Raw genomic sequence first — 72,089 nt, forward strand, 5'->3', positions numbered from 1 at the left:
TACATTCTGTGCTTCAATTCATTAAAAAAATATCCCCCATATTTCCCAAGCTCCAAGTTATATGTCGCTGAGATGTTGGGCTCTGCTGTTCAAGTCACTCAGCCAGCCATCAGCTTTGGTTTGTGGATGAATTCCCACACTAGGCAGTCGTTACCAGCTCAGAGTGCTCGGAGCTCTCAGAAACATGAAGCTCTTCAACGTAGCTGCTCCCATTATTAAAATTCTCCCCAAGGAAATAAGAGACCGAACAAAAGACTTAGTTGAAGATGCTTAAAAGTTCATGCATATGCTGTTGGAGCTATCAAAAGGTGCATTAAACAACGTTCAACAGGAACGCACCCATCTGTTCTGTGCTGTCTTGCAGACAGTTAGCCTAATTAAGCCTCCTAGGTCCCCCACAGGTCCCCAGTGGGGTCTGAACTCTATTTAAATTTAGAATAATCTCAAAATCTTTGAGCCTTTGATTGATATCCCAGTAACTTTGTGACCATTCAAGGCATTCCTCTGCTTGTCTTTATTTTAGTTAGATGACTAATTACTACATACTCGGTACCAATCAACATTGATATTAGCAGTTAAGACCGTTCGCGCTAACTCTTCCTCAGATGCCAACAGCATTTCAGGCTTGATCACCAAGGGCGGGGGGCAAGAGTGGTGCTGCCTATTCCTCAAGAGAATACAATTCTGAACTTCTGCACACAAATCCAGAAAAAACCCACTTGATCGTGTGCAGATCTCATTGGTTATAAACCCATGTAAAAAGACGTGTTACTGGGGGATGTCAGTCTGGACTACTGGACAACCACGGCAGTCAGGCACACCATAGGGAACACTGTGGCATTAGTAAGTAAAGTTCAACAACAGCTTTTTCCAAGGATTAACTGCTTAGAAAGGGAAAAGTGTTGCATTTACAAAGCTCCTGGTCTTTGTTTAAAGATTTCTGATCCAAACGTCCCGAACGGACATAAAAATATATCCAATTCTCCTAAAGATACCCTCCAAAATTTGATATGAAGTCTTTAATATGCTCAGTTAAATTAGTATCTGCCCTATATATATATATATCTATCTCCTCCACAATTTAATTCCAGAAAAGTAAACACTTCTTTGACTAGGTCCAGAATTACCTCTGAGGTACAAACATCATCGTGTTCAACATCCCAGAAGCCAACCCACAGCTGGTGTGAATCTTTGAAGTCTGTGAAGCCATGTGCAATTAAGCCAAATGTTGAATTTGTCTCAATATCCACACATAGTTCAGAAGTTCAACAAGGTCCACACTACACTGACTTTTTTCATGGCATTAAGCTCTATTTCATGTGTTTCAGTTAAATCTGCATTATTTATTTAAGCAAACCCACATGAAGAACACTAATCTCAAAAATCAACAGGAGCACAAAGGTGTTTTTCTTCCTGGCTCAGTGTTAAAACAGACAGTTGGTGAACTAATTCAGAGGAAGCAGGAAAAAGAAGTGATAAAAGAGCAAATATATTTTTAATTCTTTAGGGAAGAATCTGCAAAGGCTTCCAGCACTGCCCTTGTCCTTCCCATCAAAGGTTTCTGGTAGCCTTATACCAGCTTAGCAGGCTCAGAGCTGCAATTCCCTAGGGGCAGGCACCAGGGTAAGCATTGCACTGAGGTGTAAAGATCCCTCACGAGTGTAACCTTGGCAATTTATCCGAGGTGTTTATTAGGACTGCAGGTATCATAGTCAGGTGTTCTGGTTTTAATTAAACCAATTTGCAATAAAAATTCATGGGTTTATTTACAACCCTTCCACATCAGACAAGTTCTGCAGTAGGATCCACTGAGAAATCATGGTTGAGAGGCAAAAGGAAGTTTATGTAAGTGCCATTTTTTTTTTTTATACCCAAAGTAACATGAACAAATCCTAACTTCAGAGCTAGTATTTTCAGTACCAACATTAAAAAAAAGATAAAGCCAATACTTTCCCCATGAAGATTTTGAAACGGCTGTGTTTAAATGTCAAACAGCACAACAGTATTTTCATGGAGTAGATGTTACTAAATATCAGCTTATCCTCAATAAAATGTGCACTTCCCACAGCTGCATAAATATTCCCAACGGAGCCAGGAACGTTTTCTGCTGATCAGAATGTATTTTCTTTCTGCTCTGCCCATCAAAATAAAAGGTTTTAAAGGAAATACTCTTTTTCCTTAACCCGCTAGGGACTAGACAGCAACAACTGGGACCAGGACCAGGCTCTCCAGCTCGAGCTGTTTACTCCCCGCTACCAGACAACCCCCCAACACCCAAGAAGAACATGTTTTAAAAGCCATCTTTATTGTACATTTTTAGTAATTATTCTTATAAATGAGCCATTATCTGTCAAACAACATCTTTCTGTTTCACATGCAAAAAAGAACACTAGGAAATTTGGCTAAAATTAAAGGCACGTCACTTAACTCAGATGGTTAGTAAAGCAATGGACCTCCAGAAGAAAAATCTCTCATTAACAAACTCCCATCTCAGAAGAGAGCAGCAGCTGAAACTACACTCCATAGAAAAATGAAGAAAATCACTGCTTCATGAGAGTAAATCATGTTACCAGAGAAAAAAATATTTTCCATTATTAGTTGCCATATAAATAAGGAATGTACAAGTATTTCTCACAGCTCTCTGCATGTTCTGAAATATTATTTTTGTCAGAAGTATAATTGAAATGACTCTCCCTGACACTTGGGCTTCATTAAATATGAATTCATAGCTTTTACTAAAGGATATCTAAAAATATTAGACACTTTGCATGCTATCATTAAGCATCCGGGAACATGTTGCTATTACAGACAAGGATGGCGGTGAGCTACAGAGACATGAACAATGAAGGAATATGTCATCCTACCCGGCCAGGTAGTTATGAATAATAAGATTACTTCACATTAGTTCACCTAAATTAAAGATAAAGGATTAAAAAGCCATCACTCTGGATATTGGTATCCTCTAACTTTCCTCCCTTGAAACTGTTCTGAAATATTGACTTTGTAAGGACAACATCATTACTTTTTCAAACTACATTGATTGGATTTGAGCCCACATAAATAAAACAGAGAATAGAGTCACCGACATCCCCAAGCAAATATCAATTATTTCTTTGAAAGGCAAAGCAGGACTGAGGTTATTATACCTATTCAGATACAGCCACCTGAGCCACAACATTTCACACATTATAAAAAAAAAAATAAATAGAAGATTAATCTGCACTGCTGCCAAATTTTATGACGTTTTTCTGAGACTCTCAATGTAAATTGCCGAGCTAGGTTATATACCGTGAGGCACGAGCAGAGCCGGGGGCTGCACCAGGGAGCCCACAGGTGCCTGTGGTGGGGCTGAGCTTGTGAAGAGGGAGCTGAAGGAAGCGGTGGTTTGGGTTGGCCTACCTGGTGCTTGTGGGAGACCAGAGGGGCAAGGACATGGTGCAGACAACAGAAGCAAAGGGATCAGCCCCACCACGTCCGTGCTGGAGGCGAGCCACTGGTTGCCGCAACCCAATTAAAATAAAGCGTTCAGAAAGTCACATTGAAAGCTGAGGTCTTAGGCCAAAGGGGGTGGGTCTCAGGGCTCCTGGAGACCTTCCATTCTCATCAGGTTTCTTGGCTCCTCTTTTGCAAGGGAAGACTCAACAGAAAATGGAGTCCACAACCTGTCCTGGCTGCAGGGTTTCACTGCTTTTTCCTCTATTTTTTTAGCTCCTACTTATGAAGGGACCAGTAGAAATTCATGGGCAGAAAGCTGAGAAAGGTCATGAGGGGAACACCAAGCTCTCCTGTTTCTGGACAGAGCGTTGTTTGACAAAGAGACGTGAAGTCCTACAGCAAAGCAGCTCCTTGACCCTGCCTTCCATACCAGGAGGGAGATGGAGGAACACAGCAGGAGGTGAGGCAGCCAGAGACCCCAAGTCCAACGGGGTGTCTGCATCCAGGACAGCACATGGATCGAAGACAAAAGGGTCATCGACAGCAGATGTCAAGCTCTGTGCAGCCTGGTGGGCTCTGATCAGCCATAAGCCAGAGCCTCCATACAGCAGGAGCCACTAGATATCTAGCAAGGAGGAACTTCAGAACAGCGATAAACTATAGGTAGCCAAAAACTGATGGTTTTGGTTTAGACTTCTAATGGAGAAACTAAAGAAATAAGTAATCAAAAGCCAACTTGCTGCTATATTATCCACTTGTGTGTGGAAGCAAGTCTGCAATACGAATCCCAGACCCCAAAACCCAGGTGACTCTGGACATCTGACCGAGCTGCAGGTTTGATTGCGCATCGTGGACCTGGTCCTTTGCCAGGCTCTGCAGCCACCAGCACATACCCATCACCTCCAGGTGGGAGGAAGAGACCAGAAACACAGCAGTTTGCATTATTCCCTGGTTCATTGTGGGCCAGTTCAGCAGAAGAAACTCTGTTCCCTCACCTGCTAGTTAGCTGAGGGATCAAAGGGGCCATCAAGCACCTTCTTCATTGCAGCAGAGGAATTTTTTTGAAACAAAGTGGATCTAACTTCAGCGAGAGCATTTCATAATACTGAGTCAAGGAAAATCAGCAGCTCCCCCACAACTAGGCTTTGATCAGGCAAGCGGCCAAGGAGGAGGAAACAACGGCAGCAGAGCTCAGATAAATTCCTCTTTGAAGAGGAGGTAACAGTGGTGTTTTGCTATCAAATGTCAAGGTGAAGGTACAGTCATGGCAAAAGACCACCGAAACACTTACTGAGTTAACGGTTTCTTTAACATTTCCATGAGAAATATTTACCCTTTTGTGACAGCAAAAGGCAGAGATCGGTTTGTGTTACAAAAATTGCACTCTGAATTGCATTAGGGATTTTAAATACCTTATGTTTATGAGCATTTGATTCATTTGGTGCAACATGCGTTCACGGGGCCTGTTATACACTTTAGACGCAGCGTGAATTTTGAATGTCCTCACAAGTTTCATGATACAGGCTCAAGCCTCCTCTCAGGGTCACAATTTAATTGTATGAAACTGTACTGGAAACCTACATAAGGATACCTAAAGCAATCTAGGAATATTCCACCTCTGTCCCAAAGATGAATTTATTAATTTAGGTTACAAAAAACCCAAAAAGAATAGAAAGTGATAACCATAAGATCATACAGATGCGAGGTTTTAATTATGTTTAAATAAATTGTACTGGCAGAACTTTTCAAGGAAGTTTAAAGGAAACCGGCTTCAAAGTTGCTTTAAAATTCAGGAACTCTTGAAAGTCTACCCATCATTAATATCAGTAGCTCCTGCTGGCCAGCAACAGCCAGGAAACAAATATGCAGTGCGTCAAGAAGAACCAAAGAGAAGTACGTACGTGCCTCCCACACTATGCTTCTAGCCTCCTACTCAAGAAGGAGCCCAACGTCAGGGCTAATTACTACCCAGAAGATAAGAGCATTTTGAGTCTTCTACTCTCCCAGCATACGAGAGTGTACTTTGGTGAATGCTCAGGGGGGAGGGGAAAAAAAAAAAAAACACAAGAAAAAGCCTCACTTTTAAGTAGTTTCTGTCTGATGCACAACAGCCACCCCAAGAACAGCGATCCCTAATGGTCAGCTAAAGAGGGAACAGAAGGTCCCCGGTCAAGAGTTTGCTGCGTTTACCAGATTTCAATGTTTGTTGTTGTTTTATCTTTCACTATGAACTGTTGACTCATCTTATTTTTAGACTGTAAAAGGAGGGATATTCTGTAAGGGCGTTGCATGGGCTGTGCCATCAAAGGTGAAAAAAAAAAAATCAGTACCCTCATGAGCTTGGAGATCACCCGCCATGGGACCTGCTAGCCATAATGCACTAGGTACAGCTGCATAGCCAAGACCTTTCTAAATCTGCATGCCATAAAAATACATCATGAAAATGCAACGTTTTGCCTCTTGTTTGTAAGTACAGTTTCTTCCAAAATTATAGAGACTTTAACAGGAAGAGATATTAATATGAAAAAAGGCAACCTGCCCTGGTTTTAAGGTCAGGATCAAAGCAGTCACATCATTCCAGTTACCACCTGACTTCCACTCTCAGCTCCTTCTCAGGGAACAACAAAAGACAAGTTACCACCAGAAAACAGACCAAATAAGAGTATTAATAATCCAACCATGTCTTCTTGGCCATGGATAAATTACACCATAAACATAAATTAAAACATACAGTAACTGTTGAAAACAAGAGGTCTGCAAACTATTAGTCCGCTGTAAAATAGGACACAGTATTGCACAACAGAAGGGCATCTTAAATTCCTTGGCAATGCTTCCTGACCCTGTCCTTGAACTAAATAAGCACCCTAGATAGTTGTGCAACATTATGCATGTGTCCTTATAAACACATATTCTTCACCAAAAGTGGACCTCTACAAAAAGCAAACAGATTATTTCTGTTGCAGGAAAAAAGTTCAGGGTCAAGAGACCTCCACTCCCACGCAGGCAGCGACCTGGCAGTCCAAAGGCTGATACGTGCTCTCCTTCAGGGAAGGGTTCCGTTACTCATTTCCCCATGAACCAAACAGCCCCGGGGTGAAACAGCACCAGATACGCACAATGATTTGGTTCTGGGGTTCGTACCAGCAAACTCCATCGTGCCCGTCTTGGGGGAAAGAAAAAAAAAAAACCACCACGAAAAAACCCCACACAACTGTTTTGGCAAAAAGTAACACGCACACACCCCTTAATTGAGGGGGAAAGCTACTTTCAAAGCAAAAATATAAGTGATGCTTATTTTAAGATGCTGCCGTTTGCAGCAAGCTACAAGGCCCCAATACCCACTTGCGTGGCTAAGCGTGCACCCACGCCCCGTCACGCTGGGCAGGGGAAGCTCAGACACCCCACGCACAGGGCAGGGCTTCACCCTGCTGGCACGACACCAGCTCGCTGCAGGCGGTGGGAGGGTACACAGCTCCAGCACAGCACCAGTCCCACCCAGCCAAGACCTCAAGCTGCCCAGTGCTGCCGGCTGGAAACGCTGCAGCCAGCATGGGGGAGCTGCCACGGCAAGGCTGGGTCTGGCTAGGATGGGTTGTTGTCCTAAGCCATATAAAAGCAGATAGCTTGCTTCTACTCCAAGGCAGCTTTCTCACTTGCCCTTTTGTCTATAGTGAATTTAAAAAAAAATTTTTAAATGATTCAGATGAGGTTGGCCATAAACACCTTTATGCATGACATCAAAAAAACATCCCTCCATAAAGTACTATGTATACACGTCTCGTTTTAAGAATACTCTACACTGAAAGACAGTTTAAAAAAAAAAGCGTTTAGCAATCTGGTATTCAGAGCCAGTCCTAGGAGCAGCTCCAACCTAATTGGCATGTGGCAGCAGAAGATGGAGAGTCAGCAAGCAGCCGTGAAGGCTGAAGAGCAGGACAGACTTCAGATGGAGGTTACCAAAAAAACATGTTCCCAGTTACCCAGCAGGGAAAGACATTTTTTATCTCCTGTTACAAGCACAAGAGCAACGTGGACCACAGAAGAAAATCCTCCCAAAAAGGGAAATATAAAAGGAAGAAGCCTAAGCGAGAAAGAGCATGTCCTAAAGAGCACCAAGAAAGCGCTGTGAAATGTCTGCCCACTTAAAGCGTTGCCACAGGGGAGGTCTGGGAGAAGTTCTCTGCATCCAGAAAGGTCAACATGCTCTGCTAGGCACCTCCAGCACAGAAATCATCTTCACTAAGTGGCAGCAACTTTTTTTTTTTGCCGTTTTATCCCGATCTGATCCTTACTAGCGGTGCCTGAAGGGGGATAAAACTTTATCTAAGTAGATATATCTCATCCTTCAGGCTCAGAGTGAGCCTGTAGCACGGGGAACAGTCTCGGAGGCAGGTCACGCGTAGACCTGCTACGTGCAGCTGATCAGCCTTCTCTGACATTTAGACCCCTGCCCCTGGTGTTAGGGAGTAGGTTAAATTTACTGCATGTGTAAGGGAGTTGCTGCGAGTTTAATTCCTGAGCCCTCAGATTCTGCCTGTCCCAAGTACTGCTTTGAAGGGATTGCAAATTTCAAGCCCAAACCCAACCCAATATTCGGTAAGAAACCCAAGAGGAGCAACAGATGAAACGGCACACCTCAGATTAAATTAGGTATTGCAGATTAAATTACACACTGCAGTCATTTGTATAAAATGGTTTTAAATACTTCTTTTTCACAGAGAAAACACCGACGTAGACTTCATTAGTTTGAGAAAAATTTAGCATGTAAAGCAAAATTTATTAACAAACTCAGCTGCCTTGAGTCTCACTTTTAAAAAAATTGATCTAGAAGGCGCTTTGCTCAAAAAGTTGATGTCCTCAAGTCTGAACTCACTTGGATTGAGACCCAGCACAGCTGGAAAGGAGAGATATCACCCTGCTCCCTCCTTGCACCACACCAACCTCCTACCCGTGACCCTTCTCCAAGGTCCACCGAATGAAATCAGGGACACCCCCACCACTACTGAAGACTGGTGTAAACAACTAATCCAAACGTCAGACATCTCCACTGCCAACGGATGAGGCTCTCTTGCTGAAATAACTCCTGCGTCCCTGGCACCTTCCACAGGACGGAGCACAACACATCAGTTTTGGCATGGAGGGAAGCTGGTTCCACTGGCGCTGCCTCTGGAGCAGCACCGATCCACTGCAAAGTCTTGGGCAGGAGCTGAATTTCATTTTTGCAAGGAACTGCTAGAAACGTCCAAGGCCCTGCAGTCTAGCTACGGTACTTCAGATACAGCATTCACTATCGCACCCTGCGTTCCAGGTTTAGAACCGTTTTTCAGTACCAGTAACGGGGTGGGAGGGGAACGCGCTACTGTTGTGTTCAGAGCAGGCACGGGTAAAACGGCACCGCATTCCCGTTTCCCAGGGTTTGCTTCTGGGAGTCTGCAAAGGGCTCTGGAATTCTCTAGATATCTTCCGTGTTGCTGCAGAGCAAACAATTAAAAGTGAAGTAATGCCCACTTCTTTTAGTGCATTCTAAGGATGGAATCCGAGAGGGAGCACCCAAAGCCCGCCCGTGGTATTTGCAGCTGGAAGGCACCACAGCCAGTGTTATTTGTTTTAATGACAGAGCAGGTACAGACAAGAAAAGTGATGTGTTACAGGCACGAAGAATTAAGAGTTAGCACTCCAGTCTTTTGGAGTATTTTTAATATCCCTCAGAACTTCATTTTAGTGATTCATCAGTATCCATGCCTCGTGCCTGCGTGCATAGAGTGTGTTTATGAGAATGAGATGAGTTTCCATCTGGGATGTCTATCTTGACTTGATTTAGGAGAGCAGATTTAGTAAGTGCTTATCAAACACTTTTTTGATTCTGTTTTTAATGTAGCATGGACAGAGATTTAAGTGTGCTGTTGATAAACTAGATGTGAGACACAGAATGGGGTTTCTTTTTCAAACTGCTTTTCAAATATCTTGTAAATATTGATAGAAAAAATAAGGAAAATTTATGAAAACATAAAATAAATCCACCCTTCCCATAAAACTTGATTAGATGTACTGATTATATAATAAAGGCCTACAGTTTGGTTTTAACAAGCTACAAACGACATGTCCAAAATGAGGAGCATTTCTTTAAAACTGCTGGAGAATGTGCAACATCCTTCCTTTCTGAAGACTTTGCAACCTCATTCAAGCCAACGGGATTGATAAGTAATATCCAAGCCAGACTTTAAACATACTTTGTTTTTCCAGTGATTAATGGTATTGGGAGAACTCTCACCAGTTACAGCTGGCTTTGGGTCATGCCCCAAGAAGAGCTCAAGGATAAATCCATACCTGTGATTAAAGGAAGAGGTATTACCTGGATTTCAAATATTTGCAACGAGTTGTCCACAAGAAATCCGTGAGCTAGGATGTATTTGCAGAATGTATTAAAAGCTAACACTGACTTTCAAATGAGCTCAAGAAAAATCTTACTGCATTCTCAGATAATTTGAAGAGTGAAAAAGTTGTATTTCCTGGACAATTTCTTCACAGTGATTATTCATTCATCTCAAGTGGCATTTAGATACAGATACACTTAGGCTATAAGATAAAGACGACATGTGCTTATACTGTGAGTACATCTGCAGCATCTCAGGAAAAAATTCCACCTTGGATCAGCCTGGGGTCCACTGAGACTGAATATCCAGCACATAATTTTTCATGGACAGTGCAAGATACCAAAAAAAAAAAAAGAAAGTAGGTGTAGAGACTGTGATAAGACCAGAACTGCAGGGAAGTCACCGGCAAGTGACAAGTTGTTTATAGCCCTGCAACCTTGTCTGCTCAGTGTTCTTTGGTTAGCGTGCAGTTATAACGCCAGACACGCTTAAGGAAAACACGAAAAAGAAAATTCACATCAGCAACACCACCATACAGCAATTGCTGGTGGGTACGTTTCCCCAAAGAAGCAGTTCCGAGTCACAGGCACTAATTAACATTCTAGCAAGAACAAAACCAGGAAACGATAAGCGATACTTGGGAATATCGTAAGGAGACCGAGTATCTGGTAGAAGTCTCTACAGTTGTTCTGCTAACATTTCCAAAATGGGAGATCTTAAAGAAGGTGGAATTTTGGCCAAGATGAAACAGCATGTTGGGAGAAGAGCTAGCAACAGAGAAGCAAGGAAATGGGAATTCCAGAAAGAATAAGGAAAAAAGAAAAAAGACAACATTTGAATAGTGAAGTCTAAAGTATTTATACCACTTAATGAATCAAACTGGAACAGTAGAAGCCATCTGGCTTTAGGCTGAGTTTACAAACAACTGAATTCACCTTGAACTAATCAAGATGGTCTGATCAATTAGTTTGTCTAATGGTGAAGCCCTTAGGGAGACTCTCCCACTCCCATTTGATTGCTGGTACATTATCTGGTTAAACTGACTTTCTGTTCTTTCTTGTTTTGCCGTGCGTTGCACGATTTGGGGATTGTACGATCCTTGTATATAAAATATTTAAGATATGCAAGATTTAAGCATCACTAAGTGCTTGGCGATACTGATATCAATCATGTTAGATGCTAGAATATTCTGTCACCGCGGGGGGAGGAGAGCTCACTATTAGAGCATGGGTACAATTTAATAGAGCTCACTGAAAGCTGAGCCACAGCCTGAAGGGACAGAGGAACATGATACACAGGGAGAGCTGGTACTTAACTCCTTTAATCACTTTTTGAATGGGATAAGTAATCAAAAAAAATTATTTGCAGATGGCTCTAGCTGGACTTTTGGTAGTCCTACTCAGCGGTGTAAGGAGGACTTTAATGGCAGAGAGAATCAATCATTGCCGCACCCCAACGCTGACATTACACTGAATGGAATAACTGACAAAATGTAAATCATCTCCTCTTCAAAAACGTCATTCTTTGCATTTTGTTTCGCCTCGGATTTTGCTGGTATTAAAAGTTGACTCTGCTTGAGAGGAAGCAAACGGCACGAAGACACCTCCATTCACGGGAGCTTGAAGGGCTGTCAGTGGTGGGAAGCGAAATAATCGGGAAGAGCAGAAAAACCACCATGTGGCAAGTTCCTGCTGCAAAGCAATAAAGAGCCCCTGTAACAGAAGACTGGAACTTCAGAAAGAAAAGTGTCAGGTTGAGAAACGCTTTGACAAGGATAATGCACAAATAAAAGGTAAAATGTTTGGAGAGAAGCAGCAGTGGAAAGGAAAGATAAAAACAATTTCTACATAGCTGAGGCTTCAGTAAGTAGTCAAAGTATGAAGCAGACTAGAAAAAGTTTCTAAACAGCTGCTGGAATGATAATACGCTACCTAGCAAAATTGGGCTGAAGTTAAGCTACTACAAATACCAGATCTGAATCCTCTTTACCTCTTTCCAACCTCCATTTCATGTCTGTAAGCTGCCTCTTCCAACAAAACAAAACAAGCCCACCACACAACACCCTGCACTTCAAAAAAGAGGAATTAGACTGCTCAGTTTTGTAATATTTCCCCCAAGAGCAAGAAATAAATTTGTTTACAACTTTAAACTTGGTTGCAATGTTTATGTCACAGAGCAGATACCACAGGCCTGAAAGCAGCTCTGAAAAAGTAAGTTCAGGCTTGATCCTCGACCCTGCTTGGGTCCAGGAAGAGATACCCAGGAACAGCATTTATCACTTCGCATCCCTTCCTGGGATCACCAGTGTTGGTCAGCATCAGCCAAGTCCATCAGAAGGAGCAACGAACTGCCTTGCACCAAACTGTTCAAGGTTTGTACGAAGCTTCAGCTCGGGGTGGCCTAACACAAACGCCAGCTATGAGCTTGCTTGTCTGCCTGCTCGTGTAAACGTACCCATGGAGCTTGGAATAGACTGGAATTACAGATACTACTAAGCCCACGTGTACATCGCAGTTCGCAGCCTACTCCCAGCCCAATGCAGAGAGCCGGCGTGTCAAAACATGACATCTTTGCGCAGCGAACCTTTCGCAACGCTCCCTGCGGACAAGCCGACGCTCCTCGGCTCTTCAACCAGAGCTGCACGTAATCGGCAGCTCCTCCGACGGCCCAGCGGCGACCGCCGGAGAAATCACCGGCTCGAGACCTGAAGGGGCTACTTCGGGCTCCCAGTCGGTTCACGTCCCACGTCTCCAAAACCCCCACCCAGCAGCAACCTGGAGCCACTCACAGTAAATCAGGACTTGCCTCCCTGCTTCGTGAAGCCAACCTGCGCCAAGATCCCCTGGAAAAGTTCCCCTCACAGGGCAGGTTTGCCATCCAAAGAAAAATCTTTTCCTTTTGCATCCCAAGTTCATTCACATCAATAGTAAAAACGCCCACAGGCTTTGGAGACCTCTTATGACATGACACATGTGGCGAGGCTCTGAAGAGCCATTTGAGCTACACCCAAATGAGACAGCTCAATTTGGCTCTAAATAGCTCCTCATTACCCAAGGCGCGGAACTGCAGAGTTCCACTCAATGGCATGTTTTACCACACGCTCCCCAGAAGTTAGGGAGTTGCTCTACAGCTTTCTGCTGGAGAGAAAAAGAGTTTTATTTATTTTGATTAATAACAACGTGCTCAGATAATGGCATTTCTAGCATTTGCAAATTTGAAAACACTGTAAACCCCCAAAGCTTCCCTGCTGTAAGTCTTTTAAATCTCAGGCAGATTTGAAGTCACTTTAAATCTCACAGAAAGCGATTCACTGCAAATCCCAGCGCAGCCAGGGTGCAGCGAACACGTTTTGGCTGATAAGAATACCGTGTGAACGCGCAGCCATCGCAACGGGTCCAGCACACCCGTTCTGCTCACATCTGCCGTGGACTTCATAGGAGGGGCTGGCTCCAGCAAAACGGTGAAGTGCTTTGAAAGCATTATAGAAGTAAAACCCATCATTTTCTGAAAGTATAATTTTTTTTCTGCCCCACTAAACTTTTTAATGTTTTCAGCGGTGCTGATTTATTAGGATTGCTTTGGGAGACAGCACTTAACAGCCTCTTTTGCTGTAAAAATCCCAACAATGGAGAATAACTTCTCCATCTTTCAAACTGTCCACTGTGAAAGATTTTTTTAATTAGGATGGTGTTTAGGGATTTTCTGTGTAATATGGAGCGATAACCACTCCAAGAGCATGCCTGGGCTTGGGTAAGAGCCCACGAATGATGAGCTACTCCTGGGTGGACCCATTTCAATAGCAGATATTTCTCTATTTGAATTAAGGAAGCACTGATGAAGAAATCCTGTCACCAGCAACTCACTGCATAAAGCTCAGCAGGACTTTTTTTTTTTTTGCTTGAACTAGGATGTGTGAGAGCCAGCAATGAAGCAATAAAGGGACAGAAAACCAATGAGCAGATCTCACACGCAACCAGCGTGTGCCATATCACACCTTGGACATGCAAGGCAGACGTGCTAACAGGTAGCAGCAACAACTTCCACCCGAGCACGGAAATACAGCACAGGGAGCGCACGGCAATCCCCCACCCCGTGCCCCGGCACCTGCTGGTGATTGTACAACCGCTTCCTTGGAAAACACGTGCGCGCCGGGAAAGCCCAACTGGAGAGAACATCGCCCTCCCCAGCCCACCCAACAGCCCCCTGCCCCAGCACACACCAGGCTCCAACAGCAGATTATTCTGTATGTGCAATGATGACAGAATCTCTCTGCCTTTTACACCGACTTGAAAAATTTTGCCTCGTGCATATTTGGTTTTTCTACAAAAAGCAGCCAAAACCCACTATTTTTCCATTAAAACTATGCACAGGAAGTTTTCTTTTCCAACATTGCTAAAACGTTGGAAAATTAAATAATGTATTTAATAATAAGCGACACAACAGAAAAATATTTTCTCTCTTCACCAAAGCCCTTCCAGGGGTATTTCAGCAACTCCTTTGACAAACAGGAGCCCGCCCGTGGGGGAGCGCACATCTGGAGCGCCACAGCTGGCCCGTAGCTGGCCCATAGCCCGCAGAGCCCGTCTGCCTGTGGGTTCACTTTAGGTATTGGAGCAGAGGCTCCTGTAATTCCAATAACTTGTCTACCCTGAATAAAACAAAGATGTGGATACAACTAACTAGATAACCTGCTTTGCCCAAGCTGACAGTTTGTTACTGAAAACTGGGTTTTGTTGCAAGTTATTTTTGCTCAAGCACTTTTACTTTTGAAATAACTTCCCAGTGCCCAAGATCTTTTTAGTTTTACTTCTTGATTACTCTTCCTGGCTGCCAAGAGATGGTATAACTCTAATCATGCTGCAGATTAATTTAGTCTCTGTTGGGAACAGTAGCTCGTGTATGGGATTTATTTTTTTGTTTTGTTTTAGGGAAGGTTTTATGAACCTCTGAAAGAATATATTTAGATGCATTTTTTAAGTTATTTTCCTTAAAGAGACTGAGTCAATTACAGCCAATTGAGTGGAAACATTTATATTAGAGTTAAACACGGATAACAACAGTGAGTAAGAAATGGGAACATTTACTTGGAAATAGCCGGAGAGACTGTGACACGGCTGTTTATAACTGTGATTACTGCTTTAATAGCTTGGGGTTCTTTTCCATTATTGTTATTCAGCTGAAAGTTAAGTTGTGCTCAGTTTCAACCAATAAACTCTAATTTAGGAATAAGAGTCACGATTCGTCCCAGCTGAGCCCCAGCCTCGGTGCATGGTGGCCATGTCCTCCGGCCCACGGCCATCGGGCTGCAGGCAAGACCTTGCAGGGCTGGATCGAGTGCAAAATCTCCACGTCTTTTAAACGGCGTTGGAGCGAACCTCAAGGGAGAGGTCTGAAAGTCAATAGCGCTCGGCAGCCCTGTCTGCGTGGAGTTAAGAGAGGAGATAAGGCAGAGTACAAAAGCTTCGGCTCAAAAGCCACATGCAGAAGCTAATGGCATCAAGAGCCGAGCACCTGCTAGCTGGGAGTCTCCTTTTTGTGTGAAGGCTGAACAAAATCAATCCATTGCAATTATTCTTCACGTTGTCTCGAGTGCAGAAGGTAGGTTAAACTTTTCATGGTGGCGCTGGGGTCACACGTTCAATAGGACCACAAAGCACTGCCACACGGGAAGTTATTGGTCCAACTTGTCTTTGATATTCCAGATAAACAGAGAAAACATGAGCTAGGATGTGCCTGCTGAGAGGTGAAAACAGAAAAGTTGGGCTGATCCCCCACCAGGCATCAACGCAGCCATGCCTCTTCCAGCGTCCTGCTCGGTGGCAGCCAGCACTGATGTCCCCAGGTTGTGTTTCACACAATATCTCTATGGGTGTGTCTTGAGCCTGCAAAAAGTAATCGTCCAAGCCAGGGAAGGACACTCTGGAGTCAGTGAGATAAAGCCCAGACGTAACAGAGCAGAAACAAACACAGGTTCTGTATCTAATGTCAATACCACCATCGTCTTTAGTCAAACCCACAAATCAAACAGCCAGCTCCCTTCCAAAAAGCTGTTTAGTCAAGGGGCAGTTACCCTTAATCTCAACACCAAAAATCACACCAAGATGACCTGGGGAGAAGAGCCGCACCCAAACACAAATATCAGTCTGCTGTATTATCAAGATGCATAGAAGATTCTCCCAATGAGAAGTAGGTCACACCCCACCATTCATTGCAAGCCTGTTCACCCTGTTTCCTACAACTTTATCAATGCTTTTTGGAAGCATAAATTCCAAGTCTGATATTTATCACTGGCTTCAGAGACAAGTTCAGGGGCAGGATTCCTGGTTAATACACTCCTCAGTGGCCTCCCCTACCAATGCACAAGAATATTTTTTTTTTTTTTAAGATACCATAGAACATGCACCATTCTCATGGGCCACAGTTGTATCTGAAATGTCCAACTCATTCATAAATACCATAGCTACAACTTTAGGCCCAGATGTCTACTGCAATGGCTGTAGACAGAAATGTGATCCCACAAATATATTAATTTCAATTCACCTCGCACAGTTAAATAGTATTGCCAAACTATAACCACTGGAGGAGTATTTTAACTTAAGTTTAAAAAAAAAAAAGAGTTGCAAGTCTACCAAGCAAGTCTCACTATACTCTGTACTTTCACCCAGATTCCTCTCATGTGTAGTCACCGGTAGGTAAACCTTACGGAAAATCCTTCAGTGCCGAATATGCAATGCACTAAAGATGGCAAATACCATTTTGTCTTCATGAAACTCTGGTATTCCAGAGCTTTGAGCTTTCAAACACCATTTGTTGCACCTTGGTGTCTTTACACAGCAGCAGTGCAAGTAAAGCTACAGCCCGTATAGCCTGTGACTATTTCTCGCATGCTAAATCCACATGAATAAATCTTATTAAGCTTTAAAGCAAGCTGTTACTGCAGCTGTTTGATAGATTTATTATCCCCAAAACCTAGTGCACTGATGTGAAATGCAGGTATGAATTGAATAGTTACACTGTACAAACAGCCAGCTATTAGTTATATTACGGAAACAAGAAGAACATTGATAAGGTGCTCCACTGGGATATTTAACAAGTGTCAAAGCCTGGATTGAAAGAGACATTTGTCTCCGAGAGTCAATGAAGATATATGTTCTCATACCACAGCTAAGTTTCACTCGTATAGCGTAAAGGAGAGCAAAGGAGGAAAACCAAGCATTTCCATCCCTGCCGTTCCGTTACGTTGATCAACTTGCTGTAGGTGGCACTACAGGACCCTGATGAAGCTACTATGGCTTTGAGGTTGACCCTGTCTTGGTTGGGTGGTGGACCAAAGACCTCCAGGGGTGTCCGCCAACCTAAATTGTTCAACAGTTGTGCTTCCAGCTGAGCCATGCATCAGCCCCACCGGCCTGCTGTGAACTGCCATTAGCCACAAGTCCTTGTCAAAGCATCTGAGAAACTGGGGGTGGAGGTTTGGGGGGACATGCCAAGCACCTCTCACCTGTACAGAAAGTCCTCACTTAAAAGCACAGATGGAATTTTCCAGGAATACTAGAGACCAGAGTTACAGTTCATCATAAAGTTTTGGTTTTCAAGAATTTAACTGACATAGACATACACTACCTCTCCCCCCTAAAGTTATCTGACATTTGAGAGCCAGTGATTAAATACTGTAAAATCACCACCGCAGGGATGAAGAAAACTCAGCTACCTTGTCGAGGTGGTCTTTCGCTAAAGGTCACACTGTGTTATGCTACACATACTTTATAAAGCCTTGCTCAGTGTAAGCGATCCTTGCATCTGGCTTCAGTCTATTCTACACAATTTCTTTCCTCAGTGATGTTACATTTTTGTCTTCTCTTATGTGCCCACACTATTTACGTTCTGCCTCGTAACGAGAGATTTCGCTGGCGTTACTCATTTGGGTGTCCTGACAAGACAGGATTTGTTCTTTCATACATACAAACTGTGTGAAAGTCAGCTTTAAACCATTTGACTTTAAAGGCTACTTCCATTAAGCTATGCTGAATCAAAACCAAGATGTTCATCTCCTCTTACTCCCACCTGCCTCAGTACATTTCAGAGAACATTACCGAATTAGAGAATTCTAGTGAAAAAAATAATTATTGCTATTCTAAAATAGCTTAGGCTGGTGTGAGCGTTACTGACTGTTTAAGAAACCGTTGCACTGCAGCCTAATGAGAAAAGCAGCCTGTGGTGCAAGAGGTACTTTAGAAAGAAACATCATTTTATGCTTGTGCAAAGATTGGCAGCGCAGGTAGGAATTAAAGCCCCAGCACAGAGCTCTTCAGGGGCCACAGTCCAGCCCAGATTAGGCGTTTCTACAGCGTCCTGCGGTCAGCGCGCGCTTGCCAGTGGTGAAACTGTATGAGATATGGAAAGAATAGATTTAGGAAGCGTGATGAATTTGTATATTAATAATCGCTTTGTCCAAGAGAATTTCCAAAGTTCAGCTTACAGCTGAAAAAAGAAAAACAACGTGGATACCTAATTTCGATCCTCTTTCACTGTGACTTTTTTTTTTTAAACAAGGGTGCACGATTATTGAAGCGGACAGACAAGTGGTGCCTGTGGCGTAGCAGCAGGGGCGCAGGAGGGGACACAGGCAGGGCACTGGGCAGCTGCTACTCTCCCCTGCCCCAGAGTCCCACAACATAAAAACAGCTTATCGATTGACCTCACACCATCCGAAACCAGCCCGCCTCTGCCCAGCTACGCCAGGGCAAATACCTTGTGAAAATGAGATTATTCTTTTTTTTTTTAGTAAATGGGAAAGCTCCAAGGCAGAGCTCCTAAGGAGGCTTAGGTCACCCTTCAGAGCGGAGGCAGTAGTTAAGGACACGAGACTGCAGCAGATTCAAACCCTGGCTCATTCAAAAATTAAAACAGATCTTCCAAAAATAAGGTAAGAGCATGAAATTCAAGAGAGCCAATATATCCATCAGGTTAACCACTTATAGTGCTGCAAGCTCCTCCTGGAGAACGGAGAGCGCGATTATTTCGGTGCACCTTCCCGAAAAGCCTTCGCACTGTGTCGCAAACAAGACCTTTACCTGTTCGCCCGTATTTTCTCAGCCATCCGGCACCGGATTGGTCACGACTCCCGTTCAGTTATTGGTTTCCGTTCTTCATTCAATACCTTCTGCTAATGTCCCTGGGCCCAGAGAGGACCCGCTTCCAGCCCAAGCACTTGGCCGCTGTATTCACGTGCCCTCGCTACCAACGGCATCTATTTCTTCAGCTGGGCGAGCGAGAGCTTCTTGCACCAACGCCAGGAAACGCTGGTGGGTCCTCCAGTCCACAAAGCACAGAGAAGTCAAATTCTGATATCCCCTTGGTTCATTAGTTGGACCAAGAATTAATCAAAGGGAAAATATGCCTTTTTTTTTTAATATATAACTTTCCATAATCTCCAGTGCCTTGAGCATGCATTAGTTGCTAAATAGAAGACACCCAGTAACAGCTCCTCAGTGTCACACAAGGGGATCTGAGGGCGTGCAGAACATGGGCCCCAACATGGCTCCATTTGCTGGGTAACCACAACCCTGTTCTCCAAAATAACTCCCACCTTGCCCCCCTTCTCCCTGCTTTTCCATCCAAAACGAGCTCCAGTGCAAATGAGGCGCCTGGGAAGTGTCAGTGCCTGCAAAGAAACCGAGAACATCTTTTCCTCCAGGAAAGAAATCCATCCTTTCTCCAGGCAGTAAAAGGGAAAGCAGAAACACCTCTCGCGTTGAAAACCTACTGGATTTATTTATGCTTTGGGCTCCAGAAAGGCTAATGAACTTTTTTTTTTTAAAGACCGCCTCTAATTATGTACCAGTAAATTGCCATTCAAAAAATCAATTGCAGGTGCAGATAACAGCATTTGGACGTCTAACTAATTGATAAGTCTCACAAATCAAATAGATGTCTAAGTGATGTATGTTGCATTCACAGCTTTTCTGCCTAATTTTGTGCACGTGGAGACACCAAAAATGTGGAGTTTTAGGTTTTGTTTCATTTTATCACAGGCCTCACATGCAAAAAAGGCAAAAAAGCCACAGGGATCCCCCATGGGGTCCCACACTTCTTAAAACTCTGGTTTGGGAGTCGGTTGGGGAATAACTGGCAATGGTTGGGGAATAACGTGCGTGTTACGTGCCGAGGTTTGCACTCCAACTCTCTGCATCCAAAGCCTTCACCACAGACACATACCCACTGTGACAAAGCCACGTTTAATTGGGAACAGAGCAAAGTTCAGGGATTGGAAGCAACGTTGTGAGTTCTCGGCACAAGCCCTCCTGGAGATGCCTGCACGCCTTCGCAGGCCGTGTACGGGTCCTCAGCGTGACATGCCGTGATGACCTGTGTCACACGGTGCATTACATGGCTCCCAAACAGCAAGGCCGAGAGTGAGGAAGAGGCTGGGAGGAAGAAACAGGCAGGCACAGAGGTCGGTAGCAGCAAAGGTACCAGGAAACCCCATTCTTCATGTCCGTAACAGCCCTAAAATCTACGCGGGGAGGCACTGGTAAGCATGAACCACCCTACTCACGGACGCAAGCTCGGCCTTCCATGCGGCTTCTAGGGCACAAAGCCAAAAATGGCCCTGCCATAAGCGGAAGGGACGCCCCGGTAAGGCCCTGCGCGCTCCGGCCTAGTCGAAACACCAGCGAGCGGCCAGGAGGGCGCAGCGAGGCCGAGACGGTGGACAAGCTCCACGCCGAGCCTTGCTGCTACAGGAAGCCCGTAGCCACGGCCATGATCGGAGCCGTCTACACGCCACGTCCAATTACATCGGAGACCAGCAGCGACCGCGCAGCCCCACCGCCAGCGTAAAGCCCCTCTCCGCACCCACCCCACCGAGCTCAGAAGCAGAGGTAGGTCCTGCGCAGTAGCCGTTGTCTCGATTTTCCGGGGGACTTCGTAGGCCAGTCTAGAGCTCCCTCGCTTTTTGGTGGTCCGTTGGTAGCACCACATTGCCATCTGCTGTCCCTCGCCTTCCCTGGCAGCCGCACCAATAACCGGGCAAAATGCAGCAGCGCAGTCTAAACAAAGCTGTTCAAAATGCAAATAGGCCCACGATCCATCACTTATTCAAATGCATTTTAACATTTTAATTAACGATTTAAGAAATACAAGACACAAGCTTGCAAGGATGCGGTCAGATGAAGCGCCGCAGACAAAACGCGGCGTGCAATAGCAACGCAAGTACTAAAGCTTTGCGCATTAGGATGATCGCATGCATGGGTGTATCACGGAAAACAGCTCTTTATACTCCAGCAATTCAGGCGTTCAAGAATAAATTACGCCTTTTCAGTCAATAATGCCTTGGGTCTTACCATCCAAACATACAATAGCATTTAACCGGTTCCTGAAATGATACACCAGGCTGTCTGCAGCAGATTTAACCTTCTGCTTAAACCTTGCATGCAGGCAGGCAAGCACACCTCAGCTGCCTCCTTCTGCTAACAACCTTCACAGCTTGCCCATGGTCCTGCCCATTTTTATCTTTTTTTTTTCCCCTAAAGAACTTGCAGAAAGGGCTCTGTTAAGTACAGGTTCAAGCAGTGGCTTTGGGACAAAGCTAACCAGACTCCGGGGATGGAACCTGCGTCTTAACTATGGTGGGAAATTGGAAGAATATTCTTTCTCAGAAAGTTACCTCGGCATGAAAAGTGAGAAAATAAATCTAGCAAAGGGGACTCCTCCTTCAGCAGCCAGGAACGCCAACAGGAACACAGAAAGAACAAGGCATGAGGCTGTTCCTTACTAATTCTGACTAGCCTAACTTGCACGCCTGCTATATACACACATTAATCCTTTTTGCAGCTTGCAGTGCAAGCTCAGGAGGAAGCAAACAGATGGACAATGACTTATCATTGGAGAGACTTGGATCAGCAACTTAGAAACTCAGACTTACACAGGAAAAGCAAGTTAGTCATCCAAACAAATAGATGTGCCCTGGGGAGAAGAAAAATCTGAGTAGCAATAGAACTAAAATAAAACCTTAAGAAAAACAAAGACTATGAGTATGCAGAACGCAAACAGATATAAAGTGAATATAAAGAGGAAACAGCCAAGGCAACACAAAGCAGGCATGTAGAACCTGCTGCTAAATGCTCATTTCTTGTGTGACTGCATTTATGAAATACAATGGAAGAAAGACTCAGATCTCAAGAGCGCTGAACACACTCTCCTCTGTAACACCACAGTCCATATATTTGTGTTTTCTCGAACACTTTAATATTTCCTGGCCCCAGGTTTGGCGGAGGGAGACGGAGGCTGTCGCGTTGCCAGCTGTGCCCAGCTGTGTGCACGAATCCCGGCCAGCACAGTGAGCCACGAGCAGCTGGCAGAGCCGCGCCACGCCACGCGACACCGGCCCGCCGCGCCTGGCCGGCGCCACGCGGTCCGACATCGCAGAGGGATTTTGGCACATCGTACAAGTTCGGGATTGCCCGGGCACGGGGTCACCCAGGAGCGCACACGTGATGCGTTTGCCAGCGGCGCTGGACTCCCCGCACGGGTGCGGCGCGGTACATAGGCACCTTCTGTGCCCCAGCAGCGAGACGGGGCGGGATATTCAGGATACGTTGGGGCTCTAGATTTAAGATGAAAATTATTAGTTGGGGGAAGGTCACAGAGCAGGATCTCTGAGGCCATAAATAGCTTTTCCGGAGTCATCCCTCTTCAAAATATTCTAAGAGAAAGCAGCCTTGCCAAAGCAGAAGATGGTCCGGGTGATCTAATCATCTCTCATGTCAGGGCTGCGTCGTTGCCTTCGGTTTGCATTACAGGTTATGTGTAACGCACGGCGTCTGGAAATAGCATATGCACAGCAGGTTATTCTCCTGGACCCTGTTGCTTTGCACCTGTCTGGAAATTGTTTGCCAGATCCGCAGATGCAAATTCCGGTAAGTCAGAGGCTATCATCTTGTTCATCAAGAGGACACAGGGATAAAGAGCTGAGGCATTGTTGGTATTTACCCTTCTCAGAAAGCAGGAGGAAAAAATAAAAAAAATAAACAAACAGAGCCACAAGAGTAGTAGGTATTCTCTCCAGGAGCACATCAGACACCTGGATTACACTTGGCAGGGAAAGGCAGTTACACTAGTCCCTGCCCTGTTTCCATCTCCTTGGTAAATTAACAAGGATGAGCTGCTCATTACTCTGGCTGCCGTTTCCCACTTCCCCATACAGCAATGGCAGCAGCACAGCAAGCAGCCTTTGCTCGGGAAACAAACCCGAGGAGCAGCCCAAACCAAAATCCACATTAGCATCATCAGATGAGAGCAGGAGAGGTCTAAAGGCTTTATCTTCAGATACTTCTAGATGGAAGTTGTGGTTATTATTAAAGAAAATTTATTGCTTTGCTAAACATGTCGTTGATATTCAGTGCCTTAAAGAAAATATTAGTCAAAACACACACTTTTTTAAAAATACAGCCCTCAGCCTGTTTTGACCAATCTTTCCAAAGTCCAAACTTTCTCCATCAATACGAATTCTTGCATTTTGCTCTTAAATCCGACAAGGGTTGGCTGAGGATTTTCGACCCTTGAACAACAGAAGCCAAGAGAGGCAGGTTGCCCGGGTAAGGGAACCCCACGCTCCTGGCCTGAACACAGGCAGAAAGATCCTGACGTTTCAGCCTGTCCCCGCCAGTACTTCATTTCCCCCGATGCCATGGAGCTGAGCCGGGCTGGGCACTGCCGGCGCAGAGATACCACCAAGCAGCTAATGAATAAGAGCTCAAGAATTTCAGTTCTGAAATTCCTGCCAGCCCAAGCGTCATGGCTCAATACCAAATGGTTTTGGGTTCAAGAACATGTATCATTACAGTTATTTCAACTTAACTCAATTTTTTTTTTTTGTAAAAACCCCAGATTTTAAATATGGGAATAGTTTGAGCAGAAACATTCGAAATCTCATCACCAAGAGGCTACAAAAAACACATTTCATGTACTTCATGAGAGGCTCTAGCACTCAGTGACATCCCTTAGCTCCCCAAAAGCGGGCAGTTAAAGAACAGAGCGGTCTAAAGCTACAGTTCGCTTATCATTGGTGTGAGACATGCCTGTCCACCTTCCAGTTATATTTAGCACCACAGAGAGAGGGGAAATTCCAGTTACAGCTGTGTCAGCCATGGTATAACTGTTGGGGAATTAATAGTTGCTCCCTCTTTCCCTCTAGTCATCATTACAGGCAGAAGTTAAGTAACATATACATCAACTCGCTTCTCCCCATTTATTATCCAGGGGAAGCAGAACTAATTAAATATCAGCCTTGAAACAGCCAATTCTTTCAGCACGAGGAAGATAGTAGGAAAAAAAAAAAATCACATTCTCCCATTAACTTCCCATGCAGTACCAAGAAGAGCCAAGTTAGAAACCCACCAGCCTGAAGACATTTTCTCCTCCAATTTACATTTTAATGGGAGAGCAGAGGACTTATTGCTAAGTGCGGGGAGCTGATAGAGCTGTGCACATTTGAGTGTCTAATAAATGCACTGACCCATATTTTTCACATTTTATGGGACAGTGGGGAAAACTGCTGAAAGAGCTCGTTTGCAGCTATGTTAATTACACTTCCTATGGGAAAGCGGAGGAACACGCCACGGAACGACTCGCAGCTGCATTCGCGGGACAGTTTAAGCTACTGCTCAGAGCAGGGAATCGCATGCTGGAAGGATCCGAGGTTCTTGTGACAGCTGGACCGCTGGGCTCGGTGGTGGTTGTGGTCAGACCTTGACCTTTCTGGGCTATTCAAACCACTTAAAAAAAAAAGCTATAAAGGCAGTAGAGCTTTACTAGGCAAAAAAAAAAAAGGCATTTGAATTGAGCTTTCTCGTGTAATTACGTCCTCCCAAGTCACTGTAACAAACCACAGAGGAGCTCATAAAGAGTTCTCATCGGTGGCATTTGCTCTCTGCGACGCTGGCCCGTTGGGTTGGTGTTTCTCCTCCTCTTACCACAGCGGGGAACAGGCAGAGCCAAGGGGAGCCCCGTGCTGCCGTCGGCTCTTCGGCGTTCAAAAGCAGAGCAGCTTTTGAGAAACAGCAGCTTCCATCACGTACATCAGAGCCCTCCAGCCCACCCCTCGTGGCAGAGGAGAGAGGCTGAAGATGACAGCGGTACCTGTGAAACAGGTAGGAAAACGAGCTACGGAACAGATGACAGACCTGCTTAATTTAAAGATAATGAGTCAGCAGAGGGGAAAAGCATCAGTCGAAGGAGAGTCGGGTCCGTCCTCTCTTCCATGCGGCGCGTGCGGCTCTGCCACAGCGCTCTCCAGCTAACCTGGCCCCGCGGAGACCTGCCAAAGCTCGAGCAGCAAAGCCCCAGGAGATGCTCTGTGCAGCCCCTCACGTCTGTGGCGATTAATCAAGGCTCCTCCTGAGAAAGGCGGAAACTGGGGCACGCGGTTTCCTCACACCACGCAGCTGCAGCCCGGGTCCCTGCCCAAGCAGGCAGTCACCCTGGACCTCTGCGTACCCCAAACACTGCACCCTGTTGCACTGGAAGCAGACGAACCCCTGGTTATTTTATTATTTCATTTCAGGGGATCTTGAGATGGGAAGACCACCCTCACCTTGGCTGTTGGAACTGATCCCAACAGAAATACTTGGGGCAGTCGCCGATAGCCAAGTTTCACTAATGTTTATTTTCAAGAGCTGTGATTTACATGCCATGGAGATACTGAAAGCTTTAATGACTCATCAGATTTAACAAGAATTTTTATTTGGTTTTGATACCAAAAGGCTTTCTCAGGACTTGGAAACTTGTAAAATTTTCTTGTTTCTTCCCACTCTCAAGATGTGCTGTTTCAGCCATACCTTCCATGGCTCCGAGCTGCTTCCCTTGCTAAAGAGAAAATATTCTGAACAGGCTGATAACATTTTTATCCAGTAACAGATGTTCTCTAGGGTCATAACTGCTTTGAATCTAAATTATTAGAGTTTGCGTTTACAAAGCAATCCTCCATAACCCCAATCTTACACCCTTAAAGCCAATTTACTGGCCTGTGTTATGCAGCTGAATACCAAAAGAAAAAGGGCAAGAGGCAAAGGGAAAAAGTAACAATTTTGCTCAACAAAGTGATTGTATTATCCTGACATTTTATCAACTCTTTAAAATGAAAGAGACACCAAAACAGATATCTTTACTGACAGGGTTGGTGCCCTTTCAATATCAAACTGATGAACAACTGTATTAAGATAGCCATATATTTATGAATACCCTATAGCTTAATAAACTGTTATGGAGCAATGAAAGTTTACGTAGATAACTGGAAGAAGCGTCAGAATAATATTACACAGGAGCCATAAAAGAGAGTATTACTCATTCAGATCACAATCCAACTGAAATAAAAGCCAGTGCTTGTTTTATGACTTTCTCCTCATGGCAAACTTCAGTTTTCCAGCCCTTTCTCACTACTTGGTGACTCAGCACAGCACGATACTCCACAGCTGTAATTTTTACTTACCGATAATTGATTTTTCATTACAGAGCAATAGGCTCAAGTTTAAGGTATAGAAAGAAAAAGCGCAGATGAAGGTGGGCAAGAAGCAGCTATAGAGACAGTTTAGCCATGAAGTGAGAATAGATGTTGCCTCTGCCCGGGAGGAGAGGTGCACCAGCAGCTTCCCCGCTGCCTCGTGGCTCCAAGAGAGGAGCAGCTAAGTGTTATGCTGTCTAGGAGAGACACGTTTACATTGATCTCTTACCAGAAGAGCTTAAGAGAAAGAAAAAGCCCTTCTGTCTGGTTATCTCCTCTCCCAGAGATCTACCTGGCTTCCTAAGAGAGGCAGAGCTGGGCTAAAACAGACCAGACACACCAGCCCCTTTGCAAAAAATAATAAAATACAGAAAATCTCATTGCAGATGATTCATCTCCCATCAAACACTTAAACCGAAAGCTCCTTGGAGCAGGAATGGCAGTCTTAAAAACATTACCTTGGAGGGGCTGCCGAAAAAACTAATCATCCGTTTCACACAGCATCCACTAGAAACACAGAAAGAGAAAACTGAAAAAAAAAGTTTTCCAGCTACACCTTGCCCCTTCTGTGCCCAGCTGCTCTACCGCAATCTTGAGTAAGGAGCACTGATCTTTTGGGGAAAAAACCTCAGATTTTCACGCAGTTGAACCCAGGCTTTTCAGCAGCACTAGTGGGAGAAGAAAGAGTTGGTTCCCCCCAGAAGAGGCAGCAGCCGAGGGCTTGCTGGGCTGCCCTCATACACAGCACATGAGGAAACAAGCCCAAAATCCCGTGCTAAATAGTGCAGAGCAAGAATTAGAGCATAGGAAATGGCCAAGGACCAGCAAGGAGCCAAGGCCAAATACACTTTGTAGTCCCTGCTATAGACAGACATGTGTACACCACAGTTACCCAAAACCTCATCTGTAATCTCTTCAGATGATGCTACACTCTTCCCCGTAAATACTCCGAAACTAACTTTGTTCCTATAGAATATTTCTAGCAACACCAAGGACGTTGAAACAACTAAGTCAGCCCTTGCCACAATTGCCCTGGAGGTGCAACAGGGACTTGCTGCTCAGCTGGCAACTTCCATTTGCTGAGCAGAGCTCACCAGAGCGCTCCTTAATGCTCTTCATCCCTCCAACTTTCTTTTCCCAAACTTCCCCACATTGCTTTACTAGGACACAACTGCAATCTAAAGGTGTTTAGAAGAAAAAAAAACAAAAAACCACACCAACTCAGTTAGCCGTGCTCCCTCAAACGCAACACGCTGTGGCTCGTAACCGAACTCATTAGCATCGGCCCATTGACTTCAAGCACAACTGAACCGTTGGCTCCCCAAAAGCTCACTGCTCCTGCAAGCTGCTCCTTCCAAAACATGCAGGTCAAGACTCCACAGGATATAAATCTCCATACCTCGTTGAATCCAATCAAACACATCAGGGGGGAACGCAGACCACTACCTTGTTTACATCCAGAAAATACAAAGCAATTAGGACAGAGCTGGCATATTTTAAAAATTACTACATATGTTTTTAAAGAAAGACATTCCAACCTCTTTTCCTGTTCCCTTCCTCTCCCACTACCTCATTAGATCAGGCTTGCCTTTTGTTTTTTTAACCTGTTTACATGAGAATTATATTTAATATTACTAACTGCATTGGTCACAAGGAGGAACTGAATAAGCGATGCCCATAGCCAGTATGGGCAACCCAGTACCTAGAACAGCCCCAGCACTCAGAGACACCCGCCAGCACACAGCACAAATTCGGGTGCTGGTATCCACAGCATCATGGACACGCAGGGAGGTGGAGAGGAGGAATAGGGACACAACAACATATGACGACAACACTCCCAAAGCAGGGTTTGCAGTGACCAACGCTCACGGCGACACAGCCTTGGGGTTTGCAGAGGTTGGGTATGTCTACAGGAGTTTCAGTCACCATTTAGATTCCCCAAAAATAAGTCATAAAAGCAACGCCTTCCTCCCATGCATCATCCCATAGTGAACACACAGACGCATCGAAACATCCAGCCGCATCGGCACGTGCGAGCATAAAGGCGCACTCCCACATGCAAGCACTTAAGGTTTAATTTTAAGGAAAAAAGAAAGTAGTCCTAGACATAATTAATTTCAAATCCCATTGACCATAAAAAGGATTGAAAGCAAAACAAGACTTAAGTGCTACAGACCCAGCTGCACGGAGATTTTTGACCAAATACCAGAAAACTTTTCAATTTATTAGTTTAATCTCTCAAACAGTATGTTGAGTTTTTTGATTGATGTGATGGCCCTGAGATCACATTCTGATACCAGACCTTTAGCATGGTACCTCGCTCACTCCCCCCAGCCAGTGTCTCAAGTGCAAATACCTGTTTTGTGGGGATCAGATCTCAGTTCTAAGGGTTTTTTGTTTTGTTTTTTTAATTCAAGTCCAAGTCTGGAGAGCCTCAAACTTATAACAGATTGGTTTGGGGGTTGCAAAACAAAGCTTAAACTGAAAAAGTTTAACTGAAAGAGAGACAGTTCATTTTCTGTCCACCCGCAATTTTATCTTATGGAAATATGAGATTTAGGGTTTTACTGCAAACACAGTGACCTAGAAAAGGAACAAAGTATGAAAGTTCTGGCTACAGCAAGTGGAACTTCACCCAGAAAGCTTTTTCATCAAGACAGAAAATCTCTGCTTGAAAAAGGATCCCTTTACAAAAAAGAAAAGCACAATCCAGAGTCATTAAAATGCACAAAATTATTCAAGTGTCCCCCAAAACTGACTTTGCAACATTTAATGGATGCGTCTAAGTTCAGGCACCTCTAGAGGAGACCATACCTGTCGCTAAATCAGACCTGGTAACGCCGTGCAAGAGTAAACCCTTTTCATTTCAAGATTAAATCATTGCATGGTGCAGCACTCTGCCATTCCCAAACAATTTCAAGTAATATTTCTGAAACTCCAGCCTCAGAGGTACAGCTTTGCAGACAGGACACATAAAACTGTGACAGAGCTCTTACTGTGAATAAATAATGGTGGCTATATCTAGAAAACAATACCAGCCTACACACTGCTTGATAAATATCCCCTATTAAGAGGCTCCAGCATTTTACAAGCCTACCGGATAACTGGCAGTGATCACCCTGTAATCCATTTTAACTCACATTGAAAACTGGGTTTTCTCCTTTCAAGGGAGAAAGTCTTTCCGCAGCCAAGTAGTTGTAAGCAGTTACAGCTCTCTGAAAAAAACCACAAGACCTATTTCATCTGAAATACCTGAACTAGGATTATTATATTGTGTTTTCACAGCCATTACAAATTCCTCTGTTGAAGTCAGCATGCCTTCACTGAAACACATCCATGCCCACCCAGAGCAGTCTGGAACAGCAGGCGCTTAGCTTACCTGGCTGGGACACCGCACATTGATCCAGGAGAGGAGACAGAAGGATGGATCCCCAGCTGAGACCACCAAGGCATGATCTCTGCTCCCAAAGAGCCCTTTAATACCCAGCGCAGCAGCCCCAGGCTTGGCAGGTGACCTTCGTTCCGGGGCAGACCCAGCTCAGCTGCCGAGCAAGACGAAGCACCTGGAGGCAAGCGGTGGCTCCCAGGAGCACGGGGAGACCCGAGGGACTCAGCCTAGGACAGTGACGTTCCTCTGGGCAAAAACCACAGCCCTGCCAACAGAATGATGAAAAGAACTGCTGATATTATGGTATCTGTATAACACTTGAGACAGGGACGAAAAAGCATGAAAACTACCAGAAAAGAGGTGTTTTTCCTCTGGAAATCAGAACAGCTTTGTAATCTCGTTAGAGCTGATTGAGGCATGATTTGTGCCAGGCAAGAGTGAGTTCAGCTCTGCCCTGACACCACTCCAGGTATTTTATTTACTTTGAGACGAAAGCCATGGCATAAAGCAAAGCTGTATCAGATAGAGGCTTTATCAAAGTATCGAGAATGATTCTCCTTCCCGCCAGCATACTCTGGTTTTTGAGGTTAGGAAGAGTGCTTGCAGCAAGGAGTCACAGCTGCTCAGGATCCATCCGATATCCCTCGCTCTCCCCTGGTTTTATAGGGAGGTCTCAGTTGCCTAACTCAGGGCTCCAGTACGTTTTTGCTAGCAAGGCACCCAAATCCTTCTGTAGATTTAGCCCTCAACATTCTAATTAAAGAAGCAGATGCTTTTTATGGCCTTATGTCAGCTTGGAATAATTTTTTTTTAGTTATTGAAAACAGCTGCTCTTCTGATTAGTACACTGAGCATTTATTTTTCTCTTATACCGGTGTCAAACCGCTTCACTGCAATGCAGACAGGAGATGCTTAGTTTTACAAAATAAATCTGTGCTAAGGAGAAGAGAAACGGAACAAATATTTTGGCATTTTTTAGCAGTGGTACACAATGAGACAAAGTACATCCTCAATCAATTGATTCTCTGTTGTCCTGACACGGCATGAAAAACGAGGAAAGCCGTAGAAAAATGAGGGCTTCTTCTAGTGCTTCAAAACTTCCCACAGAACAGTTTGCTTCAGTTAAAAGTTGTGGCAGCAGAACGCTTCACCACAGAACCTCCACAGCAGTGCGACTGCAAATGTTATTGAAAAAAAAAAAAAAAAAAAAAAAAAAAGACAAACCTTTTACAATGGAAAATGGCTCAGATTAAAGTTTTTCAGCCCAAAAGGTCTCGGGGAGGCTACCTGGGAGCAGGCAGGACGGGGCAGAGCTGGCAAGACCTGCCACCAGCAGCATGGCCCAGCCAGGCAGCGGCTCTGCCGTCTCCCTCATTCCAGCCCTCCCACCCATCCGCTGCCTTTAAAGCTCTGAAACCCCACGTAGGTTTTACAGCCTTTAAAAGACAGAAAACCCTACTGAGGCATCAGCCCCCTCAGCCTCTGCTTGTAAAAGGAAGGGAGGGTGTATGTTTGTTTGTGTTGAAAATGTCAACTAATTTGGGGCAATTTTTGAGCCCAGCTGTGGACTGATCTGATTAAAGGTGCTTGGTTAACAAACAACACATTCTTTGGCCAAGATACCGAAGTAGAAAAAAATAATCATGCAGAGAGACAGTATTTTCCAGGCATTATTGTTAATTGAATTTGACATTAGATAAAGATAACTCCCTCTCTGCAAAGATGCATATTTATCCAAAGCACTCCTCACTGTGCTTAACACAATTGACTTTGCAAGATAATTTTTAATGTATTTTAATTAAATTAAAAAAAAAAAAAGCTTTCAAAATAAATGTCAACACTTCAAATGAAACTAAAAGTACCGCTGGCACAGCTATAGACCCTAAGAAATTTAGGAATATGAGGGAGCTGTCATTTCAGTAAAATGTATGCATGCTTCTTGCCTTCCCAGTCAGGGTTTCAGGCAGAAATCCCTTCCACTGGTATTTGGTTAATGATGAAATATGTCCTCAGCAGAGGAGCCAGCACAAAGCACCATCGCGGCCCTCAGCCATCATGGGGGTTTAGAATCAGCGGGGTTGTGCCACGTGCATCCCGCGTCCTTCCCCGGGACCTCCAAGCCCGGACCTTTGCACAGCCCCAGCTGCCGGCCGCCGCTCACGCTGACCCGCTCTCTGAGCACTCTGCAGGCTTTCAGCAGCTCAAAGTCTCCTAACCTGGCCACCCCCTCGGTGGGTACGCTTTACGCAGAGGGTTTTGGAAGGAAGCGGGTGCTCCTCTGGTTCGTACAGTGTTGCCAGCTCCTCTATTCCCCAGAGGACCAGGCAATTAATTTATGGAGAGGATTAGATCCGAGCAGATTCTTGAGAGACCCTGAATTTTTGCATTGCTTTCTCAAGAACATTTGTAGAGTTATTTATACAAAAAGTGTAAGAAACTTCAGCAGGAGCAGAGAAAATTGCTAGTCAGGTGTGGGTATATCACCATCTGCTACAGGGGCCGTATGGGAAGCAGCATGAAGGCACAACAAAAGAATTGAGGGTGTTGTGACAGCAGGAATCCAAAATTATTATTATAACTTCTTGGTTTTTCTCAATATTTAACAGCTTCCAGAGAATTCATAAACTGAAATCTGCATCTTTTATATACTTAGTACTCTGGATTTCAACTACATGGGAACCAACTCAGATTAAGCATCAAATTAAGTACCAAGTTTTTGACAAAGCCTGTGCATCTCACATTTGAATTGCTGATTTTGAAAGAGGGCTGCAAAGCTGATGAGTTGAAGGACTCTACATTTACCGGGTAGATAGGATCAGCCTTTTAAAATTGCCTTGTTTTTATCTTAAAATTTAATAGCGGTTCTCTGGTGTTAATTTCTCACTATATAAAAAAAGTCTCAGGAACTCTTCATCCTGGTGCCATGTAAAAAGAAGACATTAGGGACAGGGACATGATTTATGATGGTATTTCAATATGGTATGGAAAGCATAACAGCAATTTAAGCAAGGAAACCGAGAGCAATGGGAATAATAGCCTAATTCGCTCTGTCCGCATTGGGGTCAGACCCAGCATTCATCAAATCACTGGGACGATGTCCCAGGCTTGTGGCTCCCTCAGAAGACAAGTAAATCCCAGCACCACTGAAGACTATTTATGAGACTTGAGTTTTATTAAAAAAAAAAAAAAAAGTGATTGGAACAATTTTGTGTGCCATAGTTAATATGACAAAGGTGGCATAAAGTTACTATGATGAGAGAAGTTGCATTAATAAGGAAATATAGCCAATCTGACATCCAGGGATTACTTAATGTCATACTTTTATTTCAGAAGATTCAGTTCCATTTTGGCAAACCAGCTTTTTAAAAACATGCCTACACATCCACTGGGCCGTCACAACGCCTTAGGGCTCATGTGAGTGCCACAGCCTGCTCCTGGCTCCCTCGTTCTCGTTCTCCTTCTCCTTCTCCTCCTCCTCCTCCCCGCAGCCGAGGGCTGACCCCGCAGCATCAGCTGAATCATCAACAGCTCAGAAACGGGTGGGTCCAAGTACCCTAATGAGGTGGATTATGCATCTCCCAGTCACTGTTCAAGGTTTCAGGGTTCTTTTTTTGCCCAAGGACAATAGTTAGGGTTTTTTTACACTGATCAAATAGCTCTAATATTCTTTTAGATAAACGTTTATATAATTCATGAGCAAGTCTAAAGTATTAGATCATTCTGATTTGATGATAAAATAACATTAAATCTTTTCATTTCAAGAAACCTACTGCTCAGGTTCACGTCTGATTAAGCTCTATAAATCAAACTCTGCAAACTTTAGCGAAACCAATGTTTATCAGTACTGATTTCCAGAGGAGTTTTGACCATGCAGGAGCTGGCCTGATTAAAATAGCAGTTGGACAATGAGTTTCACTACATAATTTGAATAGGCTAATCACAAACCTGAAGTCTGTGATGTGAAACCCCCTCTCCATGCCAGTCCTGCTGGCGTTTGGACAATGGTTTCTTTTAGCCATCACCCACCTGCACAAAGGACATGCAGCTGCTTGGGGCTGCTAGTTAAAACTAATCCATATACTGCAAATATAAATATGTTTGTTAAAAGATCATGAAACCTAGCAACTAAACCTATATGCTAAACTGATGCTCATTTCTTCTCTCACAGGCAGAGGGAAACGCATGTTTCTCAGTAACATCTTTGCTCTTTAAATCTATAGCAGGACCTCAAAAACATCTGGATACAGAAGAAACCCTGTAAAGACACTGTCATCCTCAGCGCTGACGTAGACCCCGTTCCAGTCCCGTGCAACCTCCAGCCACACCTGGTCGCCCACGCTCAGCTTCAGGATGGTCAGGAAGGATGCCTGGTCAATCTCCTGGCCGTAGAGTGTCTCACGGGCTTTGGCCACCTTCCTGCTGCGGGCAACGAGGCTGACGCGGGCCGGACGCCCTCTCACCGTCAGGTGGTAGGCGAAGACGTATGCCCCGGGCACGCTGCAGTTGAATTTCCCGGTGGAAGGGTTGTAATCTTCTTGGTCGTTGTACAAGATCTTGTCAAATCTAATGGGGACGTTGGGCGGAGGGAAGGGCTTGGACAAGCCAGCGCTGAACGCTGATCGCAGGACCTTTGCAGTATCCCCTCGGGCACCCTTTGCCCCACGGGAGCCTTTCTTTCCCGGGGTCCCTCGGCCTCCCTTGCTGCCGGCAACCCCCTTGGGCCCAGAAGGTCCCGTCATGCCGGTGGGTCCCAGGTCCCCTTTTTCACCCTTACTTCCTTGCTCACCCTTTTCTCCCTGTTTTCCATCCACCCCCTGAATGCCCTCAACCCCCATCTCCCCTTTGCTCCCTTTTTCTCCCTTTGTCCCCCCTTCCCCTCTTTCTCCCTTCGCCCCTCTCCCCCCTGGCTCCCCACAGTACCCCTTTGACCCTGTGTCTCCCTTTTCCCCTTTGTCACCCTGTTCTCCGTCCACTCCCGGGTCTCCAGCATCCCCCCTATCTCCCTTGTCTCCTTTGGTCCCGTTCTCACAAGTGTCCCCTTTGGACCCCTTTTGTCCCTTCAGTCCAGGGAAGCCATAGTTGCCCTTATTGCCTTTTACTCCAGCTTCACCTAGGAAAAGAGCAAAGTGGGGGGGAAAAAAAAGATTAAAAACATTAGTATTGGATTGCTTCGGAGGTGGAGGGGCATCACCAACATCAAAGGGAAAGGTCAGCGCAATATTCCTGCGCTTCCCAGCCCGTCTTACATACCTTGCAGCCCAGGTTTGCCTGGATAACCGGGGTTGCCACTTACTCCTCGCTCGCCTTGCTCCCCTTTGCCTCCTAGGACATTTCACCATTAATATACTGTTGGTGGTGGTGTCTGCAGCACAGCAATCATTACACAGAAGATGACTGATACCATTTTGCATGTGTCCCTCACTTCATTAATAAAACAGACATGAGCAACACGTGTTTTCAAGAAATCAGAAACCTCGATTGACTCCTACAGCACCGAGCACCATCACGCAGACAACTGCATCTCAGGCAAATGTTGGATTTCTGACTCTAATCAGTGCCTCATTGGGAAGCAGTTGCTGCTGTTTCATGGCAAGATGGAGGAGATGACAGCTCTGTGTTTCTCACTCCAGGATTGCCAGAAATCTTGTTTAAGAAGTGAATCAAAGCCTAAGAGACTGCACTGATGGAACTGCGCAGCATGCTGCTGCCGGTACCCCCCTTATCAGCTCTGCTGTGTGTTTCTCTGTGACCTAAGGCAGACACAGGATCCTACAAGCGGTATGTGGCAGCAGGACAGAGCTGCTCCGAGCTTGAAATGAAGGGCAGTTTCCTTTTGGTTACTACTGATGAATAATAATTGCTCTCCATCTTAGCTGAAATAGTTTTGCCTGAGGTATTTAAATTGAAATGCAGCTTCTACACCTGCATGTAGCTTCCCTAGTGGTTTTTTCCTACTTACGTCCCTAATCCAAAGCAAATTGAACTCAGGTTTTAAACTCCCATTCAGAACAAGGAGTTTTGAGTGAGATCTTTATGAGCAGCTGTTCCTGTACCACCTGCGCCTATGCTACGACCATCTGAGTTATTTTCCCCTCACTAATGCAAGTGAAATCTCTCAAGGTGGCAATCCAGATCAGCAGACTCAGTTTCCTTCAAAAAATATGTTTTCCTACAATTTTGTGGTATTCAATGAGGACAACAGCATCTGTGTTGGAAATGGGCAGTTAGTCTGCTTTACCTCTTTCTCCTTTAGAACCTTTTGGACCTTGAAGACCTGGGGTTCCTGGCAGACCTTGCAGACCAGCATCTCCCTTCTCCCCCTTGGGACCTGTAACATAATCACGTCAACAAAATTATCTTAGTTTAACTTTACAAAGAAAAATTGCAATAATAGCTAAGCAACATGGCATTGAGGAACACATGTAAGGCAAATTCTGTTTCCATCACCCTGGGAAGAGCTGGTTATTTTATTTGACAGGATACAACCAGTGCAAAGAAAAAGTGAGACAGACGGGTTTGGCCTGAGCCCTGCTCCCCTACACCTTGCAGACACTGCAGCTGAAGCCCTGCAGCGGGGCGAAAGGCGAGGTGTGGTAGGGGCAACACTGCACTGCTTGTGCTGAGATCAGTGGGGTGCGTGCTCGCAGGTCCTCTGGTCAGGAACGCAGGTCCCCAACTTTGCCTTTCAGCTACTGCAATCCCCAAACTTTACAGCTTTGCATTTCACTCTTGGCTGTAGTGAAAGACTTTTTAAAACCAACTTTCAGCTGCCTCAGAGCCACAGGAGCTCAGACATTCATAAAACATCAGAAGTAATCTGTCTTTAATATGTGAGCTCATGTAAGGAGCTCCCATAGCTTCTTAATTGCCACTCTCCTTAAAAAGAATTAAGTCTGCAAATATGAAAGTGGAACCTGGCAGACAGATCCACGCTGCATAAAGGGTGGGGTGAATGGCAAGCAAGCTAGCTTCAATCTTTTTTTTTACTTTTTCATCCACTCGGGAATCTAGAGACTCCCGGTGCATGTCTGGGAGCAGGCTACGGCAGCTTCAATCATCACAACACAAGTAATTTGACACAAGGACTTCTCCATCAACACTCAAGAGACATACGAGTGCAAAGTCCCTCTGCAGCCACTATAATTTCCATTAGCCAATGCCTCCCGAGCTATGGGAAGTGAAAATCCCTTGAGTACCTTGTATTAAAAGAAAATTATTTCATGATTTTACCACCTTTCCTCAGATGAACAGTTTCCATTTCCAAGATTAGTGCTATTAAAGTGAACATTTGCAGACTAATCCACTACTCATTATAGCAGTATTAGAATTAGGCGCTCTATAGATATGTATTTTAGCAGTAGAAAAAAGAGACAAAGTATGTCTTATAAAATATTTAGGTGCTCTATACAGAGCTGATGCTTGTGAAAGCAAGTATTTATTTTAAAATCTGAACCCAAAATTATTTTTGTATTTAACTTCATCTTTGCCAAGGGGAAAAAAAAATCTAGGAAAAAACTTCAGCAAAGATACAAAACTGTTTGCAGGTAGTTTTGAGGGTCATAAAACCATGGTTGAAGTGAATGTGAAAGTAAATTTTTGCCTCCCAGGAGATCAGACACAAGGACAGAGAATCGAAGAGCGTGGCCACGTGGGGCACCCTCCAGCAATGATGTGGTATGGGGCCAGCACCAGCTCTGCACATGCTCCCATGCCAGTGTGGTCCCCAAAGTGAGTGCCATTGGGAGGAGGCTCCTTTTTGGGGCTTTCCCACTCATAGTGGTGTTTTATAACTTCTGGGACGTGGCTAGCATGCACTCTTTTGCTCTGGTTTTACATGAGGTATAATCACATTCGGCATTTGCTGCAGAAGTCTTGCCAACTCATTTCTTGAAGGAAAAGCAGGAGACTCCTTGATACAGTTTATGTGCTTTAGCTGAAAGTGGCAAGACAGGTATCACCATACCTGGGGGTCCCTGCTCCCCTGGCTGCCCCCGGGGCCCTGTGGCAGGTGGGCAGCAGTCACAGCAGTTGAAGAAGAAATCGGCTGTGTCGAGTGTGTAGTTCTCGAAGGGGAAGAGCGTGGTGGCCCCTCGGGCGGTGGGGCTCGGGGTGGGTAGCTCAGCTCTGCCCAGTGCTGCTGGGAACGGGCTTTTCCCCGCGAGAGGAGTTAGCGGGGTGTGAGAGGCACCATCGCCCAGCAGCTGCAAGGGCTTCGTCTTCGTGTACTTCACAGCTGGGGTCACCTTCACTCCTGCATGCACGGCGGTAACAACCAGCATCACCAACGCCGACACGGGACCCGGGGAGCTCCACATGTTAGCAGCTGTAGGAAAAGACAAACACAGTACCAAATTGCTGCGCAACACCCTTTGCACCCAAGTGTTCCCCACAAAGGCAGAAGACCCACGTGAGTAGTGTCAGGCACGTGTGGGCATCTGCCTGCAGGACTCCATTACAAAGCCTTGATTTTTATGGGGAAAGTAAAGCAAAGTTAGCAAAACCTCCTGCCTGCTCACCCCTATTGACCATCACCCTACAGAGCACTCGCTCTGGTAAATGCCCCTGTTAGCTGTGGTTGGAAGTGCTTCCATGGGTATCAGTAGAAGTTCAAGGGACTGACTGAGACTTACATGACCACTGACATGAGGTCTCTCTTCTGAGTGTATGATTAGGAATAATTCAGTAACGATTTCCAAGTCCAACACAACTGCATGTTATAAAATTTTTGCTCTAAAAGAATAAAGGGAAACAAAATAAAACATCAAGTATTCGAAAGTTTTTATGTTGATTTTTTCTTTGTTACTGACTGACTTTCTGGACTTGCATATTCTTTTAGTGTAAACTTTCAGGTCGTTTCTGTTTATTTTTTCCTTTTATTTTTTTATTTTTTTTAATTTCATTGGAAGAACGAACAAAGTAAGAAGCACAATTTTTTTCCTATAGGACAGATGAAGCCTCTCAGATGACTTGTCATATAAAGCATCTTTGTTTCTTTTTTAAATCAGTGTACTGACTTGTAAATACAAATGGAACAGACTCCCTTTCTTGCTGAACCTGTAATCTAACCTTCCTTAGCAGCTAAGGCACTTCATTACATGAAAAAGTCACCAGGAGAAACGCTGACTATCCTTGCCATCCAGAGGGCAAAAGGAGGTCTGACTCAAAGTCAGGTATTTGGGGGCTGGATTATAATTTTTAAATCTTTAAGAATTCAGTTTTAGAGGAAGGGGTCATGATCTTTTTCATTTTCACACAAAAACAAATCATTTCATGGAAAATTGATTATCCACACAAAATCCCCACTGATGACTGCTGCCTATTGCTGCCATTCAACCCATTCTTCACCCTACCGGCTCCAGCAAAGGATAAATTATCCCTTCTCCATGCATGTGTCGCATTAGAACACGACACCGGGCGCTGATTTTTGTCAGAGGCTCGTATTTCCTCGCGACCAGCCCCTGCCAGCCTTACCATGAAGAGTTTAACTCCGGGGCGGTTGGCGCGGGAGGGCAGCGCTCCGCGCAGGCAGGCAGAGAGGAGCCAGACCTTTCAGCCGGCAGCAGGGAAGCAGCCACAGTCGCAGAGGAGGAGGGTCATCTGCCGTCTAGGAAGAGAAAAAAATCATCACGTTCTCCTTTCAAAAAATATATTCATGCAGGAGTGTTTTGCCACTGCTGGAGGTAACTAAATAAATCCATAACTTCCACACGTCTAAAGCCAGTGGCAGAAAGAAACTGTGACTTTAGAGACCTAGTAACTTTATGGGGGAATGGTAAATCAGCTCTCAAATCAAAAGGGTTTCTATGTTTTTACTGTCACAAACCACTTCTGCAACAAGCTCTGAAACCAGACACTCTCCAGTTTTACATAGCCAGATTGACAGACTGACATCAAATACTGGAAAAAACATAATTAATAAAAAAATTATACCTCACCAGTCTGTTTAGAAAATAAATTGCTCAGAGCAAGGAACCATTAAACAGATTTTCATTACAATGGGCAAGGCTGTTCATAAAATAATTATTCCTAAACATATAAATGCATTTTGATAAAACTGAAACTTTGGACATTTTCATTACGTTAGCTCACCACCACTGATACTAAAATCATTCATTTGAACCCTCTCACTAGGAAAGATTATGATTCACCGTGGACGTATAATACGAAGAACTAAACTTTGCTGCAGTGACATCTCGTTCAGTACATCTGTATTTAACCGGATCTAAATATCTACTAATTGTTAGCATGTGTCCCATAATAACATTGTAATAATACACTTGTTCTTTTGTTTGGTCCCTAAAATTATAGTATTTGGATATTCCAGTTCACAACAGGTATTTAACCCCAATCTCCCAGCTTTAAATACCAGGGAGATGATTGTACTTTCTGTTATTTAATATTTCAAGTTCTTAGAGCAGGAAAAACATGAGTCCTCATGCATCTATACATTCATTACAGACAGTAACATTTCTTGAGACAAATTATATTGCCACCATGTCTTAAATTCTATGACTTCATTGCAAATATCCCGATGAAGACTACACAACCAGTGCATGCTATCTCCTACCTTATAAACGGTCCTGCTCCCAGGACGACCCCCCTGAATGGTATTTTTTGAAAAAGGCAGTCTTATTTCAGAGAGAATCAGTTTTATTTGTGTAACAGCTGCTCCCGTGGCCAATGAGAGCCTGCACAGTGCGGGGAGAAGGGGCGATTGGCAAAGTCCCCTGAAAGGAGCACGGTGACATTGAAAGCCAAGACACTCTCCATCATTTATCAGCAGTCCTGGTTAACAGGGGAGGTCCCAGAAGACTGGAGGCTTGCCAATGTGACGCACGTCTACAAGAAAGGACAGAAGGAGGATCCTGGGAACTACAGGCCTGTCAGCCTGACCTCTGTACTGGGGAAGATCATGGAGCGGTTGGTCTTGAGAGTGCTCACAGGGCATCTGCAGGACAACCAAGGGATCAGGCCCAGCCAGCATGGGTTCATGAAAGGCAGGTCCTGCTTGGCCAATCTGATCTCCTTCTATGACCAGGTGACCCATCTAGTGGATGAGGGAAAGGCTGTGGATGTTGTCTACCTGGACTTTAGTAAAACCTTTGACAGCGTCTCCCACAGCATCTCCGGGAGAAACTGGCGGCTCGTGGCTTGGACGGGTTTACTCTTCGCTGGGTGAGGAACTGGCTGGATGGCCGAGCCCAGAGAGTTGTGGTGAATGGAGTTAAATCTGGCTGGCGGCCGGTCACAAGCGGTGTTCCCCAGGGCTCGGTTCTGGGGCCAGTCTTGTTCAGTATCTTTATTGATGGTCTGGATGAGGGAATCGAGTGCTCCCTCAGGAAGTTTGCAGATGACACCAAGTTGGGTGGGAGTGTTGATCTGCTGGAGGGCAGGAGGGCTCTGCAGAGGGATCTGGACAGGCTGGATCGATGGGCAGAGGTCAACTGTATGAGGTTTAACAAGGCCAAGTGCTGGGTCCTGCACTTGGGTCACAACAACCCCATGCAACGCTACAGCCTTGGGGAGGAGTGGCTGGAGAGCTGCCTGGTGGAAAGGGACCTGGGGGTGCTGGTTGACAGCTGGCTGGACATGAGCCAGCAGTGTGCCCAGGTGGCCAAGGCGGCCAACAGCGTCCTGGCCTGTATCAGGAATAGGGTGGCCAGCAGGAGCTGGGCAGGGATCGTGCCCCTGTACTGGGCACTGGTGAGGCCGCACCTTGAATCCTGTGTTCAGTGTTGGGCCCCTCACAACAAGAAGGACATTGAGGTGCTGGAGCGTGCCCAGAGAAGGGCAACGAAGCTGGTGAGGGGTCTGGAGCACAACTCTTATGGGGAACGGCTGAGGGAACTGGGTGTGTTCAGTCTGGAGAAGAGGAGGCTGAGGGGAGACCTTATCACTCTCTACAACTACCTGAAAGGGGGTTGTGGTGACGAGGGTGTTGGTGTCTTCTCCCCAGTAACCAGCAATAGGACGAGAGGAAATGGCCTCAAGTTACGCCAGGGGAAGTTTAGATTGGATATCAGGAAAAATTTCTTCACCGAGAGGGTGGTCAAGCATTGGAACAGGCTGCCCAGGGAGGTGGTGGAGTCACCATCTCTGGAAGTGTTCAAAAAACATGTGGATGTGGTGCTTCAAGACATGGTTTAGGGGACACGATGCCGCTGGATTAATGATTGAACTTGATGATCTTGAAGGTCCTTTCCAACCTTAGTGATTCTGTGATTCTGTGAAATCCGAGGAAATCGAAACGCTTTCCCTGGGGTTGGGATGTTGCTCTTCACATGGGCTCTTCCCTCAATACCAGGTTTGGGGGCTTTAGGAACACTCCTCTTTCAACCCACAGCATCATGTTTTGGTACCATCAGACTCAGCACGAATTTGTCCATTTGTTTCAGCAGGGTCCAGGTTTCTCTCTCAGTATTTAGTGTGCAGAGTTTGGCATCGCACTTCTCTCCTTGCGGGGGGCAGTTTAGAAGGGGTAAAATAGAAATTACTGAAATAGCTGTATGGGATCTTGAGTGCATGTGTGCATGTGCCTGCGTGGAAACGCACCAAAAGGGAAATTCAGCCTCAAATCTGGGCTGTCCCAGGTAAATGCAGAGATGGAGCTAGCAAACGTTTTCTTCTCCCTCCACGTCCAGTGCAGAGCAGGGTACCTGCGGGTGGCTGTGCTGCACAGCGGGGTGGCAGAACAAAACCCCGCTGGGAAAAGGGACAAATCCATCCCAGAAAGCTTGCTACAACGTTGTTCTTATTGGAACCAATAACCCCTCTGGATTTCATAGGCTAATTGATTTTCCTTGCTCTTTCCCAGCAATCACAGCACTTGTTTCTTTCCCCGGTGACCTTAAAATGGGCCAGCGCTTATTCTTAGATTTCCCAACCCAGTTCAGAGTGCAGTACAAAATGCAGGAATGTGAGGCTGCCTTTCATTGCCTTGTCTTGGTGAAATATGAGCAAGGAAACCGTCTCATTCAATCAGTCTGAATTTACTACATACCGGTGCACTGAAAGCTCAGCTGCCGGACAAGAAAGGCTGCTTGTTTCAGACGGGCTGGAGAAAACAATCAATTCTCCTTTAATGTAAGTGGAGAGAATTGTAATCCTCCATGATTTATTTGCAACCACCCTTTCCTGCACAATAGTCTACAGCTTTCAGCAATTACAAGTTGATTAAGGCAAGTCTATTACTAAGCATACCAGGCTAGATTGATTCACCAGCTTTTCAGGCTATTCCAAAGAAATTAATTAGGAGTTTTGCAGTGAGATGCTCTAGCCCCACGTAGGACATGGGTTTGTCACAGCTCGTGCAATGTAACCTGCACCAGCACTCACTGATGCTCATTCGTGCTGCTGAAAACAGAGCTGGATCCTGAACTCAAACAGTTACTTTTTGAAAAATAAATAACCCTTTTCAATACTGTAATTGGACTTGACATTTTAAACTGAAGGTGAAAATACATGTGTCTTAATCAGCTATATTTCTGACAATATCATGGATGCATAAACTGAAGATGAAAGGTAATCAAACCAATTATAATAAAATCCTTATTTTGATCTTAACTCAGGACTTTTCATTAGCAACGAAGTTGTTCAACAGGGGAAGATTAACTATTTTTAACCAAGATTACTGCATTTTACAGTGTTGCCTCCATATTCACCAAAGCTCTTCTTCCACAGACTTCATTTAATGCCATGTTTTCCGCACACTAAAGCTACAGCAAGAAACACAGTTTTAATCCTGGGTTAGTGTATTTTCCTGAACAGCTTGAATAGTAGCAGGCTGGAATAGCACTGTTAGATTATGTGACAACTGCAGGTTTTTAAACTATACAGTGCTTATCAAGTTACTGAAGCAGTTTGGAAAACTCATGGGTTGAGAGTGTAAATTAAGATTTAGCACTAAGATTAATCACTGTTTATTCAGGGGATCTGGATCTACATTTTGCTGATATAAATGATGCATGTAGGTCATTAAAATTCGTTCAAAGTATGTTTCAAACACACTCCTAGCCTTGCATATTTGCAGATTTTGTTTTTGACTGGGATTTGCAAACCTAAGTAAAAAAAAGGTGTGTCCATGCTACTGATTTCTACCGGCACGTCCACCAGCCATGGGTAGGAAGGGCTGTGATCTTCTCATAACTGCTGGGTCACTAAAAGCTCCTCCTGGGGCTTGGCAAAAGCAAACACATGAAAGCCAGCGCATCCTGGAGGAAACTTTAACCAGCATAAAGCAGTTCCCCAAGGAAGCAGCATCTTTGCAACCACTAATTCTTGCAACCCTAACGCCAGCTCCCCATCATTCTCAGAGATGGGGAAGAAAGGAAGAACTTCACTGGAGACCCTCACCTCTCCCTTCCTCTGCACCCTGATGCTCCAGGAGCACACAGCGGGGTCCTGAACCTGGATGCGGCCAAAACAACCTTGTGCTTGCAGGATCCTCTCCCAGGCTGCCATTCTGAAACACAGAGGGAAATGGCAAACTCTGTAAATATATTTTGTATTAAATTAATGGAGTATTACTTAAATGAGATCAGCAAAGGAGATTCAAAAAGCACCTCCCAGAGGGTTTCACTTCCAATTGTTTGCAAATGAAAATAGAAAATTTAGATCTGCAGATACAAGGTAGACTGATAAACTACAACAATCTGCTCTGGAAATACAATAAAGGAGGAAACAGTGAAAACCAAAGCAGCATAGAAAATAAGCCAGCTTTGTAATAATAAGTAATTTAAAATCTTAATGCTCAAGTATCAAGATGGCAAACTGGAAAGGAGAATATTCACATAGAATAGGAAGTAGGTAAAAATGGAATTAAATTACATTCTAAGCTGGTTAAAAAGTGTTAAAAGGGAATTAACATTTCTGTGTGAAAAAACAATTAACACTTCTCACAAGATTTCCCCCAACAATTTAGAAGACCTCTGAGAAGAGGCCCTCTTCTCCCCCTCAGTCATTTTATTTTCTGAAAAATTGAAATGCATCTGTTTTCCTTCATTCATTATCACAAAACACTTGACCTAAACAGAAAACAGACTGAAATGAAAATTTTCTGCGATGTTGTTAATTAGGGGAGGGAATATTTCCATATAAGACAGTACAATAGATACAATAATCAAGTCAAGATGATACATCCTTTTTTCTCCTCTCTTACACACTCAGTATGCCATAGCCTCTTTAGGCTTAGAGGCAGCACTAAATGGACAGCATGAATTCACCCTTGCTGCGTGAAAAAAAAGCAGAAGGCTGCTTTTTTATTTTTAAGACTCACTGAAAAAGCTACAATTTCATTTTCTCCCTCATTTGTTCTCTCTTTCCCAACCTGGATATCCAGCCAGCCCATGGTTTCCAGGCTGACCCCTTTTTCCAGAGAATTCAGGGTCTCCTTTGGGCCCAAACAATCCTCAGATCCCAGGTGACTCCATATGTCGCTTCCAACCTTTCCCATCCACTTCTCTATCATGCTTTTCTCCTCAGTTACTTCTCAGTCCTGCGTCACTTCTTGGACCCAGTTGTCCCTTGCAGCCTGCAGTTCCTGGAGCTCTTCTAGGACCAGGTTGTACCCTCCAAGAAGGAAGTCCCATTTCACCACTAAGCCCCTGATGACTCTTTTCTCCTTTTGGTCCTCACTGTCCAGGTCCTCCTGGAGGTCCTTGTATTCCTCTCTTCGCAATGTATCCTGGTTTATCAAAAAGGGAAAAAAAATATTTAATTCCCTTTACTAAGAACAACTTGTCAGAACAGACAGGATACAGCTCTGTAGAAGTGCCTTCACTGGTCATCAAATTCCATTTTCACCTAATTAATGTCAATTTTTTATATGCAACATATGACTACTGTTGTAGTGATGAACTGTAAGTGGTCTAAAAACACCACAACAAAGCAAGCAATATATTAAAAGATTCAAATCTTTTTCTACCTGGGGATGCTTCTCTTCAGATGCCATGGACAACAGCCCACTCCAGGGACATTGCAGCCATCCTGGAAGCTGGGGGGTCGTGTGTGGTATGTCCATGTGCACAGCACTTGGGATGCTAGTTTGCACTTTTTTGCAAAAGAAAGAATTATGAACCAAATGCTTGAGACAAATAAAACCTAAAAATAATTAAAAAAAAAAAAAAGTCTTGGAATTTGCCTCTTTCAGCTTGAAAATTGGGAGGGGGGAAGTAATTTGTGATGAGAACTTTAAATACTGTGTGGTGTAAATATTAAACAAGTCATTTATGTAGAAGGAGTTACTACTCATGTAGGATTTAAAATGCTTGACTTGAAAAAAATACTGCCATAGGGATTTTCACTGGATGCAAAGGAATAAAATAATCTCCCTGTAAATTCAGTATAATTGCATTTTTTGTTATTAAGATTCAGATATCAAGGGGAAAATAAGATCAGAAAAAACCCTGCATTAGTCTATGCCAGTATACCCCACAAACCCTATGCCATATGTTGTTTTAAATTTCCTAACCCTGCAGGATGGCAGTGTAGTTACACCTAAATAGAGATTTATTGCACTTTAAAGTATAATGGCTAGAAGGATCCAAAAGCTACTGATTCATATAAATAAGCATTTAGGGAGTTACTTAAGAACCATAAGAACTTTGTGATACCTATTACATTCTATGAAGTCAACCACTCTAAGAGTTTCTAAATGCATATTTAAGATAGCAGTAACATGTACTTATTTATGTCAGAGACCGGAATTACAGCACATGAGTTGTTGTAGCTCATCAGGCTGAACTCCTACGCTGGCACCGATTTTAGAAGCCCTTTCAGGAGTGTAAAATGGCTCTGCAAACAAATGCACTCGCCCATGCATCGTACCGCTGCAGCGGGGAGCAGAGTGCGGCCCCGCTCCAAGCCCTGCTCCAGGGCACGGATCTCCTTTGTCAGGACCTACAGATGCCTCTGCTCTTGACTAAGAAACATGTCCATTGTGCTCGTTTGGAAACTCTAGATGGTCAAAAGTAAAAAGTGATAAAATTACCTGGCTCCCTTCTTTCACCCAGGTCTCCCTTTGTGTGTCGGGCTCAGGGATGTCACAGAAACCCTGCTTTTCTGGCGTACTGCTGTTTTCCCTCAGTGTGTTTAAGAAACAGAATAGTCCTCAATAGCCATGCCTTTGCTAATAGCAAGTGGTGGGATTGTTTCCCTCCTGTCTCCAGTACCATCTTTCAGGGAAGATGATATTTGCTGGGGGGGTCTGAAATGCCAGGCTGGCTGGTGATAGCAGCTTGTCCCTTCGGGGCAAGGGTTGTCAGCCCCTCCGCTGGCCGCATGCTGCAGCTGAAGGTGTCAAAGCAGCCCCAGAGCCCCCTTTGGAGGCACGTGTCCCCAGCCTGGGTCAGCGGGGACAGTGGGTGCCCGTGGCAGGTCCCCTGTTCCTGGTCCTCATCCCCCACTGCTGCTGGTATCGATTGGGAAAGGGCTGAATGCACCACAAGCAAGAACTTTGCCAGCAAAACACTTACTTCTAGAAGAAGCAGAGAAGCAATCCGCAGTCAAAACATGGTGCAAGTATCTCACCTGAAGAAGAATGCAGAAACTTCTTCCCCATCCACCGATATGGAGGCTGTTGTATTTACAGGATTAGATGCTAAAATAAAGAAGAAAAACTGCATATATTGTACAGTCCTTAAAGAAGCACAAAAAGGTCTCCGCTGTCACTATTTGCAGGACACATAGGGCAACAGCTGCTTTATTGCAGCTTCCTGGAAATTATATTTTCTGGTTGAAATCTCCTTTTCCATGTTTAATATATGAAACCCATGAGACAGACCCAGTACCTACCATCCATGAGGCAATGTGCTGCCTTTGTGTTCCTTCATGAGCAAAGTCCGCAGTGTCAAGTGGCCACTCGACACTTCGTGATGAATATCCCATTATTTAATTATTCTGAAATCAAAACAATCCTAAAGGAAGTACATCATGGCTATAGCATATTACAAACCAGCAGTTTTATGTATCAAATTTATGACTGATTATGTTTAAACAGATTCCTAACCGATTCAAAATATTTATTTCTCTCAGGCTAAATATTTGCCTGTGAATAACGTAGTAGAAATCACAGTGACCCCTATAAACAGTCATGAGCTGTAATTTACCTTCTAAAACTACTCACACTATGGACTATAAAATTGTATTTTGGATAATATCATGGCAAGGAGATGAACTGTCAGAGGGATTTTATATGAACAACCAACTTTAACTGGATTTTCTGAACAATCTAAAGAGGCAAGAGCCCTTTTTGGCTTCTGGTGGGTGCAATTTGGAAATCAAAGTGCGTTTCTGGAGCCGAAGTAAGGAGGAGAGAGGATCAGTGAGTTGGCAACAGCACACCTGGAGAAAGATGTGTTGGAGGAGTCAACAGGCTGCTTGGACCACTCTAAGCAGGAGTTTCGACATCTAAGCACTATAGTGTGTGTGGTTTTATATACATATATATACACATGTGCATATATGTTTAAATGGGAGCATTTCCAATAAATTTTCCTATTGAATATTGTTGAACTGAAAGAATAAAAAGTGCACCATGAAGTTTTATATTGTCTCTAATTTTTTGTACCCTTGGTCGTACCGCCTCATCTGCCTGTTGTCTCACTCATCCCACATATCTGCCTTCCTCAAAGTTTTTAGGGGTACATACCATCACGCCAATGCCGCCTCCTCCCAGTGCACACCCCTGTACCACCCTCGCTCCAACGCCAGACTTGGCAGCTCTACCGATGCGGCACAGGCATTAGTATTTGGGGCTCTTTCAGGAAATAGGCAATTTCTCACTTTTTGCACAGACCCTACAGGCCTGTAGAGGCCAAATACCTAATGTTCCAAACCTGGTCAAAAATTGTGAACCAGCATCATTTAAAAATTCATCTTCTAATATTTAATTTTTTTTTTTTTTTTTTTTTTTTTTTTTTTTTTTTTACAAATTGGGAAAGCTTTGGCCATACAGCTGCTGCTGTACTTGGATCAGGTGCAAGTATTCTCATATAAGTAAAGTTCCCATGAAGTTCCACAGACAAATAAAACTGACTTGGCTGGTTGCCAAGTTTCAGGAAGGCTTTTTTACTGTTAGAACAGGCAACATTTACCAAAGGTGTATGCCAGGATCACTAACACAGCAGCCGCCTATTAATCAGCAAAGGGCAGGTGTTGTTTCCTAAGAACCTTTATGCCAGCACTGTGTATTAAGCCCGATATTATCAGTTTTCATCTAATTATTTCACAGAGGGTCTCTCTAGCTCCATACACCTGCCACTTTCCCTTCTGAAAGACAGAATTTAATTAAAAGCAGGAGCTTGTGCCTACGCACCTTCTTTTTAAAAAGGGAGATGCAGTATCAAGAAGCAAGTCAGGCACCAATACTGCCAACCCTCGCAGTTTTGCCATGGGACTTAGGAATTTTAGTACTCTCTAAGCTTAATCTCTTAAAACCCTGTGATTGCAGAAAATTTCAGATTTCATTTTAAAAAGTCAGTTCTGAGCCTTGTGTTAAAAAGGCTCAGACTCTAGGAGGTAAATGACAATAATCCCAAATGTAATGATATTTAAACTTTTCCAGTCTCATAATTTGAGAGGAAATGACTCACAGCTTGGAGTATTTAAGGGATATAAACCTGGTAACTACAACCAGTTTTATACAAAGAGGTAAAAAGCTGTGTTTCTGAGTCGGATTGCGCCCTTGCCAGTATTAAGATGTATACATATGAATAACATCAACTAAAACACTGGGATACTGGACTCAGGGGCAGACCTAGCCCTTTCCAAGTCCTCAGCTACACTACCGGGCTTTTAATTACTGTAGGTTTTAAACGAAGTCTATGCTCTAGCTGCACCTGTCCAAGAGATGGCAATGTCTCACTGTCGGACACAGCCTGTCCAAGGCAAAGTGCTTTGCGTTAGCAAAAGCGTTTGTCCTAAGCTTATTATTCCACAATAAACACTGCAATCATTATTTATTTTAATACTGTGAAATCTACTCAGCCTGAAACTACCCAAGTTAATAACCACCTTATGAGACAAAGGGCTTATAGATCTCCACAACAGCAAATTTTCTTCAGCAGAGAATCTTGTCCTGCTCTTCTTGGCACAATGTTGACACACAGTGACGCAGACTCCTTTGCAGGTAATTTTACAGTGGGAGGTGTTGCAACACCCCTTGGAAATAAGGAAATGGAAATATCTACCTTCCTTTAACCCAAATTCTTCTTTGCTCTGGCAAATATATGTTTTGTAATAAAGCAAGGTTAACAGTACTGAAAGTCACACTGTTTTAAAGAGGCGTGTGCTGCAACCTTAAGATTATGACAGGAAGAAAAAAGATATGGGAACAAAATTGTCTGTGTGTGTGCCGAACTCAAAACTTGTTGGGAGTTTATAGTATTTACAAAATTAAAAAGCAACGGGGAGGGAGAGAATTGTTTTTTCTGATGTGCAAACTAGATGCAAGAGACTTCGGATCAACACTAAAGTCAGAGGAAAGATTCCCACTGCTTTCTTTGGAACAGACACCTAATGCCCATGCAAGGTGAAAATTAACCATCCTGGAAACACAGTTCCCCATTTAACAACAGGCGAGAGGCAGTGTGCGAAGAGCATCATGGTTTGGGGCTCATTTCACACCTCAGCGTGCTCAGAGACGCGCTGCAGAGGCAGAGAGACGTACACTGAGTTTGCATCTCCCAAAAAGTGCAACCCCCCGCAGTCTCCTGTACAGTGGCTGCAATTGCCATCATGGAGCTGGAAGAGCACCTTCTGGCTCTGCCACAGCTCTGTTACAGGACTGTCGTAAGTGAGAGCATCTCACGCTCTGCAGGGTTACACTCCCACCCACCAAACCACCATCCATCCTTCTCCCACACTCATTTATCTGCATTTCCCCTGAAGGTCCCCGCTGCACAAACCTCTCCACCTCCTCTGTACCTCACCCAGCAGCAAGAATAATACAGGGCAATGTATAATAATAATAAATTATAATTATTTTTAAAAAGATGTATTTTTTTAGATCTTCTGATTAGGGCAAGAGCAGAGTAACTTCCTCTCCCTCCCTCATAGCAGGCCTTGAAAAGGGAGAAAGAGCAAAACGTGCCTCAGTGGGAAGGATCTCTAAGGCAGTAGCTGCTGTTTGCAAGGAGGCAACAGAGCCCCGCTCTGTTGTAGTGACAATGTAGTGACGTGTAGTGACAAATGGAGTGACAAGCTTTGCCATATACCAGACCTCGTGGTGAAATGTAGCATATTTTTACAAGCAGAGCTGAAAGACGATGAAGAGGGTTTCCATGTTGGCAGGTGCAGCTGCAAAGAAACAGGGATGACGGGGCAGAAGGGGGATGGAGAAGGGTAACAGGAGAGGTTTCAGAAAACGTGAACTGCTGCTTCAGCCAGAGGCTCATCACAAGAGGGCACTCCAAGTGCTCCCAACAGCCCTGCCCGGCATGGTTTTACAGCCCACACTATCCAAAAATCACAGAATCACAGAATCACTAAGGTTGGAAAGGACCTTCAAGATCATCAAGTTCAAACATTAATCCAGCGGCACCGTGTCCCCTAAACCATGTCCCGAAGCGCCACATCCACACGTTTTTTGAACACTTCCAGAGATGGTGACTCCACCACCTCCCTGGGCAGCCTGTGCCAATGCTTGACCACCCTCTCGGTGAAGAAATTTTTCCTGATATCCAATCTAAACCTCCCCTGGCGCAACTTGAGGCCATTTCCTCTCGTCCTATTGCTGGTTACTGGGGAGAAGACACCAACACCCTCGTCACCACAACCCCCTTTCAGGTAGTTGTAGAGAGTGATAAGGTCTCCCCTCAGCCTCCTCTTCTCCAGACTGAACACACCCAGTTCCCTCAGCCGTTCCCCATAAGAGTTGTGCTCCAGACCCCTCACCAGCTTCGTTGCCCTTCTCTGGGCACGCTCCAGCACCTCAATGTCCTTCTTGTTGTGAGGGGCCCAACACTGAACACAGGATTCAAGGTGCGGCCTCACCAGTGCCGAGTACAGGGGCACAATCACTTCCCTACTCCTGCTGGCCACACTAGTGCTGATACAGGCCAGGACGCTGTTGGCCTTCTTGGCCACCTGGGCACACTGCCGGCTCATGTCCAGCCGGCTTTCAACCAGCACCCCCAGGTCCCTTTCCACTGGGCAGCTCTCCAGCCGCTCCTCCCCAAGGCTGTAGCGTTGCCTGGGGTGGTTGTGACCCAAGTGCAGGACCCGGCACTTGGCCTTATTAAACCTCATACAGTTGACCTCTGCCCATCGATCCAGCCTGTCCAGATCCCTCTGCAGAGCCCTCCTGCCCTCCAGCAGATCAACACTCCCAGCCCTAAGCCTTAATCACCCGCACAGCCCCCAGACACTGTCCTCTGCACCCCGAGCATCCTGCTCCATCCAGGACAAGCACAACAGGAGGCAACAAACGTTTTCCCAGAACGACTTACCAACAGCCTCTAGAACAAAACAGAATTTCTGAACACTGAGTATATGTGATTAATAAATAAAACATGAAAAATCAGGTATCTGTGAGACCTACACTTTTTAAACTTGTTTCCATTGAGAGCAGTAATAAAGGCTGAATCTGTCAAAGTATATATAGGAAAAAAAAAAACACCTATTGGTAAGAACTGCTCATTTTAAGAAAATTTCCCATGGCAAACTGGTATCAGAATGAGTAGGATTAATCACAAGGCTGTCTGTACTCATGCAGCATTGTGAAAGACCATGAGGAGATGAAACAGATAGTGGATGGAACTTCGTGTTTTTAAAATTAAGCTGAAATCCTTCTCCGGCAACTGGGTGCAAACCAGAGCAGTTGCAAAACTGGCTGGCACTGCCATTCAATGGGTGATTCCTTCCAGAGCACCACAAAACACAGCTGCCTTCTCTAGAGGGAAACTTTAAACTCCCAAAGTAACTTCATTTTTCTCTAAAACACTTAGGGAGCAGTTATAGGAGCAAACCACACATTCACTACCACAGCCATAGATTGCTGCCTACTCACTGAATGAAGTCAGGTAATAGTGCAAGTCATCCAGCAGATGTGGGAAGAGGAATGGCTTGTGGCTTGGAGGTATGAACATCCCTGGCTATGCCTGTCAGAAATCAAGATCTTATAGATGAGCCACTCTACTAAGAAGAAAAAAAGAATTCTGCAATAACTAGACCTACTTGTCAATATTCATCCAAAACCAATACTGATTTGATTCGCATTCACTCCTGTTTTGTCTTTATGATTATTCAAATGAACATGTTTTGTAGCAAGTAGGGAGGTCAATGAAACAATACATTTACCAGTAATACCTACAGAAAGAATTTCTGAACATTTGAAAATTTCCGAAAATTTGAAAATTTTTAATGCATAAGCACAAATACTCACACCTGATATCAGCGTGAGGATATGAGTATGGCCATATTCAGATCTTCTATATGCCAATAACAAGATTACAATTATAACAAGAGGTCACACGCTTGCTTATACAGACCACTAAACTGGCTGTAGCAATTTCATATTGTCAAAGGGACACAGCAAGAACAGAGAGCGATGTGAAGATCTGACTCATGCAGGATTATAGATCCCGCCCAGCCCTTGCACTCCAAGTTGATTAATCCTTTACCTTCTAATTACTTGTTGTATCTGATCTCAGAATGCCACCCAGCCCCTCCTCTAGCTGGGGTACAGGCAGTGTTGCCCCAACTGGAATTTACCCACACCACCAGTTAATATTGATATTTATGAGGACAAGTGATAGGCTGCTTATAAATAATCACAAATTTGCTTTATGCTAAGTATAAGCATATACTTCTCACAGCAGACCATGGGTCTTACTTTTCACAAAATTCCTGCACCACGAGGCAGGATCAGACCCAACCACTGCTGCCACCACTGCCCCACCAGCCAGTGTCTGCCTGGTGTCCTGCGCAGCCTTCCCGGCCTTACGGGCACCTTTGCGCTAAGACTACTTCCCAAAATAGAAGCTAGTGACCAAAGTGGTGTTCAGCTAAAGCAAGCGGAGAGATAATCACCCACAAATGGTTGCCACACACACCCCACAGAGGGGATTGCTTTATCCAGTCTGCCCTATAATTAGATAAAAGGTTGTTCTCTTATTTGTCAGGTTGGCTTCAAATGCAGTTTTGTCAGCAGATCAGTCTGTGACTTTCAGTGGGACCACAGGAGAAGAGTAACCCCAGATTAGGACAATAATCAAGGGTTTAGCCAGAGCATCATCCCAGCCTAGGGAAGTTTTACAGGAATATTCTGCAAACTCAGACAAACCAAGCCTTATGCTTACTCTGAAAGTTTCCCTTCCATTAATCAAGACAGCCTGACTAGCTAGACGAGATCTGAAAAAATATATCCAGATATCTCACTATTGCAAAAAGAAAGGAGTTCAGGCCTGTTGTTTTGTTAGTTTTGCGGGAATATCCTTAGGTCTGCTCAGATAACCAGGCTTTCAGAGCAGACCACAGTTATTTTGCTCCTGCACTTAAAAGTTAAAATATACTTATACAAAATAAGACTTAGTGAAAGAAAGTGAAATTTCAGACCTCGCCTGCAAGACAGAAGATCTACCATCTGCAGAAGACAGGTGCAGACTATGTAATGGAGTTAATAAAAGCATCATCGTGGCACTTTGACATCACTTAGTAAATATTTGACATTCAAAGCTTGCAAATACCCAACGCACACATTGATGATGACACAAATGCAGAGAGATAACAAATGAAGTGTGTTATTTTTAGAGCATTCATCCCTTTCTGCCCTCAAAGAGTCGCCTTAATCCCTAAGAAGCAGCCTCTCAGCCTGGTGGTTCACCTGCCAGGACAGATGAAGCCTGCACGTGTGAGTGAAAGAACCAGCAGAAGACAAGGGGCAGGGGCACTGCAGAAGCCTCCGCGCCCGCTGGCAGGAGCCAGCTCGCAGGCAGCAGCAATGCAGCAGGAACGCGCAGCGACGGGCTCAGGTCGCAGAATGGTGCTCCCTGGTGAGAAAGCAACTGCTCCTGAAGTCGCCTAAGCTCCTGTCCAAACTCAACATCTATGTGTTGAACCCAAGCCATGGGGGCAAAAGCAAGGTGCAGGAGCTGGCAGAAGGAAACGGGATGGAAATGCACCTGGACCTGGTGTGCAATCCAGCCGCCCACTGACCGCAGCTGCAAAGAAAACTTGCCTGTTGGCAGGTATTTCCGCAGCAGGGTGTGAGAGAGCCTAAAGACTCATGAAATATTCAAAGACTACAGTTTTGATTTTGTAAATGTTATGTTAGCCTTTATGGCAGGTAAGTGATTTTATTCCTGTCTCAAGGGGGTAATCTTCCAGATGTTTCCTGCAGGAGTGAAAGACAATGCTCAAATCCCCAGTAATAATTAACACAACTCCCCAGTGGTAAATAAGGAAGGGAGCAGATCTTCCAGAGCACCAACCCCTGGGGAGACAAGGAAGCAAACTCCCTTATTTTTACATTCTTTATACAAATAACAACTTTGGTATGATTTTTACCGTGACAAGCACAAGACTTTTAGAGAAACCCGAGGTTCAAGCAGGTTTGGAGCACAAGACTGGCAACCCCAAGGAAGGTGGCAGCTAGACCTAGCTTATCAGTGTTACTCATCTTTTATTGTATAGGTCTGGTTTTAAGGCATCAGGAGGCTTTTCAGCCTCTTTGCTCAGGACAGAAGGGTCTCTCCACAGCACTAGGGCCATCCTGCAGCAGGGGCTGTGCTGGTAAACGTAAGGGATGCGGGCAGCAGGGATGCATGTCGCAGCCTGACCGAGCAAACCCACCCACTTCCCAACACGACTCTGCAGCCATCGCACTGACACGGCACCTGCAGAGAGGAGCCAACACATGGGAGAGGGAGCACCCAAACGTGCTGCATCGGCACCTCCCTCCTGGCTCACCACACGCTGCTGGCAAGGGGTTTTTAAATGTATTTATTTGACCACATGAAGCCCCTCCCTTTCAAACCCTGGCTGCTCCAGCTGGTCTAGTGGAAAAGTTAACTTTTCGTTTCCTTTTGTTTGCTCACTTGCTTTTTGTTCCTGTTTCATTGCTTTGTTTTTAATTTCTTCCAAGGTGCAAGCCAGCAGGCTTGTCCTGGGTCAGTGAGTGGAGGAGACCGACAGGACCAGGCAGCTCAGGGAGAAACAGCGGGTGAAGGGAAAGAGCCTTCCCTCTCTCACCAGCAAAGCATGATAAATCAAACCACAGCCTTCTTTAGATTAAATCCTGCCCTACTTCTCACGCAAGAGTTATTAATCCTGAATTCAATCAGGAGGCAGTTCTGACCATCCTCCTTGGTGAGTTCCTCCCTCTGGAAACACCAGCCCTTGAAACACCAGCAAGGGCTTGGCAGGGCCCCTGCAGCCCTGTCTTGTCTTAAGGCAAAAAACACTTGGTTATCAGCAAATCTGTAATGCATTGCAAGGCAAATCCTCTTCCATTTGATAAGATAGTGTGCGTCAAAAGACAAGTGTGAAGCGTTCCTATACACACTGAACCTTCATCTTACACAAATTGGCAAGTGCACCTTACACAACCATCAGCAGGACCAAGTGAAGCAAGGCAGTACCAGATCATTGGGATGACAATGAGACTGTGGGAAAGTTATTTGTAAACTCCTCTCTGAAAAATACCCTGAGAGCAAGTACCCTGATAACCAAGAATGCTTTTGCAAGTATTTTTTACCAGATTGGTGTATGATACCCACACACTGCTGTATCACTGGCAAAAACTTGCCATTTCAAGCACAGTCACTCAGGCACCAGGTATCTTACCAAGCTAAGCTGCACGCACAGGCACAATGCGGGCTCCCGTAGTACTCCAGGGCCGACGGGAGCTCTGATCGAGCTAGAAAGGGGCACAACTATTTGTAAGTATAAAACAAAGCCTCTGCATAAGTATTTTTTAAGATCAAAGAGTAAGCAAGCATCAGCTCTGCAGTCAACAGCCATAATAATAGCAGCAGAAGAAAGAGGCACTGTTCTTGCTGTGTGAGCTGGGAATGAGAGCATCACATCCTGATTGCCCCTTTGCTGCCTGTGCAGCTTTGTTTGTGTAAGTGCCTTTTAAAGATATTAATTGAGGAAAGAGCGTTTTTAAAGCATCATTAAAATGTGTTCAAATATTAAAAGAACAACTTTAATAACAGCAGTTACATCTGGCCCTTGAAAGAGCTTGCATGTTTTTATGGCCTTCTGTGGTTCAGAAGACACCGGCTGGTGCCAGAACAGCACTGCAGTGGCCCCACTGTGCTGGAGGTGACCCCAGTTCCCAGAGCTACACATCAGGGACGAGCCACCCCCCTCTTTACGGAGGTCCCCGCTGACCCAGCGGCTTCAGGCAGAGACAGACTGGGGAGCACGGCCACAACCAGTTCTGCATGGAGAGCTGTGGTAACAGCTATCTCCAGCAGGGTGAAGCGATGAACTGAACAAACCAATGCACAGCTGCAGAGAACATGCAAACTTCATCTCACCCACACAGGCACATCTTTAAGAGGCAGCTTGTTGCACGGAAAAGAAGGCCATTTACCAACATGAGCTCTTTTTGTCACAGTTCCCACCTAGTTGTAAAAAGCAGCTCTACTTGTAAATGTGAGAACAACCCCATGGCTGGCTCCAGCCTCTGGGGTCACTGCGGTACCCGCTGCCTTTGGGGGGAGTGTGCCTGTGGCCTTTTCCGCAGTGTGAGCACAGTCACGAGCCAAACAGACCTCGGTGCCTACAGCCAAACAGGCTGTGGTCAAACCCTCAGAGCACTGCTTCATCAGCCGCATCCCAGTGCTGCCCCTGGCCATTTGCTCTCGCCTCTCTGTCACAGAGAATCACGGGAAAAATAAACTTATTTTTCAGCTGATGACTCCCTCAGTCCCGCTCATCCCTCTGTCACGGAAGGGGACGAGCCCCCAAAGGGGCAAGCAGGGGGAGGGGCAGGCAGGGAGAGGGGCAGGCAGGGAGAGGGGTAGGGCCCCGGGTGGCCCAGTGCCATGGCTGAGGCCAAGCACATCATGCTACACCCATGGGTTCCCACACTCCTTGGGGATGGTCCCTCCTAACCACACTCCAGCAACTTCAGACAACTTTTGTCTGTGAGAGCTGCCCGCAGGCGAGCAGGGCAAGGGCCTGGCACCAGTGACAGCTGTGGTCCCACCCACACTTGGGTCTCATTTGCAACACCCTCATTTTCAAGCCTGGGAGGCTGAAGTTAAGGATTTTTGCCCTGAAAGGCAACGGGAGTTTCTCTGCAGCTCCTACTGCACATGTAAGTCGCAGCATGTCCTGGTGGCCTGGCGGGCCTGGCTTAGGCTATTTTCACGGGAAGGCTTTGTACAGCAGCTGCTTCGGCGCAGAGCAGGACAACCAGCAGTTCCCAGTGCGGCAAAAATTCGGACCTAGGCTGGCAGCACATCCAAACAGCACACACGAGCCCACGCGGCAGTGCCTGGACCCCCCCTGCTCCCATGAAACACGCAGATGTTTCACCGAGCCTGTCGCACTGCGCCCAGAGCGAGCACACCCTATAGGATTCATCTGATGTGTCCGTTTAAATGGGATGCTTGCTCGTGCCCATGTACCCAGCAAGCAATTTGCTCATTTTCCACAAGCTGTTCATTTTGCTACAGTACCTGTGTGAGGTTTTGGGTACAGACCCTATACCAGCGCAACTCACTTTGGAGAGGTCACCAGGAGCAATCCAGGGATCCCTCATCTCAAGCAGTGCTACCTGGCTGGCCCCAAGGCTGAAGCCATAGCCCAGCAGCAAAACCCATAATCTTAAATGAAAGAAGACAAGACAAAACCCAACCTTTCTTAATGCCACTCCTTTATCACTTAATTACTGTCACATAGTAACAGTTTTGAAGGCTGAGAAATAGGATCAGCCTGTTAAGATGAGGTCTCTGCGGCTGCTTTGCTTATGAATGAGATTGGACCTGGTACTCTGCTGCCTGAGGGGAAAACAGTGAACAAAGCCTTTCTGTTACTCTTATTTCTCACTTATACTGCAAAGTTGACTTCTTAAGTAACTCTTTGGTAGTAAGCAGGACACTAAAACATGGTTTTTTTATATGGGGGCAGAATAAACTAATGAAACCTAAGCCTCGTGGTTAGCAGCGTCATGTAGTATTTCATGGGTTTTCAGATAAAGTCTTGTAAGTACATACCCGTATCTCTCTTTTCTGGAAATGCCTCATCTGATACATGATCACCACTTCCCTCTTTACTCGCCCGTAACACTGGTTTCTCACATCCACACTGTAGCGCATCGCGCCGCGTAGGTCTTCCCCACTCTGCCCCTTCAAGCTGGGGAGCTCCCAGGCACCTGCCAGCATGTTCTAAACTATATTACAAGCTTATATATACAAAGCACGCGTATAATATAAAGCAGGAACAGTAACCAGGAGGCAGTTTGGCGCCGGATGCCCGGGGTCGGGGTGGTCCAGCCGGTGCCGGGCTCACCGGAGCGGCCCCGCTCGCTGCAGAGGGGAGACAAGCGCATTACGCAAGTGCGTTAAGCAGATGCCGCCTATAGACGCAGGATCGCAGCAAAACATTAAACGTCGCGGCTCCGCTCCCCGGAGGTGACGGCCCGCTAAACCCCACGGGCTTCCCCACGCCCGGCTCCGCTCCGCCACCCGAGCGCGGCGCAGCAGCGGCTGCGGCTGCGGCAGCGGGGCGGGGCGGCGCGGAGCGGCGCGGAGCGGCCCCCGGCGCGGCCGGCGGGGCGCGGAGTGGGGCGGTAGGCAGGCTGGCAGGTAGGTAGGTAGGTATTTAAGCGCGGCGGCGCGGGCAGCGCCTGGTCGGGGAGTGGCGGTGCGCGGAGCGGTGCGCGGCATCCCGCGGAGCGGAGGTGAGGGCGGCGCGGTGGCGGCCGGGCCGTGGCGGGCTGCCGGCGGTTCAGCCCCAACTCCGCTCGCCCAAGGGCATCGCGGCGGAGGCGCTGTCCCAGGGCTTCCCCAAACGAACGGGCCGGTGACCTTGGCCGAGCGCAGCCGCGGAGCCTGCGCTGCCGTCGGCGGTTCGCGGGCGGCTCGGTAAGAAGAGCTGGAGCGAAGGCCCGGGAGCAGGGGCGGCAGCAGCGAAGCCTCCAGGGTCTGCCCTGCGCCCCTTGCTGGAGGTGGCCGCTGGCGGGTGGCGTTGCAGAAGGACCCACAGCCTTGAACATGGCCTCTCCGGACTTGTTGCTGTAGCCCTGCGGTTGGGGATTCCCAGGTGGTGTTGCTGGTACAGCTGTCAGGAAGATGGTTTGCCTTAGCACGGATTCACCAAAAACAGGTCAAGTGCCCAGAAGTGAAAAGGTTGAAATAGGTGGGGAGTGGTGGTGGAGGAGGGAAGGTGATGGTGCTACTCCTACCAGTGTGGTGGCAATCGTCATTGTTTGTGGATTTCTGCGCTTTGGTTTTCTTAGAGTTGCTGGTTGCTCCAGTAATCCTTCAGTGTGAAGTAGCTGCAAGAGTACCTCCCTGTTGTATAAGCAGAGTTGGGATAGTATAGAGGAGAATCCCTGTAATAAATGCTATTGCTTCACTTAATCAGTGCTCATGGTACTTTTTTTGACTCTGTGTTTTAAAATGCTTTAGGAATTGGGATGCTTGTTTATCTTTTGGTCATGCATATCATGAGTGTGGCACAAATAACTATGTCTTGAGAGCAATTCTGAGAGTACTTGGAGTGATTTCTAGATGGTGTGGTTTTGGCAGAGAAATGCAGGGAAACTCTTTACAGAACATGTATGTTGTTCATCCAGCAGTAATGGCAGATGTGGTGAAAGGGTGCCTGGAGAGCAGCTCAGCGCCGTGGGAACAGTTACTCCATCATTCCTGTGCCCAAAAAGTGTCCAGGACTTGTGAGGTAGTGAACGGCACCAAGACTCAGGTGGCTGATAGGAAAAAGCATCCACTGCTCTGCAGTACGTTCTGCTGATCCCGTTATTACTGAGCTTTTAATTTGTGCGTAGTTGCGTACCTCAAGCCTGGCCACTCTCCTGGTGTAGCACTGAATGAGTATTCCCAAACCAGTGCTCCGGGAGGAGAGGAGCCCATGCAGTTGGTCTGTGACACAATGCTCGGCTGCGTCCTCGCGGAGGGGAACCCACAGCTCCCGCTGCCTCTGTGCCTGTACAGAGGCACGTGCAAAGCACCTGAAGTAAGATGGCAGCGGGTCACTCTGGAGACCTCCTCCTTTCTCTTCACCCGTGCTGTCTGCTCTAGTTAAACACGATGTGACCCAGACCCTACTGCTTTTCAGGGGAAATCAGCACAGCGGCGCATTGCAACTTTGAAGAGCCTTGTCTTGCCCCACTGCTCAGCTGAACAGGAGTGTTTCTTGTGTTCCCCCTCCACAAATTAAGGGTGGCTTTGCTCTCCCCATATTTGAGGGGTGTTCTGCTCTATCAGTAGTTCTCTGTTCAAGACTGTTTGCTCATAGGGATGAAGTGGCCTGCGAAGGAAGTAGTTCCTTACTGCATCTATGGGGTTAAATCCGTTTCTGTGAAAAACGTGAATCTCCCTTTTTACTACTTATCTGTTGTGAGTATCTGACTCCATTTTTCTTTTCCCCATTTAGACTGATAATTGGCATGGCGCAACACTGCTTCCTTTCATTAGATCTCAAAGGAGATGCACTTGCACAAGAATTTGGTACCTGTTTTCCACTAATACCTGTCATAACTATGACAGTATTCACCTTCTCATATTACATATAACCCAAGACCAGCTATTATTTGCAGCTGCTTCAGAAATGACTCAGAGCAAACCAAAGAAGTCTGAATAAAATAAGACCTATATTTGAAAGCAAATCTTTTTGTAGAGCCCAAACATCTTAGCTATTTTGTTCATAGAGTCATTTGTTTACACAACCTTCTGAACTTTTAAAGTTTTTTAGGTCCCCTTGAAGGATCTAGCCGATGTCCCAAATCTGAAAAGTCTCGCAGGAACTGAGGCTTGTCACCAAAAGCAAAGCCAAAACCCCTCTAAGAGACTTCCTGGAACAGTTCTTCAAGAGCTCTCAATTTTTAAGTATTTGCAATTTAAACCTGGTGCTGGTCTCTAGTCACAAATTTGAGGTCTTGCTTCAGAATCATCTCAGTTCAAAAACATGTTGATAAACTATGCTTACACTGAAAATACAGGAAAGCTTGCCCTGAGGTTTTCAAGTTGCCAATTTACCTGTGTTCTCTGGCAGAGCTTATCACAAAAGACAGTTCTGCTCAACATGCTTGTCCTGTCACAGGGGGAGGACTTCAGAGCCCAGAACATGCTCAGCCCAGAGAAAGCTGCAATGGGGTTGTACACACATTGTAAGAAGCAGCTAGTTATGTAAGAAGATGACTGAGGAAATGTCAGAGGAGGGAGGGCCAGAAAATTCTTTGAAAAATTAATTTGGCCTTGGAAGAAAATGGGACAGAGATGCTCCAAGAATGTTTTTGTTATAGAGAAGCTGCATCCCCTTCCACCGCACCTGAGTAAAGGAGAGTGCACCAATGAATCAGCCAGGCTTCAAAGTTAGGGGGAGCTGATCTTTTTTTTTTAAAATGTGTTTTTGCTAGGAGCAGCCTACAGTTTTCAGGGAGTAGTTAGGGCATGGAATCAGTCTAAATATTAACTGCTTTCAACTGCTGTGCTGTTACTTGAGTGGTTGGGAGCCTCTCTCCAAATGAGATCCCTGTGAGTGCTGCAGATCATCCTCTCCCTTCTTGAGGGTCAACAGTTTATGTATCACTTAAAATTACTTCCTGCGTTGTTGAGGCCATCATACACTTGATCTGTGTAATTAACTTGACTGGATGATCAAACAGTATTTCAGAAATCATCTAGGTGTACTGCAATCCAGGTGGAGAGATAGTCTGACAAGAATCCATTTGCTCCAGTTACAGATACAGCTAAATTACAGCAGCAAACTAAAGCTTGGGACCACGGTGTTATTGAAGAACTGTTGAAGGAGTATACACGTGAGGACTAGGTTTGTGTTCAGAGCTGGAGACAAGGAAGTCTGGGTCAGAAACATGGCTGAAAATGCTATTGCCTTTTCTGCCTTACCATTTCCACTCCTGAAGTATTTTTTCCACTCCTGAAGTATTTTTCCCACTCCAGAAGACTTAAAAAAAAAAAAAAAAAAAAAAACCCTACCCAAAACCTCATAGGTGCAGCCAAACCATGTTCACCCACATGCAAAATGAGTGAAGTACAGCAATAAAATTTTACCAGCTCTGAACTTCATTCTGCTGTTGCAGGGATGATGGCAAGACCACGTTCGTAAAAAGGGTTTACAATTCCTATAGCACAGTAGCTGGCAGTAATGTATGGCCAAGCATGCGATGAGATGCTGATTCAGGAAGATGAATGCTGAGGAAGAGAAACCAGAGATGGCCTCACTGCTGCTCTGCATTTTTACTCCAGAACTAGAGGAGGGGAGTTATTTATTAAAATCTATATGTAAAGACATTTTTAATGGTGCATAATTGTCCATAGTGGGAGCTATGCTGAGATTATTGCTGCTGTTCTCTTTCACATTCTTTGTCTGACATTGCATCCCTGTGAAAACAAGCTTTAGGGTACGTTTAAACATCTGTGTGTAAGAACTACAGTAACCTGAGGGTTCTGCTTGTCAGTAGGTAACAGAGAGCTTTCTAGGCTGGGCTGAGCTGATGCTATATGGCCACAGGCCATGCTGCGTATGGGGAATCTGAGCAGCACAGATGCAACAGAGGAACAGACTGAGACAGTGTCCCTGGGAAATGCTGGCGTTTGGATTCTCTGCACAATTTTAACTGCTGCCTCATCTAAATTTCTTTCTGATTTCTTCCCGATTACTGGTCCACAGCATCTGTATTTCATTCCTTATGCACTATACTTGGTGCTTACTGAATAAAACATATTAAAGCAAATGCATGATGGACTGTGAATGTCAATCCCTTTGTTGTTCTATTTGCACTTACAGAAACGTCAGTCTATATAAAATCAATGGGTTCATCCCAGAGTTATGTTAGCATTAAGAGGGACAAGATTGGTGCCTTGGATAAGTCAGGATATTCTGTCTGACTAACAAACAGCAGAACAAACCCACTTAACAGAATAAGATTACAAATAACCAAGAACAATTACAGATAAATAACTTGCAGAAAGGACATATATTTCAATACCCAAGGGGGATAACCATCCATTCCTCTTCTAATAGCTGAAATTATTTACACATCAGACAACTTTAAAATAATGATTGCACTTTGCCTTTTCACACCTGCTATTTCGAGCCTGCATGTTGTAGGTCTCCTGCATATGAGACCAAATACAAGCCTCAGGGGCTCATGGCAGGATTTTACTTAAGCTTCAGCATGAGTGCAATTCCTTCGGATTCTGCAAGACCAACCAACTCTTGCTTCTGTGCTACCACAGCAATTATTTAGCAAATGGCCAATTTTTAGACAATTAAATATTCGCATTTTGGGGATGGATTGACTGATTGCTTGTTTTTCCTTCCTACCTTGTTTATAACACTCGGTCCTACTTTACATTTGAAGCATCAGAGACCACCTCTTTAACGATTATGGGGCTACCTCCAACTCCAGGGTTTGTTTTTCCCCACTCTAGATAACTTTATCTACACCTAAATATAAGTTGGAAACCCTTTTTTCTCTATCTGTGTAAGTCAACCAAACTGTCCTGCTGGTGTAAGGTGTTTTTCAAGCATTCTTTGGAAACCAGTCTATCCCAGTTCCCCTGCAAGAATGTTTCTTGCCACAGGAATTTCCCTGTGCATTTTTCCAGGTGCTGTCCCATCACCAGGCAGAGCTGCAGACTGCTAGTGTGAATAAAGTCCCCAAAACCCTGTTGCTCGAAGCAGAAATTATAAAGTACCTAACACATCTTCAGATTACAGCTCCAAACGCTAGCTCTAACACTGGGGACTAAGGTTACTAATATTTCTTTTTTTTTTTTTTTTTATTAGGCATGCTCTTAAATGAAACCTGGGATTTTTTTTTATGATGATTTATCTTTTCAGCTGCCCTAATCAGAGACATGTGTCAACAAGCAAGAAAATCAGGTTGCCACTTAAAACAATAAAAGCTGCTTTACAGGTTTCTCTTCTTGCCTTTTCTTTTTTTTTGCTTGGAGGTGAATTGCTGAAAATAATTTGAGTATTTCTTAATGGCTTTAGAAGCTGAATTCTATTAATTTTATTCATATCTGGTTGTAACAGTCCCATGGCCTCTAAACAGGAAGGCATTTCCACAATGCAACTGAATACTTAAATTCAAATTTGTAGACAAATGAGCACTAAGTTAAAATTGCATAATAGCAAATTATCTCCTGTTCTGGAATATTGGGAACTGATGAGCTAAGAACGCAGGACCCTTTCAACTCAGAGCACCAGCTGATTGCAGGGTTAATGTAATAAAAACCAGTAATGCTTAAAAATGTAAGTGGAAACCTCTGTAGGACAAGTCTTGTTTAAAATACAGAACTTTTAGCCTCGGGAATTTGTCAGTGATCTGCCATTCCCTTTGATTATTGCTACAAGGTAATTGGCCTGGGTGGTAAGGCTGCCTAAGACCTCTGGAGGTGTGGAGCTTTGGGCTATTGCTTACGCTTGAAACTGGCCTTGAATTAATGCAAGTGGGGTACCTTTAGAAAAGGTATCGATGTCACAGCAACACAGTGGATTCTTGTGTCTCATTGACTGAGCAGCTGGTTTAAGATGGCTTTTTTTCCTTCCCTTCTATGTTTTCCTTTTATAAATTATGCATCTAGCGTTGCATTATCCCAAGACGCCCTCATGTTTGCTGCATTTCCAAGACAGTCCTGCTAACGGATAAAGTCTCTGGATAGATTAAATGCAGTAGAAGTGTATTAGCAGTGAAGACAGAGGCTGTAATTTGACTGTCTTTTACTTATCCTCTATCTGTAATTTGCATTTCCAAGACAGTCCTGCTAACGGAGAAAGTCTCTGGATAGATTAAATGCAGTAGAAGTGTATTAGCAGTGAAGACAGAGGCTGTAATTTGACTGTCTTTTACTTATCCTCTATCATTCATGTGGAGACCGTGCAATTCTGCATTAAGATGGCTTGCATTCTTGCTGGTAGTCCAGAAAGTCCCAGTACAGGCGTGTCCAAGTGCGTGGGGATGGGGTTATCCCTCTGTGCTGTGAATGGGAAGGACACAAGAAACAGGCTGGCTGCTAGGAGTTGGTGACCAAGCTGAATGGAAACACAGTCCCCAGGCTGGAGCAAGTGTAACAAGGTCTTTGGTATAAATCAAAAGGTCTGCTCCTTATTTTAATTATTTCATACTTCATTCATGTATCCAAGACAGCAATGTCTAGTAAGTGATAGTGGTGAATCTGCAGCCTGGTAGACTGGTTTAATATCAGTAAAATCAGCATGGGGAATTTTTTCCTGTCTTTGGCTCTTCCTTATACCAGGTGTGTATTGAGATACACAAGTGTGTGTGCCGCTGTGGGCAGAAAGCTCCATTAGCCTGGGATCTCTTCCCTCAAAACCACTGCAGCACCCCTCTGACAACCTCATAGCCTTAAACACCCACAGCAAGCGCTCCAGCCTTGCAGTTTCTCTGTGCAGCGGTCAGGCTTAACAGATATTTACCCAAGAAAGGTATGAGTTTAACTAGCACAGGTATAACCCCAGGGTAAATACCATAATCCTAGATAGTATGAGAGGGTCCTTATCATTTTCCTTTCGATTGTATAGGAAGGGCTTAATCTCTTCATTGAAAAATGCTGCTCTTTTTGCAGAAGGTATAAATAGAGACACTTTTGGCTCCCAGTGCGTCACAGTTTGCCAGCTGTGCCATTTTTATTACAGGCTTTGCACTATTTACAAGGCTTTAAGGCCTCTCTTGACTTCTACCTTAAAATAATTTATCTGAAAGGAATTATCCTCCATTCATACCAGGACAGAAACCAGTGGTAGCCTTTCCCCCCAGCCTGCACCCTTGCAAGTAAAGCTGTTCACAGCAAAGACAGTCACTGCTAGACTTAAAATGGAAGTGGTCTGCCTCCCAGAAGCATTGTAGGCAGCCTCTTGGTCTAGGAGATGTAGTCTAGGAGAAGATACAGGGAAGATGGAAGTGAAGGAAATGGACTGGTTTAGGAGAAGGAGGGGAAAAAGCTACATTGGGGAAGGTAGTGATGGTTGGAGGACACAGAAGAGGGGCTGGTGGAAAGTAAAAACTGGGTGGTGATGGGGCAAGTACAGAAATTTTTGTGCATAAAAATCTGCTAACACAAACAAGCCTCCTTCCCTTTTTTAATGCACAGTGTTTACAGTTTCACTGGGCTTGTTTCCAGCAGAGAGGTTGCGTTCATGGGGGTTTTGAGAATTGAGGAGCAACTGGGGAACAGATGTGAAGAGGTCTAGACAGGAAGCCGAGGGATGGGATGAGAAACACTGGGAGAGGAGCCAGCACATGGATGAAGGAAGGGGAGCAAAGACAGACAGCTCCCTTACCAACAGCGCTGGACAGGCAATTGGAGTGCCAATTCAACCAGACAGTCTGCCATGCTTAGGGTGAGGCTACAGTTGTTGCCTTCCCAAAGAAGAAGGGGCAAAAATCTACCTTACGGCCTCTCCAGGTGGCGAGGTGTAAGCTAGTCTGGCAGGATGGTCTGTTTGCAACTTAATTTGGGAATGTTGAACCTTAACAACTGGCAGTACTGGTGACCTAAAGGAGAAATACGATCCGTCAAGGTGTGTGCACTTAACAATGCACCCGCCGGACAAAAATTTTACACATCAGTAACCAAAGTAAAGCTGTTACAAAACAAACCAGGCATCCTTTTTGCTGGCAATTTGTCTTCCCTTCGGTAAATACCCACATACCATCAGAATATACTGTACAGCCTCCAGGGGCAGTAAACCACTGAAAATTGTAATATATTTGGTCTGTACCAGTGTCCCGTCGTTAGTTTAATCACAAGCTACAAATTTTCCAGTGCTACCTTAGTATTTGTTGCCTTGAGGGACCGAAAATTTGTTGCCCCAAACTGACTCCAAACACAAGACTGGAGGGACAGGACATGTTCAAGCATCTCTGTTCCTGGCATTTTAGGCAACAGAAGTGTGGAACAAAATGACACATTGGATGGTTTTTCCAACAGGACTGAAATCTGCTGTATTCCCTTTTACTGTGAGCTGACCTGGTCAGCATGTGTGTCCTTAAACTCAATCCCCAAAATAAAGGAGTCCATCTGTGAAGCCTCGTACAGTTGCTTATCATTCTGTCTCTGCATTTTCTCTAAGTAGATATTTTTAGCCTGAATTTATAAAGTTTATTTAAAATACTGAAGAGCAATCTTCATGAAAAACAGTGGAGGTCAAAACCCATTTCCTAGTTAATACTTGCTCAGCCATTCCCCCTTCTGTGTGGAGACAGAAACAATGAATGCATAAAGGTGTTACCTGAGAGGAAAATCTTTCCTAGACTTGTAACTTCCATTAAATACTCTTTTAATCTTCAGTGTATCTTATTGCTTTGGAATGAGCTGAAAAAACTTCGTATGCTATTTGAGATTACTTTTTCCCCTCCCTTTCATAGCTTGTCTTTTCTTTATTCCCAACAATTGCAGAATAATAAAAATTATTACCAGAAGTAAGCAGAGGAGTTTTTACAGAGCAGTTCTTTTAATCTCATCTTTAATTCCAGAGCATACAAGTCTGCCATCCACATTTATGGAAGCTGGCCCAAAGCCTTCCCTTTTAAATGCGTATCTCCCTGACTTCGACGTGAACCCTGCGCCTTTGTAAGCTAATACAGTTTTAATTCTTACTGCAGAATGAATAGTAAAACACACTCATAATCAGAACGTAGGAATTGAGAGTGCCCAACAGATACAGCTTCAATAACTGCAAGCAGCAGTTGCTAGAGCTAAAGATTGTTCTCCTCTGCTCCAGGGCAGCAGCAGCTGGTGATGGCACCAATGCCTTATTTCTGTTTGAACTTTATTCTATGTAATTACATGTGGTATCAAATTTGAAATGATGATCACTGCATCATCTTTTAGTTCCACTGCAGCTGTAATCCCGACTTCTCTATTGTTACAGGTCATCTCCTCAAAATCAGTGAAAGCTGAAGATGGATATTAAGCGTGTGAAGGACTATATCTACTGGCTCTACTACCAGTACCTACTGATCACCTGCAGCTATGTGCTGGAGCCCTGGGAGCGGTCCATGTTCCACACCATCACCGTGACTGTTTTCGCTATGGTGGTGTACACAGCTTATGTCTTCGTCCCCATCCACATCCGCCTTGCTTTTGAGTTCTTCTCCCAGATATTTGGAGGCCAGCCCGAAAACACGGTTTCCATTGTGAACTGAACTTGCCTGAGTAGTGATCAGCAGCTCTTGCAACTTGTGAAATGCAATGTCTTCTTCAATTTTGTGTATTTATTCTGAAGCAGTTTTGCAGTTATGAAAATGAAATTATGAAATTATGAAAATACCAATTTCTCTTACAAAACATGGCTTCCTTAATTACCATAGCTGAAAACCCGAAAAATGCACTGACTACTGGCTGCACAGTCTCTGTTAAATGAAACACAGGCCAGCTTTTGCTGTGTGGTAATGACACACATCACCTGGAATGCCACATTTACCTAATATTCAACTGGCTCCCACTTTCGGCACCCTAATTTAATCACACTGGCATGTATGAAACAGAAAAGACTGTTTATGATGGCTGTGAGGAGGGCTACTACACTCACTCCACACAAAGAGTGTGTTCTGCCAACGGAGTGCAGTGGCAAAACATACCACGCCTTCTTTGACCCAGGTTAGAGAATATAAGGAGATGAGTATAATACAGCATGATTTGAGGACTAATATCTGGGTGGTTATTGACTTCTGGTTTTTAATGGATGGGAGAGAAAATTAGAAGAGAAAGTAATGGGAGTATGAACATGAATCCAACTTTTTGCATCTAAGTTGCTGCATCTGAGTTTAGATGGTCTAAGATAGTAAAAAAAGCATAATATAGGTAATCTTGCAGTTTACTGAAAATGACAGAAAGAAAGAGAACTGGCTCTGTTTCAGGTACTCCTGCCTTCTTTGATAAAAACCAAGACATCTTTTCTTTCTGCTCCCATTCACCAAGGCAAGCAAACTGCATGTCTGCACCAGAGGAAGATGATCCAGAAAATAGAGTGGAAGTAATATTTTAGTAACTGCAGGGAAGTCTGAGTGCTTAAAGAGATCTCCTTTATATAGAATAAATGAGACTTACTATAATTGCCTGTCGGGAGTTTCTTGAACAATGGAAGGTTTTTTTGGTTTTCACTCTACACCTAAATCAAATGTCAATGCCAAATCATAAGTTATAGCTATACAGTGCTTATATCTAACAGCTGATGCTACTGTTATTAGAAGTAAGAGGTGCAAAATGTAAATAGCTATCAAATTATGTTTGCACAGTTATAGGATTAAAAAAACCTTCTTAACGTCTTTATCAAGCTGCAGTGGGGTCCTGCATGCTTAAAAGAACAGTCTGTTTGGAAACTAAGACATGTTTTGAAGGTTGAACAGATCTGAACATGTGTATGCAGTTTTTTCAGAAAAAAAATAAAATCTTATTCTTCAGAAGTAACATTTCAGTGCATGACTCGGCTCTTCCTCTATTTTCTCTTTGTTCATAAATACCCTGGATGCGTGCGGGCCAGGCTGACACCATGGCAGACCATTGTTGTGAATATTTTGGGGCAAGGTTTCAGAGCCCCTTAAATGGATCCATGTGCAGACCGCCATGTTCCGTTCATTAATGCTCCAGGCCAAGACCTCTCATCTCTCTGGTGGTGGGGAAAAAAACAAAAATAAAACCAAAAATCCAAAAACTTCATTGAAGATCCTGCCTTGCAGACCTGTTCACAACGTCCTGAAGGCAACTCTTGGAGATGCACAGGCCACGTTCACCATATCATACTTGTTAGTTGTGTTCAGGTTCTGGCTCACGCCTGAGCCACTTGTTCATATTGCCAATACAAGCAGATCATGGAAGTGCCTGAATTCTCTGGTGAACAGCCACTGATGTGCTTCAAATGAAGGCAACAAATAGCTGTGTGTGCTGGTGGCACAACAGTTGAGCGGTTTAGGCTAAAACAGGAGCCAAAGGCTTAGCTGTCGTATCAGTTTAATCACAGTTGTTAACCCGCAACTATGAGGTACCAAGCTTACAATCACACTTACAGTAATAAACAGAGCATTGGAGGAGATGAAAAATGACAAGTACCTGTGAAAATTTCTATGAAAGCCATCTATAAAATAAAAGTAACAACCCAAAATGTTGGAAGTGAAAAAAGGAAAATATTTAGCTAGCAAGTTGGTGCTTGAACCAAAAATACTTCCCAATAGCCTATCCTCAAAAGATTCTACTTTTTAGCTGGATAATGTGATGATGTAAATGCCATGGCATCTCCTCATCAATCCTGTTTCCAATAGCATCTTATTTTTTAATTTCTCAAAAAGGTTGTTTGTTCCCAATAGCATCAAACACAACTGACCTGCCTTTAGGAGTATGAGGAAAATCACTTTCTTGTAGGTATGCAAAGGCTGGGTCTCATATCTCAAGGAGCACACACCCCAATGTAATGTTGCTATTCAAACATTTAACTTAAAGCAAATAGAACAAGCAAATGGCTTTCTTCAGGAAGAGGGAATTTCCACTGACCTCTCACGGTGGGATTTGTGTAAAACACTTCTCTTCCTTATTATTCATGTTACCTTTGTTTAGCTTTGCAGGAGGTGCTAGGAAGTTGGAGGAAAACAGCAGCAGTTTCTCTTTGGGAGGGTCCATGCAGCCATACTTAAGTGAAAACACTTTTTTTTTTGTGCGTTCTTCAGCTTCTTTACTAAATTTTAAAGTTTTTGGGCAGGAGGTATTTACCAGGAGAGAAAGAGATGGCTGAAAATAACCCTTCTCCACTAAAAAGCCTTTTGAGATTTTTCCAAAACTTTTCACTTCTCCTTTCTACTAGAAAAGCTGAAATAATTTTAGCTACTTAATATTCAACATTAGTGGGTTCCAACAGGAGATTTCAAAGTATTTTTGGCACACAGCAGTGAACAGAAACATTTTTTTCCCTGGCTGAAAAAGAGAGGAGGTGGGAAACCACTTTCAACAGCTTGAGACCACACCACAGCTTAGGAAACTCTGCTCCAGCTTTGAAATCCTTTTCCCTATAGATGAAACTGTTTATACAGGATGGAAAGAGGTTTTCATGAGATTACACCTGCACACTAACGTGGAAGCAGCATTTGCTGTAACAGCAACAAACTGCAGGAGGAGGGTCACCTTTCGGAGAGCTGCCAGTAACACCAGCAGATGGCTCGGAACGTACAGCATATGGGCAACAACTCCGTTGTGAAGACTATAGTGTTGGGCTC

General features: G+C 44.7%; 2 protein-coding genes across 2 annotated transcripts; one reads left to right on the forward strand and one right to left on the reverse strand.

Annotated features, from left to right (window-relative positions):
* Positions 1-33,912: 33,912 nt before the first annotated feature.
* On the reverse strand, positions 33,913-45,044 carry OTOL1 (otolin 1; the record flags this gene model as incomplete). Its single annotated transcript, XM_082003743.1, has 6 exons — positions 33,913-34,808; positions 34,949-35,020; positions 35,937-36,026; positions 37,662-38,021; positions 44,051-44,159; positions 44,973-45,044. 6 exons carry the CDS (start codon positions 45,042-45,044, stop codon positions 33,913-33,915), a joined length of 1,599 nt encoding a protein of 532 aa, XP_081859869.1.
* A 23,745-nt stretch (positions 45,045-68,789) lies between these two features.
* On the forward strand, positions 68,790-69,035 carry SPTSSB (serine palmitoyltransferase small subunit B; the record flags this gene model as incomplete). The annotated part of the gene is made up of 1 exon (XM_082003421.1): positions 68,790-69,035. The coding sequence occupies one exon, from the start codon at positions 68,790-68,792 to the stop codon at positions 69,030-69,032; it is 243 nt and encodes an 80-aa protein (XP_081859547.1). The 3' UTR covers positions 69,033-69,035.
* Positions 69,036-72,089: the final 3,054 nt, after the last annotated feature.

This window comes from Phaethon aethereus, assembly GCF_964289735.1.
Source record: "Phaethon aethereus genome assembly, chromosome: 9".
NCBI classification, from domain to species: domain Eukaryota; kingdom Metazoa; phylum Chordata; class Aves; order Phaethontiformes; family Phaethontidae; genus Phaethon; species Phaethon aethereus.